The sequence below is a fragment of the Boleophthalmus pectinirostris genome, unplaced genomic scaffold (genome assembly GCF_026225935.1).
Source record: "Boleophthalmus pectinirostris isolate CB_2022bp ecotype Guang Dong unplaced genomic scaffold, ASM2622593v1 HiC_scaffold_21, whole genome shotgun sequence".
NCBI lineage: Eukaryota > Metazoa > Chordata > Actinopteri > Gobiiformes > Gobiidae > Boleophthalmus > Boleophthalmus pectinirostris.
In genome coordinates this window covers 18,918,938-18,988,575 of record NW_026571175.1, presented here as the reverse complement: position 1 = coordinate 18,988,575, position 69,638 = coordinate 18,918,938, and the positions used below count along the sequence as shown (strand labels likewise).

Below are 69,638 nucleotides of genomic sequence, written 5' to 3'. Positions count from 1 at the left end.
CATCTCAATGATTTGGAGAACACTCGGAGGGGTCTTTGTAGTCAAACATTAAAACGTTTGCTGGAGGAAATGTACAGTTCAGGAGTCATCTGTGGAGTTTTGGAGCCTGCTGTGTCCATGTGCTATCATTGGTTATTTTTGCTCTCATTTGTCATCTCTTTTTGCTTCTTATCAATTATTGACTTTTGCTAAGCATGAATACTCTGCAGTCTTTTATTGTTCCATCCATGTGGCAGATGCACATTTGGCTGTGTGAACCAGACTAGGGATGCGCCAATACGATACTGGCATCGGAGAGTGGCACCAACATTGAAATTTTTGATGAATCGGATATTGCTACCAAGATATCGATTCAGCTGATATCCCATTTTAGACCATTTTCGGCCAAAATATCTCATAATATTATTCTTGTATTTTTACAAAGCTGTTTTAGTTACAAAATGCATTGAATATTATTTTTTACCTCAGGCTGTTAGTGTTTAAATTATATTTTCAGTCTCTGCCCTAGTATCAGTTGATATCTGCTATTGGAATGGAAAAGCCTGTATAGGTGCATCCCTAAACATATTTCATGTGTGTTTGTTTCACGGGGCATTATGAGTTAAGAATGTTATAGAGAGCTCACCCTGTTCTATCACATGCTCGGTTACAGGTTAAGGTGGCTATTCTGAAGTACATAGAAACGCTGACATTACAGATGGAAGCTCCCGACTTTGTGAACTCCAGTGAGACGAGGCTGGCTGTGTCCAGGCTCATTACATGGACCACTGACCCCAAGAGCGCAGAAGTCCGAAAGGTAAGTCCAAACCGAGTAGATGTTCTCCTCTTTGATTGAGAACTGAACGCAAGTCTCTTGTGTTCTCAGGCCGCTCAGGCAGTGCTGATTGCCCTGTTCCAGCTCAATACCCCTGAGTTCACCAAGCTGCTGGCCGCTCTGCCCAAAACCTTCCAGGACGGAGCCACAAAACTGCTCCATAATCATTTAAAGAACACCGGCAACACAGCACAGGTAAAAACTATAACATCACACAAAGGCAGTGTATGTCATGCAGTAAAGAGACTCATCATAAATCATTATAAAGTAATGGACTCCAGCCATAGACTCCTAAATAAGGTATCACAATAATGCATTGGTTTAGTTATATATATTTTTTTAAATCTTATTTAATCCTTCAAAGTCATCAATCAACAAATACACAATCAAACAATTCTACTCCATGGTAAACTACACCTATTGTGTTTGTCTGAGAAGAACCATAACAAAGATATGATTCCACCACAGTCACAGAGACAAATGGAGCAGTTGGTAATATTTTGGATTTTCCTTCTAGGCACAAATTGGCAGTCCCCTGACTCGCCATACACCCAGATCTCCGGCCAGTTGGTCTAGCCCAGTCACGTCGCCCACAAACACCTCCCAAAACACCCCTTCACCAAGGTACTTTGTATTATATGTTTACTTAATGAACAGCATGAAAGAAATAACCAAGGATGTGCGCTTTTTTTGTGTTTAGTGCATTTGATTATGACACTGAAAATATGAACTCTGAGGACATCTACAGCTCACTTAGAGGGGTTACTGAAGCAATTCAGAACTTTAGTGTTCGCAGCCAAGAAGACATGAACGATCCAGTCCAACGGGATGAAGTAAGTTTAAAAAGAACATTATCTTGCATATTGTCAGAAAGTAATGTAAATATTTAATTTGCCTCACTAAAGAATTGATTTAGATTACAGATTATCCAATTAGTCAACAGACAATCAACATCTGAATGGTATCTGAAATATTATGTGGTTTACAACTAGTTCCACTCTTCTTTGCTTTAGAGGTCAACAGTCCAAATTTATGGTGTTGGGCCTCATGTCAGGTCCTATTGCAGTACCTCCCATCAGCCCGAGCCCCTTTTAAAGACATGGTGTTCTATAGTACAGAAGTGTAACCTTTTGACATTTTCCCCACGAGAAGCATTTGAAATCTAAGCCACCTACATGTCATCAGCCTGCCCATCGGAGTTCACCTGATGCAGCAAACTAGTACCTCAGTACTGGGTAGTCTCACTGTCGACAAATTAATAAGTTCAGAATTTCTCTACTAACTGTTAGAGACGGACATCAAAATGTATACACTACAAAATCAGGCACGTTGTTGAAACTTGTGGTCAAAAGTATGTTTAATGGAAATGGTGACAGTGCTGCTGCAGCGTTCATAATGTCTGAATACACCTCTATTGTAAACTGCACATGGGTGATTTTAGAGCGGTGGTGACTGCAGAGCATCTGATGCAGTGGAAGGTGGACGTATGGCTTTGGACAACAAAACATCTCTCCTCAACACCCCTCTGCTTTCATCGAGCCCAAGAGGAGGACGGGAGCACTTCTCTGACTCCCCAATCAAGCACAGCCGCAAGCATACCAGCCTGGATGACTCTGAACTTCTCACAGATGGTACACTCCCCGTGCTCCTCAAATACCTCACAGTTGTTTGCATCTTTAGGAAACTACTGATAAAATATATTATATCTAAACTATTATATTATTATTTTTACAGAGAGCAGTTTGGATCAATCTGAACTAGTCGCAGAACTGTTGAAAGAGCTTTCGAACCACAATGAGCGGATAGAGGAGAGGAAGGCGGCATTGTGTGAACTGCTGAAGCTCATTCGTGACAATACACTGCAGGTTTGGGACGAACATTTCAAAACCATTCTGCTGCTCCTGCTTGAGACTATGGGCGACAGAGAGGTAAACAAGCCCCTAACAATGTCTGGACTGTGATGCCATATGAAATTTTGCTATGAAGATTTGCTATTGACTTACCTTTCCGCTGCTTGTGTCCCCTTTCAGCACTTGATACGAACGCTAGCTCTACGAGTTCTGAGTGAGATTCTCAACAAGCAGCCCTGGAGGTTCAAAAACTATGCAGAGCTCACCATTATGAAGGCCCTGGAGGCGCACAAAGATCCACACAAGGAGGTAATGTTTTAAGATAAGGGAACCTTCATTTGTCTCACACTGGACACTGAGGGTTCAGTTGCAAATTAAAAATACAAATTTAAAAATAATCAAACCAGTCTAACTATATTAGAAATACTCTGAATAGAGATTGTAAAGATATTAAAATGCAATATAAGGTTACAAATATGTGCAATAAGCAGTGATGGGAAGCATAATGAATTAAAATGGATTCTGTAATGGAGTCTGATACAGTACTGTATTCTGAATACTTTCACAGAGGTTTGCTTTTAAATTATAGTGTGAAGATGCAACATAGGATTAAAAACACCTTTATATCTGTTTCATCATTTGTTCTGCATTTATTTATCACTGATCAGAGAAGGAAAAATCACACTTGCACACACCACCAGAGCAGCATTTTATATTTTTCTCAGTAGTTACATGCTGTTTGAAGCCTCATTTGATTTTAGGAAAGTAACTGTATTCAGAATACCACCAAATGAAAAAGTAACTATTGAAATACAGTTATTCAAAATTAGTATTCAGAATATTCTCTGTACATACTGTATATTCAGCACTAGCAATAAGTGGCTATTATTTTAATAAATGTTAAGTTGTTAAATGAAGTACTGCTTTATACTGATGTGTTGGAATATTGTTTCTCTGTAGGTGGTAAAGGCTGCGGAAGAGACTGCAGCGATGTTGGCTCAGTCCATTAGTCCAGACCAATGTATCAAGGTGCTGTGTCCCATAATTCAGTCTGCTGACTACCCCATCAATTTAGCTGCCATCAAGATGCAGACCAAGGTAGTCGAAAGGATTCCTCGAGAGGGCCTGATATCCATGCTGCCTGAGATAGTGCCAGGACTCATCCAGGTGATGATGTCTACCTCTTTGCAAATGTTACTGTCATATCGTATCTCTATAAAATAGTTATTTCTTTATTGTTTAACTGGTTACATCTGGTCAAATAGGGTTATGACAACTCTGAGAGCAGCGTGAGGAAAGCCTGTGTGTTCTGCTTGGTGGCAATTTATGCAGTGATCGGTGAGGACCTCAAACCTCACCTCAGTCAACTCTCCAGTAGCAAGGTACAGCCTATTCAACTGAAGTACTGAGATTGTTACAGTCACAAGCTATCTGACCAAGTATTCTGTGACTCTTCAATGATATTTCTGTTCACTGTTTTCAGCTGAAGTTGTTGAATCTCTACATCAAGCGCGCCCAATCTGGCTCCAGCGGCAGTGAACCCACGTCAGAAGGCCTATAGGTGACACAGCACCTCCGCAGGGCAATCACAGAACTGCATCTCTGCCCACCAAACGCGAACATTATTTCCTCTCACAGACTGAGCAAACTGCTTCATTTATCACGCTCTGTAGGTACATCCAGTCCAAACACATTTCCTATCACACTGAGTGGGAGCCGAGGATCTCTACTGATTTCAAAGACTGAAAGTTTTCAAGTAAAAGACGCCTTTGTCTTTCCTTTCCTTGAAGAAATGTATGTCGTCTTTGCCTTTCTTATTTTCAAGAGCATTTTCTTCAAACCGTTACAATGTCAACAGGAAGTGGTGCATGGTTATCTTTCATTTGAAGAATAGTGGGCTGAAGCAACTCGAACAGGGTTGTATTTGTTTCTTTGTTGAACAATGCGTACATGGGGCCAGGTAGACCAAAATGTAAATTTACATTGCGTCATAGTTGGATTATTTTAACACTGAGGTTGCACTGCAGCAGTTTTAGACTCTTGTGTCTTAGCACACACTCAAAACAGTTTTTTTTTTTTTTTTCAAAGGTGCTGAGTCTAAATGGTACGATCAGTTTTTCATAGCACTAACGCAGTGATATTGGTTCATGCCTGCTCATAGCATTTACAGTACATGGATGAATTCAGACATTATGTGCTTGGCTATGCATGAGACAAAATCTTTTTTTTTTTAAATTTGGATACTATTGAAAAATATGGCAGGCGTAAATTATTGTGAACAGTGTCTGCCCTTTTCAGAATAACATGTAGTCCCCCGTTACTCCCAGCTCATCAAGTCTGTCAAATTTTTTTGGCGGGATTTGAAAAAAATGGGTGCGTGCAGCTTATTACATGAAGTTCGTCTGGACATGGCTTATTATTACAAAACAGATATGTACCTATATATGATATCAAAAAGGAATATCAAATAACAGTGTCACTCATTTAGTCTCTTGGGGAGTGTATGCGCACCTATTCCCATTCTTGTTTTTATTTTTCATTCTGACGCGTGTGTTGTTGTCTCTCACGCTTTATTTGTAGAAATGTATCATTTACAGCTCTGAATCTCACTGTCATTGTCATCCTTTCTCTCCTTTCCTTGTAACATTCTAGTTTTTCCTGTTGTGTTTCTTCTGTGCATTTACAAAGCAATGCTTACAATAAACTAAGAACTTGTACAGACAACAAGGCATGTTGGATCATTTTTACAGTATTTTCATGACCATAGGTATCAAGGTATTTTGAAATTCATTCACCCTTATCCTCCAGAAGTCAGTTGGATCCCCAGGAGTCATGGGGGGGGGGCTTGCTTAATATAGCCTGACCTGCTCTATGGTACAGACTGCAGAGCGCTCTTACAAGTAAACCTACGAAATGGTGGGAGGACCTGTTGATAGAAAGGAGGGCAGTTGGATAAAAGATAACATTTTCACCTTATGCAACATAGTTATTTCAGATCCAGGTGCTAAATTTCATGTAAGCATTTGTTAACGGGGCTTTAAATTTAGCTGCAGCTGAAGAGAGCTTCAGATACACTTTGTACAAGAAACAGTCTGAAGAACTACTGCACTTAAGTTCCTCTCAGTATTTGTGTCCTAAAAAGTATCAAATATGCGACATTTGACGGCCAATGTTGGCTCAAATTTTAATAAAGACGACACCACTTATCTGTGCAATCATTTGCCTGTGTATGTATTGAAATGTCAAAAGGGGCATGCGGGGGTAATGAAGTCATGAGGCGGGTCTAGTGGGCCAAAATAGCGTCTGTGCGTAAAGAGCTTGGAAAACACGTAGAGAGAGGGAGCAGTTCAGGGTCCGAGAACTGCAGGATAATCATTGACCAGAGTGCAGCGAACACGACTTGCACAATATACTGCTGTTGTTGATGTCAAATGTCTATAATGGTGTTTTTAGTGGGTCTGGAGCTTCTTGGCACCGGTTTGGGTCGACTCCACTGGACTGCGGCGTGAGGCACAGCTGTTGTGGGACACAAAATGTTGTTCTGGCAACCTTACACGGAAAACTTCCGTCCTTCAGCAGAAAAATATGGAGACAGTAGCTACACAGGGTATGTATCCTTATCAGTAATGTAAAGTAAAGACTTTGCTTGGACTTGGATATTTCATAAAGGGTAATACATGTATTGGCGCATCAACTGCGTATATAATGTCTTATAACAGGGACCACCATCACTGCACTAGCTTAGGTGAACAGAATAGAATGCTTTTAATGTGGAAGTGCTTGTGTTAGGCACTGAGTTTGTTGATAAGATTGTGTGTGTTTTCTGGGAGGTAGACTGTTGAACACAATGACGGAAGCTCGGAGTCCATTGATTGGCTAAAATGTCAAGCTTGGCACAAGGGGCGTGCTGTGATTGGCCGGGCTCCTGGCATCCTTCCTGAGGCTGGTGCTGGTGGCAGCCGCAGGCTTCAGACCGTCCGTGTGAATTACAGGAGGCCATGTTGATGCTGGTTTTGTGCTCTTTGGGCGGATGAAGGATGTCGTCTTTGTAAGCTAAAGGCTTTATGGCGATCGTAGCGTCGCGATGAGAAGAGGAGTGCAGCTGGAGATGGTTCACGGAGCGACAGAAGGAAGCTGTTCCTAAGCGGACACACAGCGAGTCAAAGCAAGTGAAGTTGTGCTAGTTAGCCGCATAGCTACAGCTACAGCGATAGCAACAGCCTTGGACGCTGCGTGGATTCACTGTAGATGACAGCTACACATCTAACTGCATAATTTCTGTCTTTTGTGTTTTGTTGAGCTAATATCGCTCCTCACTGCGCAGTGAGAGAAATGCGGGCGGCTGTGTACTTGCCATAACCTGCATGTTGTCTTTGTATGCTAGCTAGCAGTTAGATAACATTAGCAACAGCTCATCTTCAGTCACGACTAGCAATTGTTGCTGAGTGAATTCTTACTTATGGTTATTTCCAGACTTTCTACCAGTTGGGGAACAGCGTCTTGAATGTCAGAAGTCCAAAAGTTCCCCTTATTGGAGATATGGCGTTAAGCAAAGTGCACAGTTTCCCCTGTCCAGCCTGTGCAGGAGCAGCTAACGGGTTAGCTGCGTAGCTTTCCTCCCACAGCGTCTCCCTGAAAGCTGCAGAGCCACTTCCTTCTTTGGCGACATCTCATACCTGAGGCAAGCTGGCGGCCCTACAAGTAGAAGCCGAGGACAAAGAGCTGGGGCCCATGACCTGGGTGCTGAAGATGGAGGACGCAACCATCGAGTCGGGGCTTGTGCACGACTTTGATGCCAGTCTGTCCGGGATCGGACAGGAGCTGGGAGCTGGAGCCTACAGCATGAGGTTAGAGATGGCCACCCCGACATCGGCCTCTTTTAGTTATCCAGAGAAAAGCACACACATGTCTGGCATTATTACTACAGCATCGTTTGTGTTTCTTCGTGGGGCAGCCCTTGTTTTGCTGTGTGTCCTGGGCAGGGACACAGGTCCTTGAAAAAACATTGATGAAAAATGTGGTTTGAGATGGTATCTCTCTCTAGTACAACATTCCCAGATAACACTGAAGAGTGAACAGAAAAGACCTTTGGGTCTGGTGTCAGAGAACAAAGACTGCATACGGTTCCATGGTTTTTCATTCAACACAATAATGTATGTTCCCGGTTAAATAAGAAACCAACAAGCTAACCCTGCAAGGATGCCTATGTAAACAACACAGAGAGCTTGTTTATCTAACCAGATTAAGTACATGAACAAAAGTGGCTGCCAATTCAATGCACAGTTATTCAGCCTATAAACCAAATGTATAGTCCTTCTGCTAATATGCCATTGATGTTTGTCTTATAAGCAAGAAATGTCCATGTCATTTTGTCAGCTCATACCCTGTTGTCTGCACAGCTAATGTTATACAATTATTTGTGAGTGAATACTATGGCAGTACTAATTAATCTTATAAATTAAACAAAATGATACTAGGAAACAGTGTATGGTTTGTGCTATATGATGTATGTAGATGTGTAACTCATCTTCCACTTGCCTTTAACAAATCTAAGTGTGTGTGATGTAGGACGTATGTAGTTTAATGTGGGTACGGTTTACTAATGCTGGAGTGATCGAGTGTGTGGCTTTAGGGTCACCAGTGTCAGTGCCACACTATCTGGGGCGGGTACATGGTTGGATTCAGCAGCTGGTAGGAACAGAATGTCTCAGTTTGTTTGCAACAGCCTTGTCAGGTTTCAGGAAGCAGATGATTTCTACGTTCAGATAGATGCAAGCACCATACCTAGGATGGCATGATGTGGGTACTCTTAACAGGAAGTCATCAAAAATGTAATTTAAGCATATGTACTATTCGTATGAGATTATGGTCTTGTAACTGTCATGGTGGTGCTAAAGTTTGCTTGTGGTTTGAGGACCTGGCAGAAAGTTTGTGATTAAAAAATTACTTTTAATTTAGATGCCACTTGGTGTAGATGTCATCCAGGCAGGATCACACCTAATGTGTACCCAGTGACACTCCTGCACTTGGCAGGGTGAGCTGAGGACGGCCGGTTTGTCTAGTGTGTCTGCCAAATGTGAGATAATATGTGATCCTGCACTGGTCTCGCACATGTATTATACAGCACCTCATTAGTCAATTGAGATATTCACTTGTACTAAAATAGATCCCCTTCAACAAGCTAATATTAAATATGGCTCACTCACGTTTAAGACATAAATAATTGGAACACGGCAACCTTTTGTTTACATTTTTTGTCAATCACTGCCAAAACCAGACTTTCCAGTCATGATGAAACAAATGCTGTTGTTTTTTAAGCAGTCGTTGCTCACATTTTCTTCCAATTGTTTCTCTCTTTCTCTTCTGTTTTGACTGCTCCTCAGTGATGTGCTGGCGCTGCCCATCTTTAAGCAGGAGGATTCCAGCCTTCCTTCTGAAAGTGAGACCAAAAATCCCCCATTCCAATATGTGCTGTGCGCTGCCACCTCTCCAGCTGTCAAGCTGCATGACGAGACACTCACATACTTGAATCAAGGTGAGTGCTTCTGCAATAGATCTATGCAAAACTGACAGTAAAATACACCTTTGCAAATAAAAGGTGCACTTATTACATAATTATATTTAAAGAAGGACTGTTTGATTTTTGAAAAATAAAACTGATCAGACACTTCTCACAGGTCAGTCTTATGAGGTGCGTATGTTGGACAACAGAAACCCTGGGGAGTTACCTGAGCTGAACAACAAACTCGTGAAGGTGAGTGTGTGTGGTGGTGTTGGCTCCAGATGAGGTGATGGTGTACTAAAGGCTTTTTTTTTTTTTTGTAGAGCACTGTACGAGTGGTGTTTCATGACCGGCGGCTGCAGTACACAGAGCACCAGCAGCTCGAGGGCTGGAAGTGGAATCGTCCTGGCGACCGTCTTCTTGACATCGGTAAGGGTTCCCATTGAAAGATGTTCGCTCAAACTTAATTGATCAAAACATGACATTTGTGTTTTTGTGTGGTGCAGATATCCCCATGTCAGTGGGCATCGTGGAGCCAAAGACTCACCCCTCTCAGCTCAATGCGGCCGAGTTCCTCTGGGACTTGAACAAAAGGACCTCTGTTTTTGTGCAGGTAGGGTCTCATTTTATCTACAGCTTTTGATTGTCAGTCTTAAATTACTGGCTCATGCTGTAACTGTGCACTTTTGACTGTTGCAGGTACACTGTATCAGCACTGAGTTCACTCCCAGGAAACATGGCGGCGAGAAGGGCGTCCCCTTTCGGATCCAGATCGACACGTTCACACAAGGAGACAGTGGGGAGTACACAGAGCACCTCCACTCCGCCTCCTGCCAAATCAAAGTCTTTAAGGTTCACTTTTGAATTGCTAATAGTACTCATATATGTATTTTTTAACCCATTCTTCATGAACTGATATATACATGTTTTCATTGGTTTAGCCAAAGGGTGCAGACCGTAAACAAAAGACTGATAGGGAAAAAATGGAGAAACGAACTGCACAAGAGAAGGAAAAGTACCAGCCTTCTTATGATACCACTATCCTTTCAGAGGTAAGTTTACAGTGCTTATGTGTTTAAAACTAATAACACATGTACCCAGAGATTGTGTTTTGCCCATGCATGTAATTTATTTGCCATCTTCATTTAGTGTTGCTAAGATGTTGCCAGAAAATTGTCTGGACTCAGTGTATTAGTGCTTATGATTTTTTTCTGTGCAGACAAGGCTTGAGCCCATTATAGAGGATGCAGGTGACCATGAGCTGAAAAAGTCCAGTAAACGGACACTTCCTGCTGACTGTGGTGACTCCCTGGCCAAGAGAGGCAGTGTAAGTTCTTCCTCCTTTTTCCTACAGCGATTTAACTCTAAAATGTGTCTTTATATTACCTGGTTTTATCTGAGTACTTCAGGGCCTGTTCACACGAGAGCGCTTGTGGGTAAAAACAACAAAATATTTTACCAGAAGTGCCTTTTGTTCAGATGGTGACGGTGTTTTGGGGGCTTAAAAACGCAAAAATCTGAAACCACCCTCCAGAGTGGAAAAGTTGAATACACTCCTCTGTAGCGTTTCAGTCTACACTGCCCAAGACGCAAAACTGGTCAGATCTTCTCACGTCACGTACGCCTTTACGTCACATACATACAGTACAGAAACAAACGTGTCGGATAATTTCCATGCGTCGAACCTTCAAGCTGCAACTCTAATTGTACAGAATATGCATATATATACGAATAGTGAACAGAGAAGGATCTGCAATTATCTCTGTCAAATTCTGGATGCACCAGTTCATCACAGGCAACCCAGGCGGCTATGGACGAGACCAAAAATCAAAATGAGACATAAACAAGCTCAGTTTTAAAATGAATATTGTAAAGTTAATTTTCATAGGTCATCGATATTTTTCATTAAATCAAACTGCTTCTTTTCAGTGTTCCCCATGGCCGGACAATGCTTATGTCAGCACCAATCAGGCAGCTACTCCCTCCTTTGCCTCCACACCTCTGTCCACTTACACAACATCCTCCGTACCTGACAGGTAGTTTGTTTGTATTCACTGTTTCTGCAATATTATTTAATATTATTTTATATTCTATATTTAATATAATTTGACTTTTTCCCCATTAGTGAGTCGTCCTCCCCTAATCACCAGGCAGACCCAGGCAGCTATGGCAATTCAGAGGTTTGTGTTAAAATGTCCAATGGTTTTCTGTATTTTGTAACATCAGTAAATAAGTGTCCATTATTTTACATGTGTCACAAGTTTTTTTTTTGTTTTTTTTTTCCTGGGTCACTGACAGTGTGCTTTCCTGCAGCAGTTAAGCCCCACTGCCTCAATACAGGATGCCCAGAAATGGCTGTTGAAGAACCGTTTCAATTCTTATACCAGACTCTTTTCACACTTCTCAGGTACAATTTATTACACCTTTTGATATTTTTTTAACCAATAAACTATATTAACAGCTTTACTGCATGTTTGTTTTTGTAGGTTCTGATTTGTTAAAACTAACTCGTGACGACTTAGTCCAGATTTGTGGTCCAGCAGATGGTATCAGACTCTTTAATGCACTCAAATCAAGGTGTGTCTGTGTACAACATTTAGTTTGTGTGTTAAAAAGGCCCACTATTCCCTAAACACATGTCTTTTTGCAGGTCTGTGCGACCTAGGCTGACAGTGTATGTCTGTCAGGAGTCTCCTCGGGAGAGCCCCCTGCTGGAAAGACATAGTAGTAATGAAAATGGAGAACACAGTGTCCCCTCTAGTTTACACGGTAATAATTAATGAGGCTCTATGTACATTGGCCTAAAAGGTCACAGACATTTTATTTTATCATATTCTGTCTCTGATCTTTGCAGTGTATCATGCTTTGTACCTAGAGGAGCTGACAGCAGCCGAACTTATCCGCAAGATGGCAGCCGTGTGCAGCCTTCCACTGGAAAGAATTCACCATGTGTACCGACAGGGTCCCACGGGCATACACATCCTGCTCAGTGACCAGGTAACAGCCACTCCCATTAAATCCTGTGAGAGACTGTAGTCTCTATAGTAGTTTGGAAATTTTTCATTTTTATTAAGACAATTTTGCTTATCATTACTTAATTATTCATCTTCATCCTTGTCCATTTTAGATGGTTTACAACTTGACAGATGAGAGCTGTTTTTTGATCAGCACTGTCAAAGGTAAGTTTTAATTATATAATGTGATTTGTGATTAGTGTTTAGTAATACACTTGCTTGCTGTCCATTTCAGATGAAACTGGTGAAGGACTCCATCTCATCCTGAAGTAGTGCTTGGGACAAACTGCATCACTAATACTCCATCCTTTGTCTTGGAGGAGCAGAACCTCTTTGTCTCCTTCTGTGCGCCTCTACTCTCCCTTCACACCCCTCCCTCCTCCCTTTTTAACTGGGTGCTTGACTGAAAGCAGGGACTGACCTAAAGCCATGTAAAATGTTAGAATCTGACATGGGAGTGTCCATTGTTTCATATTGAAAACACTATTAACAGAAGGATTTAGTTAAAGAGGAGAGGTTGAGGGTGTAGGGGGAAAGATACTGCTTGATGTATTTTATTTTATGTTTTGACTTTTTTTATATTGTCTTGTGTGAAAAAAGGGAGATGAGAGGCTCCAGGAGAGGGAGGAGAGGGTTGTTAAATATAGAAAGAAAGCAGAGTTTCCTTGTTGCTCGTTGCCCTTCCTGCACAACGCACACAACCAGCACTAGGCCAGTATTTGATATTTGTACAGCAAAACAGCATGCAAACAGAGCATACTAACTTGCTTTTCTGAGTTATAGTACATCTTAACTCTGCTTGCTAAACATTCTTGAGGGGTTGTCTTAAAAAAACAAACTCGTACAGATTGAAATGTTTGTTACCCCTGACAAATTGGCCCTTCACCAGATTTGTTGAAGTTGTGTCATTTACGTGTTATATCCTCAACATTTATTTTTCAAACGAACTAATTTCATGTAGATTTCACATAGCAAAAGATTATGTGAATTTTAGTACCCCAGCCTTACCCCACGTGCTACTTTAACAACTTTATTTCTTATAATGGTATGTGTTTTCAGCTTAAACTTTTACTATTTTAGTTGAGTATTTATGTGTACGTAGCTGTCACTTTCATTTCATTGTTTCTGGTGCCATACTGGCTTTTCATTCATGTCAGCATTATTTAGTTTATTTAATTCGCACAATCAAACCCCCTCATACATACGGCTGGTACAGGACTCCTATACCACCTTTACTCACTACCTTCAGAAATGTACAAAAACAATTAATACTTATAGAACAATCTAGCCTTATGTGGACCAAATACATTTTCGATTTAATTGGTAGTTGTTCAAGAACAGCAGTGGCCCATCCTAATGTCTTGCATAACTAGTGCATTGCAGGACAACCCTGATCATTGGGAGAATACGTTTAAATAAACTGCTGGAACTATATTGAAAAAGACATGAATTACTGTTGTCTGATTTATTCATCTAGTCGCTCTACTCCTGTTTTATACATTAACAGACGTTCATATGTTTTTATTGTTATTACATTCATAATTTGACCTGAGATGGGTCATGGAAGTCTCCCGTTTTATTTAGCCAACCCCCTTTTTCCTTTTTTGGTACAGCGTCTGACAAAGTTGAGTTGCACATGGTGTGTTTGTGCGTGAACTGCACGTCTCTTAAGTGTCCGAATGTTTGCTTGCATGTGTATCATTATTTTATTTTGTTGTTTTTTTTTGTTTTTTTGCAAAGAAGGCTTGTCTGTAGTTGTCATATTTCCTGGTGTATGATAACGTGTTAGCTTGTTTAGAAAAGAGCATGTGGAATATGTTAAAAGAGAGGAAGGGGGACAATTGTTTCTGGGGTCAATTGTGAACCCTCTGTATGTTCCAAATATTAAGAGACCAAGTCTGCACTGAAAACACAGAACTAGCTCGGTGTGTAGTCTGTAGTTTTTACCACCACGCACCTTTGTACCTGCCTCTGGCTCCAAAAACTAAACGAATGTGGCGTTTTGGTCTCATTTCACACGAGCCAGCATTGTAGCTTTGTGGTGTTTACAAAGACAATGTTCACAAAGTCAGTAGACTGTAAATCCAGATAATAAGATCTATGAAAAACCTCTTGAGCAGCAGCTGTAGTCCCTGACGGCCTGATCATAGTCCGTGTCTGTGTGAGAGTGAGCAGGAGAGTTGACCACTGTTCATGTACAGCCTAATGTCAAAGCTTCTCATGTGCACAGTATCGTATGCTGGACATGTATACAACCACATGTGCTGGGAATAAATGACTACATAACTTTCCTCTGCTTCTCATGTCTTTCTATATAATTTATATATATATAAATTATATTATATTATTATATATATATTGTTAAAAAAAAATAATACGTTGTCAGTAGTAGGGTATATTTGTAAAATCTGTGCTTGTAATTTTATATAGGGCTTTTCAGGACCCTCAAAGACACTTTACAGTACACTTATTAATACAGTCAATGGAGCAATAAAATAATACAGTAGAGATAAAAACAGTGACTCATGTAGAGAAAAGTCATACATTAATAGCTATTCTGAATAGATGGGTCTATTCAGTTGTGCTTTTAATATTTCCTTCACGTATATCTATTGCGAATAAACTATGAATTAAGCAGAATGTAGCCTTGATTAAACATAGATCTTAAAATGAAAATGTGCATTTAGTTTAAACGTAGAGGATATCCATTCCTCTGGTCATATTAAAAATGTAATATATATAATAATAATAATAATTCTGTCATCCTTGGTGATCATATGATTCCCGGCACATCCAGATCATAGACCGGTCTGCGATCTATTCTCGACCACAGACAGTATCTGGACCAGACGCCACCCCGTTCCCATGACGCCATATGACGGCTCCGGACTCAAACCAGGAAGTGGACGCGCTGTTGTTTGTATTCTGTGGTCTCTAATCGACACGATTTTTTCTGTTTTGAGCTGTCGTTTCTACGGGCCGAAATGGCAACGTTTATTTCTGTCCCGTTGAAAAAATCATCCGAGGTGGATCTAGTGAAACCGCTGTCGAAATTTGTCACAACTACATATCAAGGATCCGAGGAGCAGGCGGAGTATCTGCGCGCAGTGGAAGAGCTCAACAAGCTACGCAAAAGCGCTGTGGGAAGGCCGCTCGACAAACACGACAGCTCACTTGAGATTTTACTTAGGTGATTGAAATGTATTTGTTGTCTTGTTAGTCTTTGATTGCCAGTAAAAAGTCTGGTCAACACCTTGTTACCTGTCGCGCTCACTTTTCTCTCTGCCGCACCCAGATGAGTTAGCTTGCTTGCTAATGGCTAACAGTGGCTAAATGCTACCGTGAGATTTTTACTGACTCATGTGTTATTCGTCCTCGGGTGTCCGGTGATGACAACTTAACTTTGTGTCTTGTGGATGTAGCGAAAACATTTTGTGTTATTTCATTTCAGTTCAATTAATTAATTACTATTGGTTTACGTTCAGTCACAAACACAAATTAATTAGTAAATGGCAGAATTGACAGAAAACGTCAGATGCCATTTTCTTATTTTTGTAGTAAACCCGGTGCCTCACTTTTATGAACGACAAAATGACAATAACCTCCTTATAATTGTACCTCTCAGGATCATACATTATGTAATGGGAATTTTACACAGGCGTTGTACATCGCATAATATTATGACTTTATTCCGTGTAACCTTTTAGATTGTTATCTTTGAGTTTTGTGTTGTAGTTTTTTAACTAATGCTTGTTTAATTTGGTATTTGACCCACCCCTTTACACAGTCATTCAGACTTTGCTCTATGTGATATGGTTGCTTTTGTTCTCAGTGACTCATTGCTTATTTTTTGCACTGGGTATGCCCAGGTCACCTGTATAGCCAAGAATGCCGTCACTCAGAGTGTGAGGCCCCAGCCCCACCTTTTATTTTAGTGAAAATGGCATCTAGGCCTTTACATTGTTGGCAGGTCCACAGTAGGATTTCAGAGGATTTCCAGAGCTCCCAGTGCATTTGAATAATTGATTAACATTTGTGTTACTTTAAAAATCAAAGTTTTTATGTTATGTTTCATCTTCCTGTTTTTGGAACATGTTATTTCCAGTATCAGCTGGATTGTGAACTTAGAAATGTAATTCAGTCAGATTTAAGATTTTGACATTTCTGGACATTTCTTGTTAGACTAGTATTCTTTGAAAACTACAATTATTGTTACTGCTCAGCTTTTTACCACTTGTCTGTTGACCATGTGCCAGATAGCCCTAGCGACCAGCTTTTCTCCCCCAATCAGATTCATTGCCCCAGTGTTGCCATGGCAGTCTTTCTTTTGTTCTGTACCACACGGTACATGCATCTCGGCTTTCACTGATGCGTGTTAAGTAGAAAGCTTGGGTATCAGTATTATACAATGGTGTAAGTGCCAAAAGACAACTTTATTTACAAAACTATATGTGACTCAAATGGGTAAATGGGATTCCCAACCAGACCAGATGTCTGTTATTGCTAATTATAGACACTTGTCACACCAGTGACCTCATGTTAAACTGTACAAAGGTACCTCTGCAATGCAGTCAGCTCTTTTGGCCTTATTTTTCCCTGAGTCATAGTCACATGTCTATTATTCAGCACTGATACCGAACGTCACAAATTTAAAATATAGTTTCTGTCCTTGCATTTATGTTTTAACACATTTTATGCAAAATGCAAACATATTTGTTAAAATAACCAGTTCTCTTTCTTTATAGATATTATGACCAACTATGTTCTGTTGAGCCAAAGTTCCCTTTCTCTGAAAACCAGGTAATTGCATTATCACTCGGCAGCACGCATGACTGTAGATTTGAACAGAACACACCAATACAAAGCCCTTCTCTGTCTCCACAGCTTTGCCTAACCTTCACATGGAAGGATGCCTTTGATAAAGGATCTCTATTTGGTGGCTCAGTCAAGCTTGGTAAGTACAGCACTCACAACCATTTCTTAAAGATATGGTAGGTAGAATATTTATTTAAAATTTAATAAACTTGGCCTATCCTGTTAAAAAAAAAAAAAAAAAAAAAATTGAATCAAGTTAAACACAAGATCTGGGCATGATAGAGTATTATCCGCTGTTCCCAAGCACACCAGAGACTCACGATCTTAAAAAATCACTGAACCAATTTCTTCCAAACCACATTTTAATCCCTGTCCTTTAATAATCTGTTTGTATAATTATGTAAAGCATCTTTTGGTTGTCTTGAAAATCACTGTTCATGTTTACTTTGAGGCTTGCTGACTTCTTGGCCTCCATGGAATAAAATGGGGAAATATGAACTAATCTAACGGTGGAAAGAATTTAGGTCTCTTCTAGTCTTGTTTTCAGTTTGTAACATTACTTCTTCTATGGTTATTGTTTTAGCTCTGGCCAGTTTGGGCTATGAAAAAACCTGTGTGCTGTTCAACTCTGCTGCTCTGGCCAGTCAGATCGCTGCAGAGCAAAACCTGGACAGTGATGAGGGGTTGAAGGCTGCAGCAAAATACTACCAGGTGAGAATCATTAAGAGTTGAGACTAGGGCTTTATTTGCATCTATTTGCCTGCCACTACCAGCACAATGTAGCCTCTTTGTGCACGTCAAGTGTATTCAATAGTGGACGTAGAAAACAGGAACCTTTAAGCACTGGTCAGACTGGTTATAGCACAATAAAAATGTCTGGTTAATTATTGTTTTGCATGGTCATATGTCTCTTGTAGCTGGCCAGTGGCGCATTTGGCCACATTAAGGACACGGTGTTGTCTGCTCTGAACCGGGAGCCCACTATGGACATTTCTCCTGAGACTGTTGGTACCCTGAGTCTTATTATGTTGGCCCAGGCACAAGAGGTCTTCTTTCTCAAAGCTACTTCAGGTACTCAAGTGTACACCACTCATCTAGGACTTAAAAGTTAACAACTAAAAACTTGCCATAAATTAGCCTGCCCACATATAAGCAGGGTAAAATATTTTCACATCTTTAATTGGACACCCATGACTCTAGTTGCCTCAAGAGTAATTAGTAATGACAAAACCAGGGTTGATGTATGTTCTCTACACACGGTGTCCTAAATATGTCTCTGAAAGTGCTTACTGGTAGCACAAAAGTTTTGAAGGTTACCTGTTAAGGGATATACCATTTTAGAATTAGACTTTAATTCTCTGCTGCACATGGCCTTAATTTGCAAATCTGACATTTTACACTGTTGTAAAATGGATTAATAGTTCCAAAACATTAGCTAATGTATTGTATTGCCTTATTGGAGTGTGCTTCTTTAGTAACTAACTTTTATGTCGAATATGTAGATAAAATGAGAGATGGTGTCATTGCAAAACTGGCCAACCAGGCAGCAGACTTCTATGGAGATGCTTTCAAGCAGTGCCAGTACAAAGACAACCTCCCTAAGGTATGTAAAAGAAACACGCTGCACTTGAACTCACAAACTTACAAAGTAACTCATAACATTTTGACATCAGATTGTTGTGTGTTGTTGTACATCATTATGTATGTGTGTGGAGAACTTACCTGGATACTGGGCTTCAGCCTGTGGGACTGTAACATCTCTCTGTGCTCACTGGGTCACTTCCATCTTATTCTCATTGATTACTCAAGCACTAAATGGTTTGGGATATCGGCTCCTTTGACTGCTTCTTTGACAAATCCTTCAGCAAGAGGCACACCAAACATACTCTAATAAGGCATAGCACTGAGACCTAATATTAGTAGAAATGTGACAGGCAGCTCACCACAGTTAATGTGCTAAGATAGATAGAAAAAAATATTTGGGTATAAGCAAATTCATGACTTTGTTAGAAAATTTTCAAACACTGCAATACTTGGGAAAAAGACAAAGACCATTATTTATATGGAGCTGTATTGGTATCATAAGGTCATAGTTGGAACTTGGGGTGGGCAATTAATCAAACTGATTTTATTTATTTCTTGTATTTAATAGTCAAGGTTTTGAAAAATTGCTAAATTGAGAAATCTGGGATTATTTTGAAACAAAGTACTCTTACTTTCTTACTTGCAAAACAGGATTATGGTGCAATTGAACAACTGTAAAAAAAAACAAACAAAAAAAACACTTTCTAATTTAAACTATTAAAATTACATTACATATTTATGCAAATGAAGTTGAAGGCAGTTAACTTTTTTTTTAATATGATAAGTATGAAAATGTAAAGAGATTCACCTGCTCACCTTCACTTGTTTGAAACACTGACTTTGATTAAAGCCGATTAAAATCCTAATTGTCCAGTCTGTGCAAAAAAATCTATATTTTTATTTTTGGCCATATCACCCAGCCTTACCTGGAATATGCACCAAAAACAGAGCCAAGAAACTATATTGTTATACTCATATTGTGAAGAATTGCTCTTCAAGTACCTTACATACATACAAATAAATGTCACCAGTGACATAACAGTCCAGTGGTCTCAACTTATAATTAATGCTTCATACTGCCGCTCTCATGTAAATTGCACATTAGTTTAGGCCAATGTTGAATTCGCTATAAGCATAAAACTCATGGCCTGTTCTGTTTTCTCTCTTGTCTTCCTTTCCTTCGGCATCCCCCTGTGCTGGTGGTCCTGGTTGTGTGCTTGTTTTGTTTGCCCACCTCTGCTCATGTTTGGCTTTTGTTTTGTTCTTCATGATGAACTTGGCTGGTGTGTGTCTGCCATTTTGTGGTTTGCCCTGCCGTTGTCCGTGTGCTTGGATTTATTTGTTTGCATGTCTGTGTGTTGCTTTGTGGTTGCCTCTCCCTGGTCAGTATTTTTATTTTCAGGAAGTGCTCCCGGTGCTGGCAGCCAAGCATTGTATCATGCAGGCCAATGCTGAGCTCCACCAGAGCATGGTGGCCAAGCAGAAGAAACACTTTGGGGAGGAGATCGCTCGTCTGCAGGTAAAAATGCTCATCGATATTTAGACTCTTCTATATTGAAATTGTTGCTAACTGACTGATTTGATTGTTTTTTTTTCCCTTTCAGCATGCAGCAGAACTTGTAAAAACAGTAGCATCTCGTTATGATGAATATGTGAGCGTCAAAGACTTGAGTGAAAAAATCAACCGAGCCCTCACGGCAGCGAAAAAAGACAATGACTTCATCTACAATGAGCGGGTTCCTGAAGTCAAAGATCTAGAGCACATCGGCAAGGCTGCATTGGCCAAACCCACAGCCATCACTCCTCCAATTAGTCAGAAGTTTTCAGGTAACACATTATTTAAGAAAATATTCTCTCTTTCTGCCCCAAATGGCACCCATTACCAGCTTCATTTCCTTTTTCCAGTAATGATTTAAGTCAAGTTTTTTGGATTGTATGGCTCAGTTAGTGGAACATGCATATGCATATTCAGTGTGTTTATATTATACAATATTACAGTTGCTTATGCAAATCTTATGCTACAATTGGGTATGGTGCATGTATACAATGTTTTTTTGTTTTGTTTGTTTTTTTGTTTTTTTGATAGACCAGAGGAGGAGTTTCTGTACTTTTCAGCCTCTTGTGTTTAACTAGTTTATATTTTCCTTCTGCAGATTTGTTTGAGAAGATGGTTCCCATGGCAGTGCAGCAGTCCATGAGCATTTACAACCAGAGGAAGGCTGAGACTGTGAACAGACTGGTGGGAACAATGAGGGAGGCGACCAACCTCTGCAATGGGTACATGTTTACAGCTGCTTCAGATAAAGGGCAGATGAAGGGTGCCTCCTATTTGTCTTAATGCGCAGATGTGCATTACATATTCAACACAGGAGATGGTGCTACACATTAAAATGTCAATAAATGTACATTGAGTTTTGTTTTAAAGCCAATGTAATGGATCTACTCTCAATTTTAACATTTGTATATGAAATTATTTGACCATGCAACCCCAGTGCAAACCACTGCAATAGCTACTTAGCTAGTGTTTCCTAAAATGGTATAGAATCCATTACATTTCAGAATCCAAACTATGTTCCAGATCCAAACATAAAATATTGGGTGAGCTAATTGAACATTTGGTTTATTAAAAGATTTTTTGTGAATGTTTTTTTTTTTATCTACAGTGTGTTGGCATCCCTAAACCTACCTGCTGCCCTGGAGGATCTGTCGGGAGACTCAATCCCACAGTCAATTGTTGAGAAGTCTCATGGCATCATACAACAAGGAGGACTTAACAGCATCGAACAGCTCATCAAGGACCTGCCTGAGCTGCTCACTCGTAACAGGGAAATACTGGATGAGGTTAGTGTGTACTTTAAATCACCAAGGACTGTGCTAAGGGTTTGTGAACAGCTTGCTTGTATTTTGGTTTGCTTTCTTGATGAGGCATATGAAGGACTTGGATATTGGTTCTTTCTATCATTTGAAAACCACACAGATAACAAAAACTCATAATCGTACCCACTGGCAGAGATCCCAGATTAGGATCATTATTGATATCTAATCCACTGATCTCTGGTCCAAGGACTCTCTGTCGCCATCTTGTGCCAATGCTTCTTTAGCCATGACAAACAGACGGGTCTCAAAACATAAAACAGCTCAAGCTCCAAGTTTGTTGGCAGTGTTGAAGAGTCCAACACAGATTGTCCCAATTATCTCCAAAAATTAAGTCAGCCTTCTGAAGTGCTATGATTTAAATGTGATTTTTAACTTAACTGCAAAAGCAACCTAAAGTGTATTCTTTGGTATTGTGATGTGTGAACTTGTTTGTGCTTTGTCATTTAGTCTCTGAAGATGTTGGATGATGAAGAGGCAACAGACAACGATCTGCGAAGCAAATTTAACCAGCGCTGGAACAGGACCCCATCTGGCGACCTCTACAAACCCCTCCGCGCGGGTATACTCACAAACACCCTATCTGTTAAAATACATCTAATTGTGCAGCAGTTGACCATTCTCTCTGTTTTAATCCTTTTCTCCCCAGAGGGTGCTAACTTCCGCAACGTTTTGGACAAAGCAGTGCAGGCAGACCAGGTGGTGCGAGACCGCTACAATACCCACTGTGAGATGATTGCTCTGCTGTGTAAACCAGAAAATGAGTTGAATGCTGCCATCCCCTCTGCAAACCCCACCAAGACCCTGCAAGGAAGTGAGGTCTGTCTCTCTCAGTTTTTGTGAAAACTCATTGTAAGTGTTTCGTAAACCTATAAACAGTGCTACCTGCTGTACTCAAATGCCTGGTGGACACAGTGTGCTTTATGGCCCTATCGCCACTTCTCACCCCAGCTCCATTTTTCATTTTCTTTGCTGAATGTGCAGTGTATTTCACTGGGGAACTTAAATAACTATGCAAGCAGAAAGAGTTCTGGCTCAATTGAAACACAAAAAGAGGTTGTATTGTCTATTCTTGCCATACAATATAAGAAGGATGCTGGATTAAAGGACAATTATTAACTAAAAGTGCTGGAAAAGGTCAAAGTGTGTGTGTGTACATCCATCTCCAAAACAAGCCTTTATTGCTCTGCGCTGGCTTCATCCATCTTGTGTTTCTTGCAGGTAGTGAATGTGCTGCAGTCCCTGCTGGCACAACTTGATGAGGTGAAAAGGGAGAGGGAGACCCTAGAGGGAGAGATCAAGGCCGTCACCTTCGACATGTCTGTCACCTTCCTGACAGCGCTAGCTCAAGATGGCGCCATCAACGAGGAGCAGCTCTCATTGGCTCAGCTCGACCAGCTGTACGGCTCTTACAACCAGAGAGTACAGGCCAGCCTCCGCAAACAGGAGGAGCTGCTGGGACAAGTGCAGGTACAAGGAACACTGCAGCCTCACGACACATGCTCTTCTGTAAGCCCTTTCTCATTTAACCATTGTACCCAGTCATATACGCAATGACAGAATAACATGCACCATTAGTGGAATTAGCAGAGTGGAATTATTCACTCTACTATTCCCAAGGCTGGGCCAGGTTTGTACTTGGAGGTTACCACAGTGGCGCCTAGCAGCAAAACTGTCATTGTGTCCTTAACCCACATTCCCTAATATGAATGTGGTGTATGCGCGAGTGACTGGTGATTATCGGAGGGGCCAGTGGTGCCGATTGGCAGTCTCACTTCTGTCTATGCCAGGGCAGCTGTGGCTACAGTGGTAACTTTCCACCACTGGTGTGGAGTGAATTAATTATGCACAAAATTGTAAAGTAACTTTGAGCATTTATATGACTGACTTTAAGTCTCTTTAAGAAAAACGTAAGTTACTGTTGGAGGTGAGAGGCCATTTCTTAGTAACTTAATACATTTTATTTTTTATGTGAATAAAAATGTATGTGTAAGTTACAAAGTGTCCATAGCTTGCTGTTGGTAAATTAGGTGCAACACTAATGAGTTTGCCCTCTTAAGAATACGATGGGAATATGGCTCCAAATTCTCTAATTTAGAAAGGAAGTTATGAAACATTCATGTCTTTTCATAAACATGTAACTTTGTCTCATTGTGATAATTTTTTGAGTTCTCCCTGACTCCTGAATTATTATGAGGACATTACAGTGTTTCTCCAAGTTTTTCATTTTGAAACCTTGTGCTCTTCATGCAGACATCACACCAGGAGTTCAGTAACCTGAAGCAGTCAAACTCGGAGGCCAACCAGAGAGAGGAAATCCTAAAGAAGCTGGCCTCAGCTTACGACAGCTACATCGAAATCAGCAGTAACCTGCGCGAAGGCACCAAGGTACTAAGTCAGCCCAGGCCCTGCACACTGCCATATGAACTGTACACACCACACCAGCTTCAGCCTGTCACAAACTTTCTTCTAAAAGTTGTTACTGCACTGTGTCAAGCCCAGCGGTTTATTTTGGTCCCATGTTTCTCCTCCACAGTTTTACAACGACTTGACAGAAATTCTACTGAAGTTCCAGAACAAGTGCAGTGACATTGTTTTCGCTCGTAAAACGGAGCGTGATGAACTACTTAAGTATGTCCTTTTGTTTACTGTTCCCTTATAAGGTTGGACATATTTGATCCATTGATGATTCAGAACTAGACCACAGAGTATTTTATACTTTGTAATGTATACCTAAAGGCCTTTGTCTTTTTCTCCAGAGAATTACAGCAAAGCATTGCACGTGAGCCTAGTGCTCCATCCTTTAATGTACCTGCTTATCAGAGCACTCCCGCTGCCCCCGCTGCTGCCCCCGCCGCTGGACCCACACCTGCTCCTAGGACTGTGTTTGTAAGCAGAAATCTGTGCACAGCAATGACGCACATTCACAGCTGTACGTTTAACTCGTTTATGTCCTCTTTTAGCCTCAACAGCCACAGCAACCTCCAGCAAAGGCCGCTCCCCCAGCCAGACCCCCTCCACCCACCATCACTCCCCAGGCAGCCACAGGACCTCCCGCCAATCCGCCGCCCGTTGTCCCACCCACCAACAACCCCCCACCTGTGGCTCCTCCCACCCAGGCCCAGGGTCCCCCATACCCCACCTACCAGGGTTATCCAGGGTGAGTTTTTCAGTTTAATTTTATTCTCTCCAAATCATCAAGAATTAGGTTTAAGTGTTGTTGAATTTCTGATCTTGCTCTGTGTTGGAACGAAAAACTGATTATTTGTTTCTTTGTAAAGGGTATACTAAAAAACATAAGTCTGAGTTTACCACTTAATTTAATGTGGCATTTATCAAAGAACTACTCTTTCAGCTGTTGCTAATAAGAGCAATGCTGTCTGCTGCTGCTAAAATGAAGCTCTGATCTTTTGCTGTTAAGATTCTCTAAAAAAGGCAGTCTGTTTTTACAAATTGAAACTAATTCCAGCATAGCCGTATTTAATGTTTTCTCTTAGTTGTAGTCAGAAACTTATTACATATTGAATTTGACCTTTTTGCTTATTTCCATTTTGTTTATGCAGATACTACCAAATGCCGATGGGTTACCCCTATGCTGCCTATGGACAGTACTACATGCCATACCAAGCCAATCCAGGACAAGGATACCCAGGAGCGCCCCCCCACTGGGCAACCATATCCCGGTTACCCCCAACAGCCCCCTCAGCAGCAGCCCTACTATCCCCAGCAATAACTTTATGTCCTTTGTTTGTTCCTCTGCTCATATGTTAACACCAAATAACCCTCCAGCAATAACAGCTTTTCTCTGCTGGCTTCCTCCTCCTCGTCCCACTCACCCGATTATTTTTTCCTCCCACTAATAGCACCCATTGGAAACCCAAATGACGGCCGACCTCCGTGCTGCTTTGCTCTTCTCCCAAAACCCCTTCATTACTTTGCCACTATGGTTGCATCTCATCCTCCTCAAATCTAATGCTCCTGTTTTGATTTGACAGCACTTCTCTGTAATCTAACCTTCTTCTATTGTTTATATGGGTATTTGTACTGCTACTTTTCTAACAGTTTTTATTTGTTTATTCTTTGGGCTGGACTGCTGTACCACATTTTTAGAGGCGCTCAAACAAGAGCACACTTTTCCTGCAATGGAGATGTGTTGAAAGGGTGGACTTATCATGCCACATCCCCTGCCCCCCACATAGGAATATTGTTGGTGAAGGAGCACTATTTTTATAATGAACCCTGATGCCTCGCTGATGTATAAACCTATAAAAAGGAATGGCCTGTAGGTTTTGTAATGTAGACTGTTGAAAGTTTGGCTCTTCTGTTTCTCACCCAGGGAATGTTGGTATATTTCTGTCTTACAATCAGAAGCTGTACAACTGGGGAAATTACTCTATATAAATATATGTATAAAAAGACTGTGGTTAACCAGGACACTTTGTGATGCACTCATGCTCTGTTTGTGTTATTTTTATTCCTCAGCTCTAATGTGATTAAAAAGAATGACAGTAATCGCCATTTGTTTGTCTTCAGTGTTTAGGTTTTAATTGTGAATATTTGGGAAGTGTCCAGAAGAGGGCAGTCCTGCAGCTCACTCTAGGACCACCACTCAACCTGCCACTATCACTTGTCTTTGTAGCCAATTGGATGAGAAGTGAGTCGTCCTACTCGACTAATCGGACCCCTCTTGACCTCTCGTGCATCCGGGCCAGATCTCATTTAGATGACATGCAAATTGCGTTTCATTGAGGTCGTGATCTCATCCAATCGTATTTCCCCGCAGGTGATTTTCCCCGCAGACAAGATTTCATCCCCAGATATTTATTCAGTGCTGGGAGATGCTAATGATTCACGTATCTCCTCCTTTTTGCTTTGTGCGTGCGTGTGTGTGTGTGTGTGTGTGTACGTGTGTGTGTGTGTACGTGTGTGTACGTGTGTGTGTACGTGTGTGTGTGTGTGTGTGTACGTGTGTGTGTGTGTACGTGTGTACGTACGTGGCAGAGGCTGAAGCAGATGGTAGCGCAGTGTGATGTCTGGAAGGATGCATGGAGATGTTGGCAGAACGCTGCTGGTCCCCTGCCTGCATCCATCACTCTCCACCTCTCTGCGTTTTTCCCCGCTTCTTATCATCCGAATTCTTAAAAAAAAAAAAACACCAGCATATTTATCACATTCTCCCTTAGCGCTTTGTTTTCTTTTCCATCAACACCCTTCATCGTATTTTGCTTTTTTTTTTTATGCCACCTGTCTCAATTTCTCGCCTGCTCTTTCCACTTGACTATTTCCCCACTACAAATCATTTATGTCTGCACTGGTCACTATCTTCCTAAATATCTCAAATCATTACCTTTATAGTATAGTCCCTACATGTCTTCAATATCAGGGTGCATTGTCTGGGTGTTAATTATACAGACCAAACCCCCCCCAAACGGAGTACACACTTTTAATCACTTACAACAACACAATATACTGGAAGTGACAACATGCACACTCCACCGGTAAAATTCACCCCTTGTCTTATCTCTATCGCTGCCAAAGCCAATTGTTGCTATGGGTGTGTTTATCAAAGGTGTCTTCGTGTCTTGGGTACTTAATTTTAACAAGACATTCTGTACCAGGAGGAGTGTCATATTTTAATTGGTCTGAAACCGAATAAAGGCACAAAACAGAGCACCGCAGTGACAGGTATTAATTACCTTCTGCCTAATGCGCGCTCCTCCAAACTCAGCACTCAGCCATATTGGTGGTGCCTACACTATTTCTACTCCCACTCTCGGCTATCTTCAACCAGCTTTCCTTGGCTTATTTTTATTTTTCTATTTTTTTCTTTTAGTCAACCTTGGATGAATACTGATATTTATTTATTCTTGGGTTGTCTCGACATAATTTAAAAGCACAGTGGTGAAAAGTTGAAGTAACGTGACGTGCATGTGATGTGCGTTGGTTGATAATATTGCCACAAAATTCCTTGGCCCTGGTGCGTGTGTTCTGTTGTAATTTCTCTCCATATAAAGCAAGATTCCTGAAATAACTTTGATTGACAGGTTTAGACGCAGTTACTATAACAACTACCTCCTGGTACTCACGAGCACTCCCTCACCCCCTTCACCTCTCCTCTTTTCATTTTCTTTTACCCCATCCCGCGCTCTCCCCCGACTACGCGCGCGTGTGGGCGTGGAGAGGAAGAGATTATGAAAAACTCCACTGCAATATTCCTTCTCATCACAGCCATGTTTGTGTTGCTAAGATAGAGGCCTGGCATCATAACCTGTGTGGGTGAGGGTATAGGCGAGAGTGGGAAGATGAAACGCACTTATACAACGCAGGCAAATAAGCGTTTTTATTTTTCGTGTTTCCCTTTTTAGTTAGCCTACTTGTTCCCTCTGTCAGGCTCCGCTTGTATAATCTTGTCCATCCACTGATTTGTGCGTGAGAGAGGCGCGTGGGTGTCTTCTTCGCGTGTGTTTGTGCGTACAGCGTGCCGACACTGTGGCCACCCGATATGATGAGTGCATTTCAACGATAGTATCTAGTGGGAATGACAGAGGAGAATGTGAGCGCGAGAGGGGGGGGGGCAATTTGTTTGTGCGGGCGCGCGCTCACACTCTGCTGGGAAGGAGACGGACGTCATTGCTGCCACCTGCTTCACAAGGACAAAGGCCAGGCGCGCACACAGGCATGCATATGCAGACAGTCAGAGTAGAGGTCAAAGCAATCTCTTTACATAGCATTAATGATATGATTTACTTAACCTTCTTGAGCTTAAACCATCCATGGTCTACTGTCCCCTCCTGTCAGTGGACGCCCCTCTGCTGCCCCCGTGCCCATGGCTCTCCTTTCATCTTCCCGTCTCTGAGTCATCACACGCGGGTGAGAGGTCTGAGGAAAACAAGCTGCCAGAGTTGGACATGCCATAACAATGCAGCACCTGTCAACGTGTGTATATTTGTGTGTACACCTATGCGAGTACATGCACACGCAGCTGTCTGGGCGCGTCTGTCATTGAGAGAAAGTAAGGAATATTTTCAAGTCTTACTGTAAATACAAAGGCACTAGGGCTGTGTGGCTTTTCTCTGAAGTTGCTCGGTCGCGTTATTGAGCGCCTGTCTCGCTCTGTGGCAGGAAATGAGATGTTGGGTCTCTGCACCTGCGTGACCCCAACTCTGAGATCTCCTCTAATGATCCAAGCTGCGGTGCCCCGGTGTATACCCCTGCGCTTCAACCCTCTCCTCACTTTTCCCAACCTGATCAATAACGCACCCATCACCAGCCTGCGCCGAGAGTAAAACAGATGCTTCCAGTGCGCGTTTTAGATCAAGTAATGAGCGCACCTGTAGAGGTCTCTGCTCCCTTCTTCTTGGCAGTTTAGAGTAGTGAGTTGTGCATCAGGTTGCACGCCTAAGTGCTTTGCTATTGATCTTCTTGATGCTGCAAATTGACCGCTAGACCTGGGATGTGTTTTTCATGTAAACCTGCGCTGATGTTGTCAGCTCAGTGGGAATTTGAGGGCATTTGCGCACCGTTCACCCTACGATAATTCAGAATTAATTAGGCTGCGATACACAAGGGGGGAAGACGGAACCCATAATAAGACATTTAAAGCAGAATGGGATCTGGTATCCAAGTGCAGGGTATCCATAGAGACCGTTGCTATGGCGTAGAGAAATCTCACCTCATTAGGAACAAATATAAATAGCCCTGCGACTCCGCTTATGGCAGCGGTGCCCACGACCGAGCGAAGGGGCTCCGCTGCTTCCAGGTCATTGATACCCGGGTGGGAGTCGGGAAGCGCACGAAGAGGGCGTGATGAATGGTGGGAATGATTAAGAGAATTAGAAGAGAGAGGCTTGCAGGAGTGATTGAGTTCTTGGTGATGTTGGAGGAGGATATGGAGATAGAGAGGCAATACTCATGCAGATTGGGAGAGCAATGAAGAACTTTTATCTGTTTGTAATTGTAAGGGGCTGGACGGTACTAAAAGTTTATAGGCCTTATGTTTGATAGTTTAAAGAAAATGTATTTAATTGCTGCATTGGGAGAAAAGGACTAAAACGAGGTAATGAGCCATTCCGTATGACTCTGGAAATATGTGTCCCTATCTACAAAAAAATTCTTTCCACTGTGTTGAACATAATGAGGGTGAAGCAGAGAGGACAGGAGAGATGGCAGGATGGTTTTGTGGGAGGAAAGCTCCAAGTGGGGGACTATGAGAGCGGTTGACAAGCAAGTGCAGAGAAGACAGATGGGAGCAAAGAGAAAACTCCACACAGCCTCCACTGATTGCATCAACAGGTCTCAACCCTCCAGGTATGCTGCAGTGCACCACCACAAGTGTTGAGTCTGACCATACAAGTGTTGAGTCTGACCATACAAGTGTTGAGTCTGACCATACAAGTGTCCTTTATCTGGGCTTACGGATTCGGTTCAAGACAGTCACACATTCTATTAGATTTCATTAAAGGCAGGGGCCACTCTTTTTGGCGATCCACTGTTTTTTGAAATATCCAAAATAGAAATATGTTGAACCAATTATTATGTGTTTGAGACTGGCTTCAAGTGGCTTAAAATCCTTTCAACTATCACCAGTCTTACCTTCACTCCTTGAAATGATTATAATTTTCCCCATTATAATTCATGTTAACAGAGGGGGAAAAAAAGGCCAATTCTGCCATTTCACTGAAAGCACAAACCATAACTGAAAGAACAAAAGATAACCTATGTGTATGCATATGTGTGTGTGTGTGTGTGTGTATATATATATATGTGTGTGTGTATATGTGTATGTGTATATGTATATATATATATATATATATATATATATATATTTATTTATTTATTTTTTGTTCTTGTTTCACTGAATTGGTTATGGAAATTAGTTTTCATCACTCAATTGCACTTGTACATTTTACAAAGTGATGTGTAAGGTTATGCTTCCTTGTGATATCATTTTCAAGATGGCATTCCTCCAGTAAGAGTCTAAATATTTTGAACATACATCAGAAGAGCCTTTCATTCTCAACACTGGTTAAGTCATTTTTGCACAGTTTAATTCCAACAGCACTTCTATCATTTTCTTTCTTATTGAAAATTCCGTGTTGAGTTTCAAAACAATCCAGTTAGCCTGTTAATCTATTTGTTTGATTGAATGACCTTGTATGAGTGGCTGACATGTAGTCTTTAAATTTTTCAGACAAAATGATGGCTCAATTTATGGACAAAAGCAATGACTTCCTCCTCTAGATGCAAATAAACCTTAAAAGCTTGTCGCGGCGTTCAGTTCTTCAAAGCTAAATGTTTTTTTGGGGGTCTTTTGTTGTTAGCAGTGTGTTTTCAACTCACGAACAAAGGTGTCTGTGACTGAGGAGATGAAAACGCACGACAGCTGATGAACATGGTATAGGGTTCAGACATGTGCTAGTGTGGGCTGTTTAATTGACGAGATTGTTTGATTTCTCTCCCTCTGCAAATCTCTCTCTGAAGACCTGTCAAACTTGCAATAACAGGAAAAAAAAACATGCGTAGAAAAACATAAGGAGGACTGAGAGCTGGGGGAGAATGGAGATGGCAATGGAAAAGACAGCGTTTAGTAGGAAAAAGGAGTAGTATATTAAACACCCACAGCCTATAGAGACATATGCAGAGACAAGCAGAGGAGGGAGAGTCTATGAAACATCCGGTATAGACCACAAACCCACACAGACATCACTGCATCTTTTCACTTAACTGTTGCACCTTCTCACCTTCTTCATGCATTTTTTTATATTTCTGATTCTCTATTTGTGTAGGAAGGCAGATCATTTTCACACTCTTTCCACAGGGTCTGGACCTTAGCTGGATCTCTGAATGTGTGCGTGTATATTCACAGATGATCCATAGTGACTCATTGCCATTGATCTGAAAATAAACCTGGTAGCGGTCAGGTAGATCAATCATACAAATGCATTCTTCTTCCACAGTTTTTAAGTTATAGCCCACTCCACATGTTAAAGGTCCTACAATACACAAAATGAATTCTTGTGAGCTTTAAGTCATAATGCAATTACCTCCTCTAAAAGTTGTTGTTTTTTTCATTCACACATGTTTGAGTAACCCTTCATTATCAGTCTGTCTACATCTCCAAACATCAAAATGCTCTGTTACGCCTTGTGATGTAATGGTAGTAGTTTTAGTATTTTTCCAGTTAACAGCCACCTTCTACCTTTTGTTTAGTAGAGATTGGCAATTTCAGCGCTGAAATCCAAATGAGTTTATTGAAGATGTATGGACTTTAAAAACACAGTGGAGCACTTCCTGCAATACCATATGGCATCATAAAGTGGAGCGGAGTGTTTACCATTTGAGAGAAAAATGCAGCCTAAACATGCAGCAGGGTTTGTGTGTTAAATATGTGTAACTGAAACAAAACACAACTCCAGTTCTATTTTTGATAAGGAAACAACATTATAACACAGATCAGAAAATAGCGTAATACAGGCCTTTTAACCATTCTATTGTTTCTCTCTGCGCTCATACTTTGGTAATTCTGACTTGCTGACACATCGTATCTAAATTCATCAGCATCTCTCCCCAGGGGGTTGCACCACAGTTTTGTACACTTTCAGGTGCCCCTCCAGACAACAGCACCTAGAGCTAGCAAGAGGATATGGATAATAGACTCCAGCACATAGGAAATCAATCACTCCCTGACAGTTCTAATTAGGATGGTCATTTTGTGTGAAATCCTTTATAGTGTCCCAAATCCTCTTTCAGTTCAAGTCACTATACAGATTCTGCAAATTCTCAAACTGCAGCAACTTGCCTGAATCCAGCCAATAAGAATTGCCGGATATGATTCTAATGTAAACCCTGTTGTGATGCAGACTTGACTGTGCTCTATTTTGGGGATATCTTACACAATGACCACATAAAACCAGTGTGGAAGATACAACGAGCCATTCCTAGTGTTACAAGACATTGGTATGGGTTTGCATGGTCATAATGATACAGTATCAAGTGCTGCTGTGCTCTTAATTAGAATTTATGTGCCCTAAAAGCAAAGGACTGCACTGCTGTATGGCTTTGCTAAGAAGCAAATGAGGAAGTCTATTTGTCTGTTTCTTGTCTGTAGCTGTCTAGTCACCAGGCCACATGCTCGATCATAGTTTAAATATGCATAGCCCCACTGAATATGCATGAGGGAGCATTAATATGTATAAGGCTCACTTGTTGGAGGTGTCACTGGATCTCGTGTACACACTTGCACAGGCTGACGTTGGCGCTCACTGATCAAAGCAGATAGCTATGTCCACATGACTAATAAGTGGATTTGGAAGGGTGATGTAATGGTAAACAAAACCAGATAGTCCCACGTTGTTTATCAAATAAAAGCAATTAAAACCCTGCAATGTTATGCACTGGAGAGCTGTAGATGCACATCAGCACCAGAGATATTGTTTCAACTTATTGCAGGTAGTATCATTTTGGTTTATGTGATTTGCCAAAGCATTTATTTCACTGGTCCATCTTTTTTTTTCTTTTTTTTTTTTTTTTTCTATTTTTTTTCTATTTCCTATATGTTATGTTTTTTGTTGTTGTTGTTGTTTGTTTGTTTTAAACGGTCCACCAGTAACATACAACCATGATATGGGTCTTGGTCAATTTGAATTTGATTTTTTTACAATACTGTGAACCTGCCATCTTTATCACATAACATTATATATACTGTTCATTTTGCTCTTAATTATTTCATTGTATTCAAACAGCAGCATTTCCTTCTTACCTTACTAATGCCAGTATTATAATCTCAGTTCCAGTAAGGCCCTTTAAACTGACACCAGTCCAGCACGACGAGGAACTGATGTAACAGTATGACACACAAACAGTCAGCTGTGCACTTTCTAATGAGCAGTGTTCATGTAACAAGCCATCTACACACACGCGCGCGCGCCTCTGTGTCTCTGTCCGCTCTGCCTCACATGCCAACCATACTGCCAACACGCAGCAGGTGTGCTTGTGGCTACGCGCTCCAGAGATTTTTCTCTGCAGTTTATGCTAATATTTCTACTTTCACTATAGGTAATGGTGTCATTAAAACACCAGTATCACGTGAATGACCTGCGTAGTGCACTGTGAGAAAGAAAGCAGACACATGCAGACCAATGCTTGGAGACTTTGAGTGATGCACATCCTGCCCTCACTCATCTCTTTACTTGGTGGTTTCGGTCTGCCAACAATTTGCTCGTAGTTTGACATTTACAAGTTTCATTTGGTAAATAGTAATATGCTTCATTGATATTGCTTTGTTTTTAAAAAAAATATAAAATCTGTCTATAATCTTTTTCGCATTAGTGTGATATACAGGATGGCCAAAGCAGGTTGGAAACAAAAAGAGGAAGAGTAGAATAGGGCTTTTGTCTACTCTTTACAGACTGCATTTATCATCGAGGGATTTTTTTTTTAAATCTTGTGTAATTCTCTCTTTGAATAATGGAGTTTCTGAATTAATTTGAACTCAAAATATGTTTCAGATTAATGAAAATCTGCTCATTGCTTTACTATAATCTCCTCTAATATCTTCATTTATTGGCTCACCATGTTGGTTGTTACTAAAGCAGGTTTAAGAAATAGGAAGTCAAAATATCATTACTTCAAAATGAAACAGAAAGTGCTGCCAAATTTTCTCACCACTTCAAATGGCGGCACTCTGAACACAGATTGCAATGTTCCTGCAAAGAAAAAGAAAAAAAGTAACTTAATAATGAGTTGTAAGACAGACCTTGCTTTAAGCCATTGTTCTTTTCATTAGAGCTCAGAAGTTAAGCTGTGACTTTTGTATCAAACACATGGACCAATGTGCTATAGCCTCATTCCAGTTGTTGTGAAGTTACTTATGACTTTGTTTCTGAATTATTTCATAGCTGTATATTTGGCTGTTTAATTTTAGCCATGAACTTGTATGGCAATGAATGGAGTGTGTAACTATGTATTCCTTTGACAAATTTGTGTATAGGACCATAGCTTGCCTCTTCCATGACCGCCATGTCAAGTGGGTTCTTCTGGGTTTTTCGCTCCTTGAAAATACAATAAAGATGTGGCAGCCATTTTTGCTTATGGCCACTGGACCCAACTAATTAGTCAAACATTTATGCTGAGTGAGAGTCTTCCTTTCCCAGTAACACAAATGTAAAGGGGCAATGTTGTAGAAGTAATCCACCCATCTTTTTGGTTAAGTTGAAATAGACCCAATAACTATTCTAGACTTCCAATGTTGTTTTGAATATGTTCACCATACTACATACCATACTACAAAATGGGTACTGCACACTCAATGTATATTCCATGCATTATTCATTACTCATAAATTAATCCTACAGCTGCCACAACTGCCCTGTGTTCACAACAAGCACTGGTCAGAGCTGAAACTAACACTGTGTAACACTCTGTTACACCCTTAGAGGGTGTAGGCCTAATGGGCTCAGACTACTTTTGACATAGTGTTAAAAGAGTTGGGCTTTGCCAACATAAAATTATATCCATTGGTTATATGTGGGACTGTTTCCATAGCAATAAACAAATCAAAACAAGTGCTCAAAATTCCCTAAGTAAAATAGGCTACTGTAGACTACTAGCCTATGCACCTTATCTTATTGCATTTCTTCTGTCCTGGATCTGAAAGCATGGCAGCTACAGTAAAACTAGTTAATTATTGTCAGTAAAGTAAGAACAAAATCCTCAGTGGCACTGATTGTAGTGGAAGGGTACTCCAGTAGACAGGGGCTGGGGCGGCACAGAGCAGTGGGCTGGACGTGGGCCGGGTTTGGTGTCGGCGCGTGGCTCGGGGTTCAGAGCTCCTCCTGCTCCGGCGGAGACGGGCAAAAGGCGGAGGAGGAGCATCGGGGCGCACAGTCAACACCGAGCAGCACAGAGCGGCACCGCCGATCACCGGACACCTCACCGCCGATCACCGGACACCGACAGCAGCCCGCGGCGGAGGGACACGCTGCACGGTAAGTCTCGGGACAGTGGAAGGTACCTTCCCGTGGATTGTGTGATTAGCGCTGCACTGAGAGACTTCAACTCTTTGTCCAGATGATGTCGCTTGTTATAAAGTTCTAATAACACTTAACTGACTTACTGTTAATCTGCCATATTTAGATTTTGTTGGTTAACGTTAAATATCGCCTCCTCGTCGGGCTGAGGAGATAGCGGCAGCACCAGTCACTTCAGCTGACTGAGGAACATTAAAAAACTTAGACTGATGTACAATTTTGTGTCATTAAATTGAATTAAATGACAGACATGAATACATTTGTAGACAAGATGGCTAATTTAAGCGATTAGTTTAGTTCTGACGAGCAGTGATGCGCTTGTGTTGAGCAATACTAGACAGTGAAGGTGAGTTTGATGGCAAATCTGAAAAGAAATGATCATTGCACATGAGTGTGTCTGTGACAGCTTAACACAGGTTTCAGGCCAACTATAGACATTTAGGAGGTATTAGATGAGTTGTCTCAGTGGTACTACTCGAAAAGGCTATTGTGCTTAATGTTTCGTGGAAATGAAAGTCTTGTATATTGCTGCTGCTTCACGCTTTATTGCCGTGGATGCCCGAGAGTGTTTTTCACCACTTTAATTGGCTTTTAGTTGTCTCTCCCTCTGTGTTTTTGTCAGTTTGAGCACATTTTGCTGCGGTTGCCTGGTTTTCCCCTCTCCCCCGCTCTTGTACACAAGCAGCTGACAGCGCAGTGAAGTGCCGGAGCAGAAGGTGCATCTGCCCCATGTAAAAATAGCCGGTGTGTTTCAGCTAAGCCCGGGTCAAAGTAATGCGACACACGCGACTCCCACCAGCAGAGGGACTGCAACTACCAGACAGCCTCCCGCACCGGGCCCGTCCCGTTATCTTTCCCGTTATGTGGGGCAATGTTGGTGATGGCACCTGTGAGGACCGCAGCTCCGTTGTATCTGCTTGTTTGTGGTTTTGGCAGCGTTATGTGTGTGGTTTGTCCCCGTTTGGGTTCATCTGCAGACTTCAGAGCATCCCACCCACAAGTCACTTTGGTAAAGTGGCTGCACCCCCTTCTCAGGTGCCGATGACTCAAAGGACAATGTAACCTAAATGAGCAGCCTACTTTTGCTTTACTGCTCATCTTTAAAAGAATAATGTAGTGTGACCCCATATTTAAAGTATCCTGGAAAAGGAAGCAGGCCAGATGTAGTTTGTCTTGAAAGAGAAGAATGCTTGCACAGGTGGAGTACATTTATGAAGAAAAACCTGTTAAGAAGAAATACCCCTATAGAAAGATAGAAAAGCAGCCCATTACAGACTTAGGGGCACAGCGTGTGTAGATTATGGATAAACAAAGCGCAGCAGCTCTGCTGTGTCTGCCTCAAGACTCAATAATCATTTTACACCAAAGAGATCTGCTCTCCAGGTTTAAATCTCACTGAATCATTTCCTAATGAGCTCCAAGCTGAGGGAGGAATAGTGAAATCTTCTCTTTATATCAGATGCAGCTTCACAATTGCACTCAAAGTGCCTATGAGCAGTCACATTTTTGTGCTCTGAACATTTAGAAGAATTTTTTTTTGTCTTCTATACAAGAGGACCTGAAATAAAGCATTTTCACAGGGTGATAGTGCTCAGGCCTGTCCTAATTGATATGTTTTACTTTAAGTCATGGATTGAACCAGACTTAAGACCTAATCTGACTTGGTTTAACGACAATGGTCAATCATCTAAGTAGTGTTTGGACATTGTCCCAGTGGCCTGGCTGGTCAGTGTGGATGAGCCAGGCAGCTTTGGCTGAAGAAGAAAGGCATCCTGGTGAGCGAGTGTCTCCGAGGCTGGGGCTTAGAGGAGAGCAGCAGATGGATGATGATGTAGCGGGTACTGGCGCTCCCTGCCTCCCGCCACCATCCGTCACGCGCTAATGATCGTGTCACACCTTCTCCCCGGGCGGCCTGCCGCTTCTGCAGCACTCAGCTCAAAAACTGGTAGCTTTACTCAAATCCCCTCTTCACGGCCGTCGGCTGAAAAGCCCAGAGAACTGCAATCCACTCTATCACTAATTCTTCCACTCTTGCATCGTCTTCCTCCACCTCTGCTCACCTTTAAGTCCCCACAGATTCTCTCTCCTCCAGCTCTGCCTGAACCTCCATTCATCTTGTTTCCTCTGTAGTGCGCCTCTTCGCTCTCATTCTCTCACCTCTCAGTCTTATTGTGTCATTTTCTCACTGTTATTGCAGAGCAGTCACAGAAGATGATCCACTACAAAAACATGACACTTCCTCTTATTTTCTGCTTGGTGATGGTTTACCCGAAAGCAGACAAGCTGAAGGGGTCAGCCCCAGCTGTAGCTGTGGTGGAGCGGGGTAAAGTACACCACAGCAGAGATGGAAATGCCAGCAATGCATGTGGGGAAGTCCTGTGTTATTATGTCCTGTAGAGTGTGTGTGCAGTCCTGGGGCTGCAGCAGACCACCACTCTACGACACAAGCACAGACCCCCTGCTGTTTGTGCCGAACAGTGAATGTCAGCTCTGAGGCAGAGCCACAGAGCTATTTTTACTGTGCATTAAGAGGGCACAGTCTTTGTTTGGAGATTTTACCAGTGCATATAGCACATTTCCATGTAAGGTGAGATGTTATGACCAACATTAAAAATTCAAATTTATTCTGCTATCTACTCCAGGCTGCATAAGGACGACCTAATTACAGAAATATGATAAAGTAAAATTGAGTATTAATGATCATAATTAATTTTAAGTAAATTTTGATGGCCATTGAAAAGATATGACTCTTACTTTATCTTCATCAGACAGAGGCATGTCATTGTCTAACTGTGGAAAGCTATGGACCTTCCTGTAATTAACTGAAGGAATTGTCACTATATGATTAATCTGCTGCAAAGATTCAAACCAGCACCATGTATTTGCTGCATAATGGACACAGTGATACAACACCCCTGTGGCCTTTACACAGCCACATATTACTCTGTAAACAGCAATTAAAGGGCTTAAATACTGTGCTGTTTTCTTTGATAGCCAGATTGTTCCTCTGCCATGCTGAGATGATTCTTGAAATTGCATCTGTTGTGTTTTGTCTTGAAGAAGTCCCTGCGATGCCAGGGCAGACGGGGATGTGTTATTTTTGTAAAAGTGCTGTTATCTCCAGTCAGGTGTTAAATAACCATGTTACCGAGCATCCTCTGAGCTTGTTATCAGTCTCAGATGTTGCAGGAGTAAGTGTCCCCAGAGCTTGGTGCTATACAGCGCCCTGTGTCCCTGCTGAGCGCAGTTGGCCCTTTGGACGCGACGCAGGAATGCCACTTCCTCTCATGTGTGCGCGTCTTTGGTCTCCGCAATACTCTTACCGCACAGATCAGAGCCTCAGCTCGGCATTCTGGGAATATCTTTGCCGGTGGATCGGATGATACTCCCCACAGCTGCTGTTTCTAAGAAAAGCTCTTTGACATGCTCAAACACATACACACAGTGCACATGTGTCGCATTCATGTAAATAGACAAGTACTGCCAATAAGCAGAGGCCCCCCACCCGAAATGCCCAGCCAGCAGTACATGCAGCAATACACGCTGAGCACCAATTAACTGTAAAGCCAGGAAGCATTTGGGAGGCCTAGACAGACTTGAACACACAAGCACACAAATTAGCCTCTTTATGTCATTTTAAGCGACTGCAGCAGCTGGCTCACATGTTTGTCTTGTGTGCTTTACATTGACCACTAAAGTCTCTATTTCTTTGCCTTTTCCCAATCACCAGTAAAGAGTCAACAGAGAAAGGGACGGCGGAGGCAAGTGGAGAGGATAATTGCATTTCTGGCTGCCCTGTGGGATCATGGGATATATGACCTCATCATTCACCTTTGAGGCTTGCTAACAAACAGCACCAGATAGGTATGGACCACAATCAGGAAACGGATATCAGGAGAATGTATACTAAAATATTAAAGGTTCTTCAATATTAAATGATTATGAATTTCACTGAAAATAGCAACTCTAACAGTTGCCACAAAATTAATAATTAGTTGCATGTTAATTGTTAATGTTTTTATTTGAAGAATGACAGAAATTCTGGACAATTCAGATGTCGCTGACATGACGCCATGTGGTGTCACTGAGCTGTCCTCCCCGTCGCCAATACTCACTAAACAGGACGAGGGGGAGTGTCCATATGAATGTAAGAAGTTCAACTCCAATGTAAGCCAAATTAATAAATCTAACTGCACAACCAAATTATGCAACCTTTTCTCCACACCTTCTGTTAACTTTATAACAAATGATATCCTCCGCCACAGAAACACTGTAACCAGGTGCAACCAAAGAAAAAAGTCAAGGTAAGCTAAAGTAATTCTGCATCGCATTATTCATTCTCACTGAGTATCGATTGCACATGTTTATGAATTCATAATACTGCTTACTTCTGTGCAAATTTCAGGCCAAAGGGAAGTTGATGCGGAGTGCAGCTGTTTGTGAGGAGTCACCCCCAGTTGAAGAGGTACCGACACAATAGAAGTGACTGCATTTTCTCCACTCATAATTGTTATTACAAAACTTAGATTACTCTTCTTTTTCCAGAGAATTTCAGAGGACAATATCTCTTGCAGCACTGACAATGACAAAAGTTTGTGCAAATCGGATGACCAAGATCCAAAGAAATGCTCACTGTCCAAAGGTATGTGTGCAATTGATATCTCAGAAAGAACAGGCAAGGAGACAAATAAAATGTAATAAACTTGAACAGCAATGCCATCTTCTAGATTAAGGTCTCCAGGGATGTTTAATATTGTAGTGTTATCTTTATTACCTTTTAAGCATTTTTGTGTTTCTTCTCAGAAGAAACGGGTGCAGAGTACACAGACTCCACGGGTATAGACCTACACCAGTTCATTGTTGATACACTAAACAGCAATCCCAGGGAGCGCATGATGCTGCTTAAACTGGAGCAGGATATGATCAACTTCATCACCAGCAATAGGTCTGTATAAGTGCATGCGACCCATTGATTTTATGCTAATTTAAATAGGTTTTTCACCTCATACATCACAGTTCTGCCCATACAGCTTATTTAGCGTTGTACTCAACATATCTGATCAGTCATGCAAGTCTACCTATTAGTTGGATCTGAACCAAGGCACAAAGCTCTGTAGTCTATAAATTTTTTCACTGGTTTGATCATTGTAACGACTGACTTTACTGTAGAAAAGTGAAGACTGATAAGTATTATTAGTTTTCAGAGAAAGGATAAAATCTCTCTGTAGTAATAGTCTTTGACACCAATGTCAAGTGTTTGCATAACTTACTACCAAATTTTCTCCCTGATGGTTAGAACCTATAATAAGGTACAGAGAAATTAAATCTATTTTTCCTGTTTATTTAATTGCAACCCTGAATATTCCCAGCTGTTATTTACTAGAATATAATCTAATTTGGTTTAATGAGTAAATTAAATGGTAGACAACAAACTTCAGTACAAGTAAGTATCACCCGCTATTATTTTCTTATTTTTCTTTGATTTTCCCATTAGCCCCTTTAAGAGGTTTCCCCCCATGTCGTCTTACCACCGCATGCTGGTTCATCGGGTGGCAGCCTACTTTGGCATGGAGCACAATGTCGACCAGACTGGCAAATGTATCATAATTAACAAGACCAGCAGCACACGCATGTATGGATCTTTATAATATCTTAGCTTAGTTGTAGTTATAAACTATATATATATATATATATATATATATATATATATATATATATATATATATATATATATATATATATATATACAAATTGGGCATCATTACTGTATTACAGACCAGAACACCGCTTTTTGGATGAAGTACAAGAAGACAAGCGGGACGAAATGCACAGATGGAAGGTTATTTTGAAGCGAGACAGCAGCTTAGATGACCAGGTCAGCCTGCCCTTTTCTTTCTCAAGCCCTCAGTCTCTGTGGACTTTCCACAATAATTAACATTGATTGAGCCCTATCAGCATGTTGACCTGTTGGTGCTTCACAGACACAGCCTCGGTTTCACCCGTTACGAGAAAGGCAAAGTAAGTCAATGGAGGAGCGAGAAGAGGAGTACCAAAGAGTTCGAGACAGAATTTTCAACCAATTTCCAAATGTCAACCCAGAGGTAAGTCCTATAGGAAGCAAATATATATGTGGTAAAGCCAGGAGAGGTTCTAATATGTTGACTGCACTTTTCTAGCCACAGAGCACCCAGGAGACCGCCCATACAGAAACCAGGTAACCTTGCCTGCAGAGTGTGCTCGTCAGGCACTTTTTCAGCTTATTATATTTAGATGAGAGCATTAATATGTGTCTGTGCGCCTGTGCAGGGCTGTGGAGGAGTACAATCCATATGCAGAGACCCAGAGGAGAAGGCAGCTCTTCAGGTAAACTAGTCTGCACCTATGCACAGTCATTTATCATCTTAATCCGGTCAGACTGTAACAGACTCAGAGCAGCTGAATACAGAAAGAACCTAGTTTTGTGCATGTGTGTATATTTATTTTCACTGTATTTCACTGTCAACTGCCATGGTGCTAAACCTACATTTCTATAATAGTCTTGTGAAATATTCTGTGCCATGTTTATTGTTGCATAGATGTCGGCTGAATAAAAATAATTATGGTAATTTTCCATGTACTCCACAGAGGAAGCCGTGACAATTCGGGCTCCAGCTGGACTGGCAGCAGCAGACAAAGCAGCTTTGACACCGACTGTCGCTATAGCAGCGACCCTCGACCTTGGAGCAGCACCGACTCTGATTCCTCCTACCAGTGGTCAAGCTCCACCACCAAACCTCGGCAAACGGCCAACAGCAGCTGGGACACACATGGTGCGTTTTCATAAGATTAGATCAGAATATAACTGATAGACTCCTTAACACTCCGCTATTTCACCTTTAAGGTGCAAATGTAGTCACTGTTCACAAGACTCTTCACTCATTTACGTACCTGCGTGAGAGCGATCTTATTTTTACACCCCACTTGGGATTATCGCTGTGTATAAATCATGTCTGCTCCTGATTCAGTAACGTCTAATTAGTGAAAAGCAGTGGAAGTCTTCTGGTGTGAAAATTTTACTCGATTCATGAATTTTCACACCATAGCTGTAAATTTTCACACAACACCTCGAGGCCTCATCACATGAGAGAGACAGATATGTTATAGCAAAGACAGAAGAGGAATTCTGTATGATAACATAATGATGTTTTCAATTTCCTGTGCAGCGTTAATAAAGATGGCTTCTTTCCGTTTTCAATTGAACATTTGTGCCATTTCCTCATCTCTATCCTGTTCTTCCAGGCTCCATCACTCTTGTCAGACTTCCTCCCAGTGGTCAACACCCCTCTCCCCCTCCCTTCATGGAGGAACAAGCTCCAAACACAACCTTTGTTATGGAGAACGGAATACCTCCAGGAAGCATCTTGGTCAACCCTCACACTGGTAATCCATCTATACTTCCATTTTAGTAATTATTTAATGTTAGAACAAATCAAAGTGAATATTTGTTCTCATGTTTGTGAGCTTGGTCCCACTTGTTAAATGCCATTTATAGATTATACATGACTCTTATTTTTATACACCAATATTTGATAGAGCATCACACTTTTTGTTATTCTCTTTTTTAGTTGTTCATCTAGACATTTCTAACAATAGTTTAGTTAATAGTATTGTCACAGCTTGTAGGTTTTACATTTTTGCAGTGTACAGTGACCCCCTGTTTCAAAAAGAGTGCCTAACCTGTGTTTTTTCCTCAGGACAACCTTTTCTCAACCCAGATGGGACCCCCGCAGTCTACAACCCTCCTGACAGCCAGCAGCCAATCAGGAGCCAGGCACAGCTCCAGGGCTCAGCTCCCCAACAGCAGGTACCACAACAGAGAGTCATGTTGGATACAAAATGCTGCCAGTGTTGCATATTGCTGTGAGGTCTTATCTCTATCTCCATGCCTTGTCCAGATGCTGCAGTACTCGTCTGTCTCATACACAACTCCACAGATGTTACCTGTCACACCGTCACAGCCCTACTCCTCCACCGTATGTGTTAAGCTGTATTAATTTAAACTGCGTGTCCATGTTGTGCTCACGTGTCTTCTTATTGGCTTCCTATTGCGTGCTGACCTGCTTTATCTTTACACAGATTGAAGACCTCTCCTCTCAGTTTGCTCATGCGTCTGTGAACTGTCAGTCAAACACTGAAGCCCCATCGATGTACCCTCCCAGTCAGGGATATGTCTATGCAGCACCGCCTCCTCCACTGCTCCCTACCCCACCCAACTACTGCCAGCCTTCACCTCAGGTACACACTTACCCACTTTTTAAATACAGATAGTACAAAGCCTGCCTCTTGACTATCTGAAAAAGGTCATAGTCACTTTGAAAGCTAAAAGCCTCCACTGTTTTGTATGTGGGTTACAGAATTATAGATGTGTGGCATGATTTGTCAAGGATTATAAAAGGTCATTTTCTACATAAAAAATTAGTCCACCCCAAACTAAGGTCAATAAACACTTGAATGCCCTCACTTATTTAATTCTCTGAATACGCTTGTAAATTAGAACATATCAATTTTTTTAAGTCTTTTCAACTGTTTCAACCAATACCTCCAACTGGAACATGAGAAAATGCTTTTTAAATTCACTTTCAATACTTTGCGAATTTAGTCAAATTAAAGGCGCTGTTAGTCACATGTAATAGTCATAATGCATATTATAATGACCTATAATATTTAGATGTTCTAATGCTTCTCTTCTAGGTGCCTGTTTATTATTATGGCCAGTACCCTACCTCATCCCAGCACAGTTGCCGCCCTGGCTCTCCTGGCCCCCACATTGTAGGCCAAACTGCACATCCAACAGGTATATTTAGTGCCTCTCTGTGTAACATTACATCACCCGCCTCAGAGCCCAGCAGTAGAGGAGGGGGCCGTTACACTGTCAGAGATGTGGTCTCAAGGTCTCACAGTGAACCGGTCTCTTTTCCTGCTGCTTCTACTCATCTCAATTAAATAAACTCCCCTGATTAACACACAACTTTATACAACATTGTTAAAAGAGACCAATCTTCTATTCCAAACTATATGAAGGGTGTATAGCTCACTTTATAGATTACACAGCACATAAGCAGTTCAGAGCAACTACAAATGGTCTCTTGTGGGTTTGAGTATTGAATCTATTGACTTTCCACATGTCTTATTTCATTACTCTGTTGTTCTCAAGTAAAGCCCAAATTAATGAAACAAATCAATAACTATATCATATTTGCTCCCCAATGTTATATCTTGATGACCCCCGAAACCATTCTGTATAATTTAATCTAGAGCTATTCAAATTCATACAGCTATTCATGTATAAATGACCTATTTTTATTTGCAGCTGGCTATGCCCCCACAGTGGGGGTGCAGCAGACTGCCCCGGCCCAGACAGTGATGGGGAGCTACACCTCAATGGCCTCTCGTCACTGTGCGCTGATTCAGGTAAAGGTGTTATTCCCTTGTTCTGGTCTGAGCTCTGTGTAAAAACTATTGTGAAAGAGCTTGTTAGAGCCAGTGTACTGACGTCTCACATGCTCCGTCTCTCTGCAGGGAGGCGTGCCAGTGTCATATCCCCAAAGTAAAGTAATGGGTACAGAGGGAGGGTACTGCTGTGTGCCTCCACCACCCCACCATGGAACCTGCCACCCCTCTTCCTGCACCAACCTGACCGCCTCAACCTGGAGCGCGCAGTACTGATGAATAAACTATACACACGAAGGCACCTTTTTTATTGTTTCCTCTTCTTCTTGAGGTTGCTTACAGGGTTTACCGCTAACACATCAAGCTTGTACCAGAGAAAGATAGACCCACGCACACACTGTACCAAAGCTTAGAGTATATTTAAGAGCTGCTGTATTGGATGCATTATTTATAATCACAAATGGAGTTTTATATTGATATTAAATTATATATTGTGTTTTAAGGAAATGCACTGTGTGAATAGAATAAAGTGCTGTGGCTGAACTGACAACCACATTTATATATCATCATGTCTCCTGGTCTTTATCATTTAATCTACTTTTATTTCTATTAGCTAATTTCTATAAATGTTTTAAAATACACTCGTACAACAAATCACTTATAGCAGTACAAATGTAAAATTTACATTACAGTCACGTGGTTTATTTTTAAAAGTACACAATTAAAGTGGACCAGGTTTAAGCTTTATGAAACCTCAATTACTTTATGTGGATGTGCCTAAAGCGCCGCCTAGTGCTCAAAAGTAGGAAATGCAGATATCTCCTCAAGTCAAATAATACAATGTAAATCTTTTGATTGTCCACGTTTAGATTCACCTGTATTTTGATTGGACAAATGATCTGTTGATAAGATTTATTGTTTGGATTGTACTAGATATAACTGAGATGTAAATAGTCCCAGCTTGGACTAATGAATGTTGTTTTTGTGTCCCTGGGGAAGACATTTCAACAACTTCGCCTATGCATGTATGTAGTGTGTGAGTGACGGTGGTTGGATGGGTTGGTGGTGTAGATAGTGACAGTCTTGCTTTCCTGCAGTACCCTACCCTGAGGATCAGGAGTGAATACATAATGACAATACTGTACTGTATTAAGAAGCTTGTCAATTGGCCTGTTATTATTATGATTATGATGATTTCATACAGACATGAGTGCTGCAGGTTCCATGATCTTTAATAAAAGGCACATGTACAGCCATAGTGAGATGAGTGAGTCCACTGGCATAGAGACAAAGCATTAAAACACAGAAGTAAAAGAAGAGGTCAGGAGGAGAGAGATCAGTCTGCATTACAGTATCATCTATTTAAGTAACAACTTCTTTTTCTTGTTCAAGTAAATCTAACACTATAATCTTTACCCACCATATCTGCCATACACACAGACATGCACACCAGATCTTCTACAAAAAAATGCTTTTGAGTCCAGAGGGCCACTGTGCTGGCCAGTGGATACCATGGTCACAGTTTTTATGTTGTTAGCTCCCTAAACTGAGGGATTGTACTGTTCCAAATGAAAATCTCACAGTAAAGATCTTTTTTTTTTTTCTCACACAAACAGTCTGCAAGCCACACGTTAAAAACCAAACTAAAAGGAAACAATCTTCACAGGTACTTAAATACAAAGGGTTTAGTGAAATAAAACAGCATTAGTGTAGAGGTTAAATAAAACCATAGCTAAAAAGAAATAAAAAAATTAAATATGGAAGCATCCAGGCTATCTCTCCTCTCGAAAATGAAGTCGAGGGTGAGTTGAGACAGGGCAAGATCTGTTTTGACAAAGTCTGATTTGGGACGCTTTGGCAACAACAGAGTAAGAGGTGGTTTTAAAAACAGGGAAGTGATTTGAGTGAAAAAGCAAAAGGACACAGACACACAGTACATTCACATGTCCAAAACACAGCTTGATCACTCCAGTTTTTCACCATCGTCTTTGGGACATCTGAACATAAGCAGAGTTTTTTGTTTCAGTGTCACATATGAGAGGCATGTGCACAAGGCAAAAATCCTGCTTTGGTCGGCGAGTGCTACCTTTGGCTGTGGTTTCAAACAGGTGCACACCAACCATCAACAACCCCAGGAAAAAAACATCATTCTCTTGCCCCAAAGAGCCCCTCACCTGAGCCTTATATTGTTATATTTTGACCCACATCACTCATATCAATGCCCAGTCATCTCTGTAGCATATCATCACAGCTCCCCCAAAAGCATGGGGTCTCACTACCAAAGAGGTAAGTGTAAATTAGTGGTGTGCATTTGTAGATATGAAAGCGTGTGTACAATGCGTGTATTTATGTAGGTGTTAAGAGGTATTAAGTGGTTCAGTGGCATCTTTCTATCCTTTTCAACACTTTCCTTGTTGCCTTAAACAAATCTTCCTCCTCCTACTTCTTTTCTTCAATCACACATTTATTTTTGGACTTGGAAGATGAAGAGGCGCAAGTTTATGTTTTTGGCTGCCAGCAGTTTGTTGCACTCCACTGAGTCGGAGATGGGCAGGAGGACGTATTCTGTCTCATTGGCGTCATTGCTGAAACAGTGGTGGTGAATGACAGGTTTGATCCGCACATCATCATAAGGACCCTTCAGCAACAAGAAGGAGCACTCCAGGGCAGAGTTCACCTACAAAACAACAGTCTTTGTCAATTCAATGCCAACAGAAAGAAACTGAACATATGGGTTTGTTTGTGAATATCTTTAATTAGATTTACATAAAGCCAATTTGTAATTAAACAATTTTGCCAGAAAGTTCCTCAGTTTTGTCAGATGAGCAAACAATGATTTATACCTCAAACTTTTGTATAGGAGCACAATCTCTCCTTCCAAAATTAGATAAAACAGAGGAGTGAGTGTGTTTTTCAGCGTACCTTGCTTTTGAGGATAAGCTGGAAAGAGAGCGTGCGCTTGCAGGACAGGTTGGGGTTACGCTCAGAGTCATTGACGCGGGCCTTCAGTACCCAGGTCTGGTTGAGGACAGTGAAGCGTGGCGTTTCATAATATAGGCGAGTGATGAAGTCATCTGTGCGGTACGGCCTGAATTGTACCTCTGGGAAGATATGTAACAAAGTAATTTAAGCACAAGGTGGAGAAAACTCATCTTTTAAACAAGCACTGTGTCTCTACCTGTAAACCCAATTTTCTCATAGCACAGCAGGCTGAAGATGCTGTTGTATAGCTGCATGTCTCTGCGGTGGTTCTGGTCCATTTCTCCCAGGATTCCCATGAGCTCTGTTCCAGTCTTAGTGGGATGGGAGCACTCACTCTCGTGTGCTGGCAACTCATGAAAAGGACCTTGCCAAGGGCAGCCAATCCTCTTGTACTTGCACTGTGTCACCCTGACAACATAATGGTAAGTTTGCGTCAAAGACAGCCCACAGGAAGGAGAAAACATAGCCTCATCTCAATTAGATCCTTCGCAGAACTGTGTTGTAATGAATGCATGATACGTACTTGTAATAAGTACAAGTTTCTAAAAATATCAAAGGTGCTAATTAGTCCAGGTTGTGAAGCAGGGCTAATTAAGACTGTGTGAATAAAAAGAGTGCAAAGAACGAATCCCAAAGAACAAAAGAAGTAAGTCCTAACATTTAAAACTAATGTTTCATAATCAATACTATTTTACATTAGTAAATGGGCATATTTGCATATTTCTTTGGTCATACCTGGATAACAGATATCATACCAGAACACTTTATAAGCTGGGGTTTGAGGCCAAAACAGTACTATGCACCTGTCATCATGACCGTTCTCATGGCAACAGTGCAGGATCACCTGTCACTATAGTAACCAACCTACAGCCTCCACTTGAACAAATATTTTTGCTCAGTGACCATAATAATGTGCACTCAGTTTTTGTGAACTGCTTTCTTCACCCTCCCACCATCTCATTGTGATCCTGTATCCTAGTCACACTTTATGTGTAAACAAAGTGTATATTGCTTAACAAACTTGCTCCACTTTCAGAAGTTGGAATAATAGTTGTTCTTATGTGTTTATGTGGCGTTGGTGGCACATACCTGTCTTGACACTCCTCCTTCTGGTGCCTTTCTAAACTGGAGCGGGGGAATTGTTTGAGGCAGAAGGTGCATTCTGTCGGCAGCTCACTGACAGCTTTCTCCACAGCCAAGTTCCTGCAGCACAGGTTCTTGCTGATCTCACACCTACACCACACAAACAAAGCCCTTACCTCATGGCTTTGACATGGACAGAATCTGTGGCAATCACTTTTCAATCAGCTTTAAGACAAAAGGTAACTTTATGCTTTTGTCAACAAATGGAAAACATGACTCAAATAACCATGTATAATATAATGTTAATCCATGATGTAAAATACTGTAAACTTATATCACTAATTAAACAATAAGGCACATTTTCACTAGTTGATCTATGAGTATCCGTACCGGCAGTTGGGACAGGTGGCCTGTTCTTCCTTTAGACGAGAATCTGCCAAAAGGTGAATGAAACAGCCTGCACACATCAGGTGCCCATTTGTGCACTGTGATGGCAAAAAACGAGAATTAGAAAATGCAAAATATTAGATAAGGACAGATTTATTATGACTGTGTAATTAACTAACAATACGAATGTATAGCCATCAAAACTGTGTTTATGGGCTTTAGTGGCATTTTATCTCTTTGGAGAAAGAAGTTGTGTAATTTGACAACTTAATCAAAATATAACATTCACCACCCACAGTGTGTGAGGGAATTGCTGTATGCATTACTGTGAGTTCTCATGTATATTGTGATTTTGTCGATTGAGGGACTTTGTTAACATTCTCTGATTATGTTAATTACTGTTTTACATGTTATGGGATCAGGGTGGGAGGAGGACAGCATATTACTGAAGTCACAATATGGTCATGTGATGTAACAGTTGTATGTAAAAAGTTAATGACTTGAAAGAAACTACTGGGTGGGCTTCTCAATTTTTTGTTACCTAAATATTTTTGTAATAAAAACTAAAAACAGCAGGAAGTTTGCCTTTGCTTGGGTTATTTGGGGATAATTCACAGTATCATGTAATTAGCTGAGCCAGCACAGGCACAGCCGGCCATTTGGCTTGGGTGTGTCAGGTGTCACCAGTGCCTCTGTCTCAGTTTGTGGTGAACACTTGGCGCTGTGTAGGACGGTCAAAACTAAAAATAACAAACACTGGCCGCTTCATGCAACAGGTTGTCTTTGTGGAAGGAGGGGTTGGGCCACATGGGGGACTCAAATATGATGTCAAATGAGTTTTCTTCTGCATGTTCAGGGACTGTGTTAAAAATTGTGATTGACACATTTACCTGGTAAACAGAGGCCTTGGGCAAATCTAGGCACACGGTGCAGCATAGCACTGAGTACAGTCTCTCCTCCAGCTTCCCTGCCTCTCCTTCGGGCGCTTTGGCCTTCTTCTTGGGCGGCTCGTCAGGGTCAGGCTCGGGCCCCTCTCTCCTAGATCCGATCTCTTCCTGCATGGCTGCCACCCCGGCTACGGCCTCCACCGCTGCCCCCACGACCCCCAGTCCGGCTGAGGAGGAGCTAGGGGCGGCCACAACACCCACATCTCTCTCCTCCAGCGACGACATGGCGAATACTGTCTAAAAGTCTGTGACGGACCTGTCGCAACTGGTCCCATAAAACATAAATTAGCAAGTTAGCTCACCAGTAGCCTAGAGTCAGCTGACAGCTAACTGTTAGCACGCTATGCTAACGCTGTCACAGAGGAATGTAGTTTACTTATTATTAATGCTGACCCCCGCCTACAACACTCAGCCCAACAAGCCAATTATTGAACAACACTGACACCAAGTGCAAACGTGATAGCAACGATCCTGCGTAATTAAACAATTATAACTAGTTTTGATGACTTACAGTGCGGCTAGCAGACTATGTGGCTAGCTGCGTTGACAAACAGAGCAGTCCTCCCCTTTGCAGAACAAAAACAACTCGGCTTGATGTGCCTCGACGCCGTTATTCGCAATGACAGCAGATTACAAAGACGTGCATCCACGGCCCAGCTCCGCTGCTCACCTACGCCCCTGCTCCGGTCCTGGCTGCCTGGGTCTCCGGGACCAACAACCTTTGGCTGTCGGTGATTAAACGGAGACACTTGTGTTGGGACCCGTCTCTTTGGCTACACAGCCATCTTTGTTTTTTTCCTATCTGTCTCCCCGACTTCACCCTACACTGCCTTTAGTCCGGGTCAGTGCGTTACTCAGGCAGGTTCTTGATCGAATTGAAGTTTCGTGTTTAAATGTAAATATTTCGTCCCTGTCTGAAGACCCTCGTGTAATTACTACAACAGCCTGTCCGCGGATTGGCAGTCAGCTGAATGTTTTGTTGTGGCAGATGACTTGGGGTATTTAAAGAGCCTTAAAATGCGCATGCGCAACAGCCAACTTTGGTCAGCATATGTCTGGACATGAAAGGGACCAAACCTGATCTGCAACAAACGGGGGCCCGTTCAAAGCGTATTCTTTAACATGTCTTTGTCAGTGTGATACCCTCAAACTTGATACTGTCAGATGCTGTTATGATGATGCTTGTGATAGTTCCCTTCCCTTGCATCGCTTGAACCCCCCCGTGCTTAAGTTAGTTAATGACACGTTTATGCCCAAGGAACAAGGAACAAGAAACAGGCAAATCAATGAGGGCCACGACTTCTCTTGCCTCTGGAACCAAATCGTTTTTTGTTATTTTTTTAAACACGTGGCTCAGGGAGGACAGGGTGGGGTGCATTCAGATTTACAGCGTGGGGGGTTATGTGTGTTTGGGTAGGTGGGGCAGGATGTCAGAGTGTCAGCTGTCTGCAATCAGAGGGGACACGGCTAAACCACTCCCACAGGACAGATAGGCCTTATTTGGTATGAGGGGAATGCTATGCAGAATATACTGCTGAGAGAGCCACCATAACTTTCTTAAATTATCCATAGTTTGCAGGTGCAGATATTCATGGTATAGTAAAGAAGAACAACGTGTGAAAGCAAAAACATGGCATGAAATATTATACTTGAGCTAAAATTATGTGGTAGCCTATAGATTTGCTTTATGAATATGTAACAAGATAGTAACAGTGACTGGTTGTAACTGACAAAAAAAATATTCTATAAGTCTATAAAACGCATTTAAATAACACTGAATACTCTTAATTTCAATATTTACTAATTTTGATAATAAAACTATGGATAGCGTGGTAATTACACAGTTCTTGATTAGCTCATGAATATAGTATGAATGTGGTAAATAAGCAGTGATTCATGGAGCCTCATCATCAGACATTATTCACACTCTGGGCGAATATCTCATCATGTGCACACGATTTACAAATGAGAAATCAGGGCCATTGTGAAGGATGGGGTGGTGGTGCAGGGCAGGTGCTTGGTTTAGGTCCCAGTTTTGGTCTGGTTTCATGGTCTGGGTGAGTGTTGTAGTGGTAGGCTTATCATGTAAGAGGGAGGATGGGTGAAACTGCCTGGAGTCAATTGTGTTTTGACTGATGTAGTCTTAAAAATGCTGGTTGGTTTTGGTATTGTGGTTGAAAAGTTTCTCAGATGCACCATGGATACTTTTGTTATTGTCATTTTTGCATGGATTCACCTGTGCGTTTGAGCTGTTCTTGTTGTATTTTTGCTGGTGATGGTGTCTTTATGCTCTGTCTCCTGTTTGCATCCATTTTAGACTGTCTTTCAATGCTCAGCTCTGCATTGTAAATGGGCACACCCTCAATGCTGATAAGTTTATTGTCTGACAGGGTGGCTGCAGCAGGTTTAGGGAGTCTCTCTGATTGTTCCTCTGCCTTTGGAGCTCTGTGTTTCTCCTCTGTTAGCACCCCCTGTTGGCAAATGGAAGTCATAGCTTTCACCCATGGATGCATCAGGGTTTGTTCAGCAGTCAGCCTCAGTAAGGGATCAGGCTGAAGAAGCATTCGAACAAGATGCTTGGCCTCTGTACATGTACACAATAGAAACAGCAAATGTATAAATATGGACAAGTTTAAGATGTAACCACTTCAAATAAAAATGTAAGTCTCACCTTCTGAAATGGGGTCCCAGTATGGTGATAGAAAGTGCAAATGTGCCTGTTTTATTAGCTGGAAAAGCTCTTCCTGGTCTCTTTCATGACTGCGAAATGGTGGGAAACCACACAAAAGAATGTAGAGAAGAACCCCAAGCGCCCAGATATCAACAGGGACCCCATAACCTGCCAGTTTATAGAACATACAGATGCACATAAAAAAGACTACACAATGCACAGATCAATAGATAATCATTTCAGTTTTGTGCTTGCCTGTCTCGAGCAGAATCTCTGGAGCCACATATGTGGGTGTGCCACAAATAGTGAAGACTGGTTCGGTTACAACCATGGCAAGACCAAAGTCCCCCAATTTCAGTCTGTAGATGCAGTCACTCTGGCGCTCAATCTAAATACATATATATATATGTAAATACTTTGTTTTGTTAAAAAAACAAAACACTGAAGCAACAGTGAAGATACAAGAGTAAGATAAGTCATACACACGCACGCGCACACGCACGCACGCACACACATATATATATAACTAAATATTATGAAAGCATATGAGATTAGTTATTATAATGTGCACACTCTACATGTTCAGGGCTCAGTTTATACTCACCAGCAGGTTTTCCGGTTTGAGGTCTCGGTGGACGATGCTCTTACAGTGAATATAACTCAGAGCTTGGCTTATGTCTGACACCATCATTCCTGCCTCCACCTCAGAAAACTTGCCTTTCTCGCTGATGGCCTCAAACAGGTCTCCTCCACACACAAACTCCATCACCAGGTATGAATGTGTGTCCGTGTGGTGGTGTGCAAAAAGACGCACTATTCGTGGGTGACGTAGGCTTCCCAACAGACTCAGCTCATTCTGCATCATGTGTTCTCGACCAATCAGCTTTGAGCGGTCTATGATCTTCAGAGCAAGAGTTTGTCCACTGTCACGATGGCGACACTCTCGTACCACAGCAAAGTTCCCATCACCAACCACTCGCCCGATTTCATAACACTGCTCAATATCTGACAGAGTGACATTACTCTCCCTTAGAGGAGATGCAAAGCTCTCCATTGGTCTGTGTGGCTCTATTATTGCTGGACTCATGATATGATGATGTGATTGGACAAATACCTCATCATCATTTAAACTCGCGGAAAGAGCTGCAGGCTGAGCATCAAACTTTGTCCTTTCTTCAGGTGAAGGGACCCTCCCTGTTGGTTTCTTCATGACGGGAGGAAGTGGGGCCTTCCCAGAGAGAACATTACTTTGTTCCTGAGGTTGGCATCTGGCTTGTCTTGCCAAGCAGTTACCGCACAATGTTGGTGAGGGCACATCTAAGTCCCTTATAAGATCTTGGTGTTTAAAAGGCCCGATAACAGAGGAAGGCCTTTGCATCTGACCAATTTTTACTCTAAGTTTCTGAAGATTATTGGGAACAGGTAGTTTTCTGGTATTTTTTGAATTTTTTTGTTGTCTGCTGATATTTTTGGGATTTTTAATCTGAGTATTTGTGTGCTTTTGTTCCTCTTGATTTGTTTGTGTCCCGCTGCTGTCTGTGCCCTCACTGTATCCACTGTCAGCCTTGGCTGCTTTGTCGGGTGATGGACGCAGCCTCTTCTCCCATGATGTCAATGCACCTGCTTGATAATGAGTGTTATCTGGGAAAAGCTCCTCCAGCGCCTCCTGTACACTGCTCAGGTCTGGACGGGCCTTCCCCAGTGCAAGAAATGCCACTTCTCCACAGAAAAAGTCACACACACCTTTCACCTATAACAAAGAAAAAACTTTCAAAATTGGATGCAATGGATAAAAAGGGATTGGGCTAAAGCAACTTGCTTATGTAAGCCCATGCTGAACATCACATGTTTTTTTGGGTTTTTTTTGTTGGAGGAACCACAAGATGCATTTCTCCATGGAGATGTTATTGCTTTGCCTGGAACATTCCACAGTATGGCATTAAATATATATCTCATACCTACATGCATGGAGACACCATTGGACCAAGTTAAAGGTCAGATCTGTGGCTTCACTCTCAGTAAGTTTTTTTCAAAAAAAGAAGAACTCCTGAAATGAAATACTTACAAGATACATAAGTTTAATGCCATACTGTGGAACATTCCAGGAAAAGCAATAACGACATCTTCATGGAGACAAGGCAGATCTCCCATAAAAGTTGCACAGCACATGAAGAGTATATGGCTTTGTTATGGACCACAATGTGTACAACCCTTCACCTCACGAGCGTGGACAGTATAAAGTCGTGTGACTCTGTTTCGGTGCCATCGAGGAAACCCCAAAGCCTCAGAGAGATCCAGTAGCAGCTGCTCAAAAGACACTACACCTCTGCGGTTTAGGAGCACGGTCACCTAAAACAGCAACATTATCAATATAGACTTGTCATACAAGAAATGCAGCACATTCAGGGCATTAATTTAGACTTAGACTTAGACAAACTTTATTGAGCCACAAGAAAAATATTTGGACACAGTAGCTCACTCATCACAATTATAATATAATGTAATGACAAAGAGTAAAAAATATAAATAGTTATAATAAATTATAAGTAAGTAGCAAAAAAGGTAGCAGGAGACAGGTGTCAAATAAGACATAATTATATAAAACGTATATGTACAAGTCAACACTACAACACTAATAAGCAAGGCCAAAGGTCATAATTTATTTAATTAATTTTATTGTTTAAAAAATAAGATTGTCTGTTGTTGTTCTTGTCCTTTTCTGGCAGCTGCCAAAATAACCTATTTTAACTGTACTTATCTACCTCCTAGCACGCTGTGATTAGCATACAGAATTGGCAAGATGTTTTATGCCTTGCTTATATCAAACTAAAGCACCTTTCTCATTGTACTTTGATCCCCAGGCCGAATGATGGTCACTAGATGAGGACGCTCTGCGCTCTCCTCTGCATGGCGTGTGTGGAAAAGAGGGAGTTGAGGAGGTAGGTGGTGGGCTTTCTGTGGATGTAAAGGCCAAGGCTGGGGCATTCCTACTGGATGCTTCAAAGAGGGGTCAGGAGGCACTAAAACAGCAGAGGGACAAGGGGGAGTGGCGAATACAAAAGGAAGATGTCATGAACTGTAGCTACATAAAGAAAAGTTATGAGTAACACAACACCAGTTCTTTATGCTAGCAGTGTGTGTGTGTGTAAACAAATCCATCTGATCAGATTTGAGTATTTCCATCACACAGAGTGCAGGGGCCATTTGAGATTCTTTTGAGCACCTTGCACCATCAGCTGAATAATTTAGGCTTCCTTAAGTCACAAGAAGCTACACACACACAAGCATGAGCAGCTACACAAAAGGCACTTTGACCTGGATAGAGCTTAGCTGAATCTGCATGATTAATGAGACTTTAAAGACACACACACTGTGCCTTGACGTTTCACTTTCTGGCACAGAGAAGGAGAGAGATGCTATCTGTGGTAGTCCAGTCTGCAGGGGTTTATGTTGTGGTTTGTTTGGCTTGGAACATAAGACCATACCTCTACAAGACCAACCAAGGCCCCCTTTTTAACCGGACACCAGTGACCCCATGAGAGGCAAAATTAGTATAATTGTCCATCTTGGCCTCTACAACAGTACACACAAACACACACACACATACATTGACAGAGGTGGCAAAATTATCAGATGGCTGTCAAACATCTCTGACAAAGTAGGCCTGTCAGAAAGTCATCTTTCACACAAATCACGCAATTAAACACAATACATAACGTCAAAACTTACCAAAATCTTGACTTTTTCTGAAGAAATCAAATACAGAAACCGATATCCTAAAAGAAATACTCCACAAGCTTCTGAGGCTTTTATAAATAGGCTATAGCCTTACACTCCATAACCTACAATCTTTCAGACTCACCTGTTGCTTTCCATTTACGAGCTGCTTCATACCCAAAGCGGGCTTTATGAGAGGTCGTCATCTTTGACCTCTGAGAAAAACACGAGATAGCTACTTCTAATATCCTGTTTAGTTTCTTCCCTAAGTCACCGCCATCGCCTGCCCCAGGGATTCCCGTTCAGGGAAAGATAACGGGATACACAGTAAGAGACCCGGACTTGGTGTACCGCCGTTACCAAGGAGACACGTCAAGTGAACGTATTTACGTGAGATAGAAACTGTCAAAATAAATTACTATTTATGCAAAGATGTAAGAGCACACCTTTGTAAATTAACATCAAATGTTAAGTTATTAAATATTTCACATCAAATTGCTTACATATAATATTTAAGAAAAATTGAAAATCTGCTATTTTAGCATGCATTTTAATTGATTTCGTTAGCTTTATTTTGAAATTAAACGGAAATGATTTTCACCACCTGTGAGAACTGCACGTATTTGGCACATGTTTTAGCACGTTTGGTAAGTATATAAATAAAGGAAGCGTAATTAGAGCGCCAAATCGGCAAATTGCTTTTTAAAAAAATCTTGGCTATACACTCGGTGTAACGTTACTCGAGTTTGGTAAGTATATAAATAAAGAAGGCTTAATTAGAGCGCCTAATCGACAAGTTGCTTTTTTTTGTTTTTAATCTTGGCTATATACTCGGTGTAACGTTACTCTAAATGCTGTATTTACCTAGTGTTTAAACGGGTTGTTGTGTACTACGGCCTTTATACATCTCCAGTTACCAATAAGGTCGGTAGGTCCCTGAAATAAACTTTTAAGAGTTTAATTAAATGTTCGCCTCTTTGCTGCTTCGGTAAGTTTATACGGTTAAACAAACAAACAAACAAACAGAAACCTCACCATCATCATCATCCACTTCACACAGTGAGTGTCATTATAATTAACATTAAATTATAAGATATTTCGCCTAATTTCTCCCTTCAACCTCTTAATATTTTGAATGATTAGCGTCAAAGGAAGGGGATTGCGGGGATATAGTAATGCCCATCCCAACTCGTCTCCATAGTGTCACTGATGGCATGCAATGCACAACAGCACAAACACACAGCCCTCTGTGTTTGCACCATCTTTTAATAAATTGCTCCCATGGGCCAGTTTCCATGGATACTGTTAATATTGGCTGAGTTAGTAAAGATCCTGCCCAACTCCTTGTGTTGGATTCACTATTGAGAGGCAACCAACTGTGTGTCAGCTTCAAACAAGAATAAAAGTACTTGAAACTGCTATGGGATCCTTTGTATTCACAGTCGATCAAAAGAGCACAACAATTTTTCAGCTTAGCTTATAATTGAAATTGATTTACATACAAAATATAACCTAATACTCTTTGAATAATTTCATGCTCTGTTAAATGGTTTGACTTCTAGGTTGCATGGTTTACAAATGAAATTTTCTTAATAACTGACCAATTTTTGCCATATTTCTATTGCAGTACCGAAAGCAGTCAGCAGAGGGAGGAAGTGCACGTGCTAGCAGGTCACCAGAGGCAAGTATTAACCAATGCATAATTCACACTCCCAATTTGGAATCAGGACTAAACGTGTTGACAGAATGACCCATCTTTTTGGCTGCATTTCCTTTGAGGAAAAAATCCAACTTTTTGCCTCCCACTAATTAAGATATGATAATCCTTTATTGTCTCCCAGCAAAAAGCAACGCATTACAGTAATTCATTACTTTTATAACGCGTTACTCCCAGCACTGACAAGATATTAACTATAACCACTATGGAGCCACGCGCGTGGAGCAGCACGTCCTGTGCGTGTAGATTTCAGAAAATAGGATCCATCCTATTTTTTGACGCTCTACGCGAGCATAGGCGCGTATCCCCGTCAAAATACACAGAGAGCATGTATCTATTGTTGTATTTGTGCATTTACCATCAACACATTGTGCTCCCTGGGCAGCTGCCGGTGGAGTCGCTATTGCGTTGACGCGCGGCTGTGGTTTCGCGAGGTTAAGTGCGAGCAGATCGTCACTCGTCAGGTGAAAACAAATCCCGACGTTTAATTGAACCCCAACAGTGACGTACGTCGTTCATCTCACATAATTTGAACAAATTCACGTTCAAGTTCTTGATTTACAAAAGTGTTGCGTTCAGTTCAAAGTTCACTGAAAAATGAACGTGTTCAATGAACGCGTTCTTGCACAACACTGATTATAGCAACATAAGCCCATGCAAACAACATCCACCACTGAACATAAATAAATTAGAGATGTATAACCACGAGTAATACACCGTCAGGGGACCTTTAAGTCACATACAGTCAAGCACTTCACAGTTTATTTGTGTATTTCCCTCTCTTTGTAAATAATGATGTGACTGATGTGAAATTCCATCCATCCATCCATCCATTTTCGTCCGCTTATCTGGGGCTGGGTCGCGGGGGCAGCAGCCTAAGCAGGGACTCCCAGACTTCCCTCACCCCAGACACGTCCTCCAGCTCCTCCGGGGAAATCCCGAGGCGTTCCCAGGCCAGCCGAGAGACATAGTCCCTCCAGCGTGTCCTGGGTCTTCCCCGGGGCCTCCTCCCGGTGGGACATGCCCAGAACACCTCCCGAGGGAGGCGCCCAGGAGGCATCCGAAAACAGATGCCCGAGCCACCTCAACTGACTCCTCTCGACGTGGAGGAGCAGCGGCTCTACTCCGAGCTCCTCCCGTGTGACTGAGCTCCTCACCCTATCTCTAAGGGAGCGCCCAGCCACCCTGCGGAGGAAACTAATTTCGAGCGCTTGTATCCGCGATCTCGTCCTTTCGGTCACTACCCAGAGCTCATGACCATAGGTGAGAGTAGGAACGAAGACTGACCGGTAAATCGAGAGCTTCGCCTTTCGGCTCAGCTCCCGCTTCACCACAACGGTCCGATACAGCGACCGCATCACTGCCGAAGCTGCACCAATCCGCCTGTCAATCTCACGTTCCGTCCTCCCCTCACTCGTGAACAAGACCCCGAGATACTTGAACTCCTCCACTTGAGGCAGGGACTCTCCACCCACCCGGAGAGGGCAAGCCACCTTTTTCCGGTCGAGAACCATGGCCTCGGACTTGGAAGAGCTGATCTTCATCCCAGCCGCTTCACACTCGGCTGCAAACCGCCCCAGTACACATTGCAGGTCCTGGTTCGATGAAGCTAACAGGACAACATCGTCCGCAAACAGCAGAGATGAAATCCTGTGGTCCCCAAACCGGACCCACTCTGGCCCCTGACTGCGCCTAGAAATTCTGTCCATAAATACAATGAACAGAACCGGTGACAAAGGGCAGCCCTGGCGGAGTCCAACATGCACCGGGAACAGGTCTAACTTACTGCCGGCAATGCGAGCACAGCTCCTGCTCCAGTCATACAGGGACCAGACAGACAGCCCTTCTTGATACAGAGGGACAACCCCATGAACCACACCCGGTTTGCCAGTCCAGAGGTACTGTCCCCGACCGCCACCGCGATGTTGAAGAGGCGTGTCAGCCAAGACAGCCCCACAACATCCAGAGACTTAAGGTACTCAGGACGGATCTCATCCACCCCCGGAGCCTTGCCACCAAGGAGCTTGCCAACCACCTCAGTGACTTCAGCCAGGGTGATGGATGAGTCCGTCTCCAAGTCCCCAGCCTCGGCTTCCTCCTCGGAAGACGTGACGGTGGGATTGAGGAGATCCTCAATGTATTCCTTCCACCGCCGGACAACGTCCCCAGTCAAGGTCAACAGCTCTCCCCCCGCACTGTAAACAGTGTTGGTGAAGAACTGCTTCCCCCTCCTGAGGCGCCGGACGGTTTGCCAGAATCTCTTCGAGGCCGTCCGATAGTCCTCATCCATGGCCTCCCCGAACTCCTCCCAGCTCTGAGTTTTTGCCTCTGCAACCGCACGGGCTGCAGCACGCTTGGCGTCCCCCGAGCCAGCAAGGCCCGATAGGACTCCTTCTTCGGCTTGACGGCATCCCTTACTTCCGGTGTCCACCACCGGGTTCGGGGATTGCCGCCGCGACAGGCACCACAAACCTTACGCCCACAGCTCCGAGCAGCCGCATCAACAATAGAGGCCGAGAATGAAGCCCACTCGGACTCCATATCCCCAGCCTCCCCCGGAATCCGGGAGAAGTCCTCCCGGAGGTGCGAGTTGAAAGTCCCTCTGACAGAGGGCTCCGCCAGATGTTCCCAGCAAACCCTCACTACATGCCTGAGCCTGAACCTTCCTCCTCCACCAGCGAACCCAACTCACAACCAGGTGGTGATCAGTTGACAGCTCAGCCTCTCTCTTCACCCGAGTGTCCAAGACACACGGCCGGAGGTCAGATGACACAACTACAAAGTCGATCATCGACCTCCGGCCTAGGGTGTCCTGGTGCCACGTGCACTTATGGACACCATTGTGCTCGAACATGGTGTTCGTTATGGACAAACTGTGACTAGCACAGAAGTCCAATAACAAAACACCACTCGGGTTCAGATCGGGGAGGCCGTTCCTCCCAATCACCCCTCTCCAAATGTCACTGTCGTTGCCCACGTGGGCGTTGAAGTCCCCCAGGAGAACAACGGAGTCCCCGGTCGGTGCACTGTCTAGTACCCCTCCCAAAGACTCCAAGAAGGCCGGGTACTCAGCACTGCTGTTCAGCCCATAGGCCGACACCACAGTGAGAGACCTGTCCCCTACCCGAAGGCGCAGGGACGCGACCCTCTCGTTCACCGGGGTGAACTCCAACACACAGCGGCTCAGCTGTGGGGCAATGAGCAGGCCCACACCAGCCCGCCGCCGCTCCCCGTGGCCAACGCCAGAGAAATGGAGAGTCCAGCCCCTCTCAAGGAGTTGGGTTCCAGAGCCCAAACTGTGCGTGGAGGTGAGGCCGACTATATCTAGTCGGTAACGCTCAACCTCCCGCACAAGCTCAGGCTCCTTCCTCCCCAGCGAGCTGACATTCCATGTCCCCAGAGCTAGTCTCCATGTCCGGAGATCCGGTCGCTGAGGGCCCCACCGTCGACTGCTGCCCAGATCTCTCTGCACCAGCCCCATATGGATCCTCCCGCGGGTGGTGGGCCCACATGAGGACGGCCGGGCCCCATGAGGGAAGGCCCATCCACCAGGCACTCGCTGGCGAGCACCCACCCAAGGCCTGGCTCCAGGGTGGGGCCCCGGTGACGCCAATCCAGGCGACGTAACTGGCCTCGTTGGTACACTTGTCATACAGGGCTTCTGAACCGTTCTTCGTCTGACCCGTCCCCCCGGACCTGTTTGCCTTGGGTGACCTTACCAGGGGCATGAAGCCCCCGACAACATAGCTCCCGGGATCATTCGGGCACTCAAACCCCTCCACCACGATAAGGTGACGGTTCAAGGAGGGGTGATGTGAAATTACTCTGTACATTATAACCATGCCTTTGAAAGTGTAAAATAATAAAAGAAAGTCCAAAATAATGTACACAAAGCAATATAGGCATTATTGCACCAGAGCTACTATAAATACTTAACATGCCAATTTACCGAATATTATATTTTTAGTTGATTCAAGGAACCGTATGTAGCCTATGCTCTTACAGTTTTAAGAAAGGCACAACAATCACAATTTTTAGGTTTTAAACAACTGTATTTCCACGTTGAAGCTCATTCTGCTTTCTGATAACTGAATAATCAATTTGAAAACCAAAACACCAAACTATAACATAAACAACTTGATTACCGTGTCCAATGTAATATCTATAATGTGTGCAGTGCATGCAATATTTGAACATGTCTCATATCCAGTAGTGGAACATAACACAATTAGTCAGGTACTACAAATTTTAGGTATCTGTACTTAAGTAAATTTTAAAGTGGATAATTTAACTTTTACGACATTTGAGAACAGCTATCTGTACTCTCTACATTTTTTAACTGGACTGAAAAGTAAAAGTATTTTTATTATTGATTGAGATCTGCTGAAAAGGGTGAGGGTTTATTTTCTGCATGTTTGTAGTTTGAGCAAACAAAAATATACAAATAAAAGCAGAAAAAAAATATACTGATTCAGTTGTTTCTGTTGAACAAAATTCAGCACAAATCTTTTTAAAAATGACCACATTTGAAGCCTCATAAAACCTCAAAACATATGTAAAATCCTTTTTTTTTTTTGCTCCGGTATATTGTACTTTTACTTAAGTAACAAAATCTTCTACCACTGCTCATATCTGGGGGCACAGTTAGTCAAGTCATATTTATGGAATTTGAAATAAAATTCTTCATATAGTTCCTTTAATGTCAGTTGTAAAATGTGAGCAAATATTACCTGTGATGATTGTGTTTGTTTTACATGTAGTGTAACAAAGGGCTAGCCAGATAAATATTCTAGACACACTGGATTACATGGGCCATAAACGTTCCTTTTGGGGCTATGCTGAAGGTTTTGTACTGTGTGCTTCCAGAATCCAAATGAATTAAAATTTATCATTATAAAGTTTGATAAGTTGTTACAGTCATCATCAGTGTAGTAGTCACAAAACAATACAATACACCAGCAGCATGAACAGAACAGGATAAATTTACAATTTTAACCACTTTAATGATTTCTTTGTAAAAATAAGTCCTGAACTGTCAGAAAAAAATTACAGAAACAAGCTCCAGAATACAAGACGAAACATTTATCGAAAGATATCCGAACACAATTTTTCTTTTTCCTGCAACCAAACTTGAAATTATACTCATTGTAGATGAATTTAAAAATAAATTGTCAACTGATTTTTAATATTGATATGACTATAGTTAAAAATATAATTAACTGCATCATTAAACCCTTGGCATATATTTTAAATCCATCATTTCTAAAGGGATCATTCCCAGATAAGATGAAAATTGCCAAAGTAATTTCACTCTACAAAAATGGAGATGGACATGTGCACACTAAACATAGACCAGTGTCTTTACTCTCTCAAGTTGCAGAAATTCTTGAAAAATTTTACAATAATAGATTGGAATCATTTTTAGATAAACTTGAAATAATGAATGAGAGTCAGTATGGGTTCAGATGCAAAAGTTCAACAACAATGGCACTTATGTATGCTGTGGAAGCGATAACTAATGCACTAGATAATAAAAAGTATGTTGTGGGGGTTTTCATTGATCAAAAGAAAGCTTTTAACACTCTTAACCACTTAATACTACTCAACAAACTTAAACTGTATGGCATAAGGGGCAGTACACTAAACTGGATTGAAAGATATCTGACCAGAAGATACCAGTTTGTGAAAATGAATGGATACACTTCCAGATTTTGGAGTACTGCTTGTGGAGTGACATAAATTATTTAATTTGTACAAAAATTGCATATTTAAAACCTCTGATATATTAAAAAATAATTTAGTTTGCAGATGACACCAGTATATTTTATTCCAATGATAAATATAAACAACTTAATACAGAGTTAAGTAAAATCAATTTGGATGGATTCTAATAAGTTATACCTAATAAACAAGCTAAAGCTATATCTTTTGGTAATTATAAAATAAATTCAGAATTTTCTATCCATGTTGATGGTGTTAAAATCGAGTGGGTTTCTGATAATAAATTTTTAAATATAATGATAGATGAAAAACTGGAAAACACACATCAGATACATGCAATCTAAGGTCTCAAAAAGTACTGTGGTAATCAACAAAGTGAAATAAATTTTTAATCAAAAGGCTCTTTACATATTGTATTTGTGATAGAAATTTAGATTGTGGAAAGATTTCTTTCAATCTGTCTATGTGTAAATGAATGTGATTTATACCTGAAACCCAGACCAGTCATTAACATGTGTAAAGGTTCATTAGACACAACTGTCTCCTCCTCAGGAAGCCCTTTGTTATCTTACCTGTCCTCAGCTGTATGTTAATTTAGCACCAGCCTCTGAAACCAAAGTCACTCTGCTTTGATATGAATGTAAGTTGTATTTCTGTATAAATACTCAGATACTGGGGAGATACTTTGAAGATGGGGCAGGATGGGGTAGGGACATACTGCTGCTGGAGAGAGGCTGTTGGGCTCTGGCCAGCGCAGGCCAAGGCCCCGTCCATATCTGCTGTAACAAGAATAAACCTTGGTCTATATTCCAAAAACTCATTGGGCTTTGCAAATGGATTCATTATTTATCTTCAAGAGATATATCATTTTTTTTCCACAACAGTATTGTTCACTCATACTTCCATACTTGACATATTGTGTTGAAATTTGGGGCAAAGGTTACCAAACTTTACTTCTTCCCCTTTTCAAATCGTTTTTCAAATCAAACTTATTACATTTTTTGATTTAGTGATTTAGCAATTGCTTTGCTTTTGTATAAAGCAAAGAAAAATATACTGCCATTAAATATCCAAAAAGTGTTTAGTACACAAGAAGTACACTATGAATTTAGGAGAACTGGTAAATTTAAAAGCACAGTGAGAACCACAGATGTACTTGGTAATTGTTGGTATCACTGAATTAACTTGAAACTAAGAAAAGCAATAATAAATACAAATTTACTGAAAATTGTCCAACAGAAATCAACCATTGCTTTTCACCTGTGGTTCAACAGAATTATTAGAAAAAACTAAATAATGAAACTGACCTGAACAAAAATGATGGTACCCTTAACGTAATATTTTGTTTCACAACCTTTTGAGGCCTGAGACCCATTTCTCGTGAGCAAAATGCTCTAGTTGTCTCAGGTTTGAAGGGTTCCTTCTCCAGACAGCATGTTTCAGCTCAGTTCACAGATGTTCAAGAGAATTGAGATCTGGGCTCACAGAAGACCACTCCAGAACAGTCCAATGTTTTGTTCTTAGACATGTTTTTTGGGTCATTGTCCTGTTGGAAGTCCCATGACCTATGACTGAGACCAAGCTTTCTGACACTAGGCAACACATTTCATTCCAAAATACCTTGATAGTTTTGAGATTCCATTGTATTTTACACAGATTCAAGACACCCTGTGCCAGATGCAGCAAAACAACCCCAGAACATAACCAAGCTCTTCCAGGCTTCACAGTAGGGACAGTGCTCTTTTCGTGGTCTGCTTCATTTTTGCATCTGTGAACATAGAGCTGATGTGTCTTGCCAAAGAGCTCCAGTTTTGTCTCATCTGTCCAAAAGACATTCACCCAGAGGCTTTGTGGCTTGTCAATATGCACTGTGCCAAATTCAAGTCTGACTTTTTTATGATTTGCTCTCAGCAGTGGTGTCCTCAAAAGTTGACAGATGGTGTGATCTGACACTGATGTACCTCGCCCTTCAAGTTCATATTTTGTTTGGAGGTTGTTCTGGGCTCTTTGGTTCCATTCGTATCATCCATCTCTTCAATTTATCATCAATTTTCCTCTTGCGGCCGCGTCCAAGGAGGTTGGCTACAGTCCTGTGGACCTTAAACTTCTGAAGAACATACACATGTATGTTCCTGTAATCACAGGAACATCAAACTGCTTGGAGATGGTCTTATTGTCTTTATCTTTATCCTGCTTGTCTATCATTTTCTTTCTAGTCTCCTGACGCAGTTCTCTTCTTCTCTTTCTCTGATCCATGTTCAGTGTTGTCTCCATCATGTCTCCAAACAGCACAATGACACTTGTCCCCCTTTAAACAGGCAGACTGACTGAGGACAAGTTTGAAGACACCTGTGATGCCAATTAGAGGACACACCAAAGTTTAACATGCCTCTATTGTTCAAGTATTTACAATCTTTTCTAGGGGTGCCATCATTTTTGTCCAGGCCAGTTTCATTAGTTTGTTGTTTTTTAATTATTCTGTTGAACAACAATTCAAAAACAGTGTCTGATTTTTATTGGTTATTTTTCAGGAATTTTTTTATTTATTATTGCTTTTTTTAGTTTCAAGTTATATGTAAATATTTGGAAAGTTCCGTTATCAATGTTCATAAGCAACCACATAATTTTTGAAACTATGTAATGAACAGGGGTGGTTTAATATAAGTTTTACTTCTTCCCACTCCTTTTCGAGAAATGTGCTTTTCTGTTGTTTACAATGTATATGTAGTATACATGATTATTGCTTCTCTCTTGGCACAAACTTGAAATAAAAACAAATCAAATCAAAATATATTAATAAATGAATACAATTTATAATATTGCAATTTTGGAGACATGCAAACATATAGTACTGAGTAGTATCTATAAAAGTTAGTTTTTTAAAAGGCTGCAGAAGAGCAAATTAAACCAAAAATATGTAAAATAAACTTTCAGTGTAATTTTTCAAAGGAGGGTACTACCTGTAATGGTTTTGTAAATTTTCCAGTACATTCATTTTTTTGTGTAATACTTATTCTTAATATTTACTGGCAGTAGTAATTGATAGGTAATTATGCTCATCTGTTCCTGTTATGAGAAGCAGAGGTCCGATTCACAGCACTGGCTCAGGCCATACACATGACTGCGGTCAATAACCCAACAACTGTCTAGCCTGAATGTTTGATTTTTCTCTGAGCAAACAGTTGAGTAATATCAAGACAGATCAGTACATACATGCATACATACACTTTTATTGTTAAATATGATATCTTTCTTTCTGAAGCCTCGAGTACAGTATAAGGTTACTAATTAATTCAATTAATTATATCTTATTTTTATATAGATTTAAAGGGTTTTAATTTTTTTAAAGGTTCAATAAGTTTGATGTTTGTGTTTATCTGGACATGTTTTGGCCAGCTGTTGCCATCCTCCTATGACTTCTGTGGCATGTCAGTTTTATCAGCTGATTTCTACAGATTCAGCCTCAGTCAGCAGGTAGTTTAGTATATAACTTGGCAATTTGTTATAAATGTATGTTGTTTAAAAGTATCATGATAGGGCATCTTGTATACTCATATTGCCAAGAAATTCATCACGATATGTTGGTGTATCGATATTCGACTTTTTGAGTTCAGTCCAGCAGACTGGACAGGTGCTTCAGACTGGCCACATCCGGGGAGATGAGCTGATAAAAGTGACATGTCATAGCATTGAGGAAGGAAACAGCTGTTTGCCAAATCATGTCCAGATAAACATAAACATCACACTTATTTAATCTTTAAAAAAAAAAACTACAAGGTTACTCAAACATGATGAGGAAACAGTGTGTAACATAGTTCAAAGCTCAGAGAAGTCTGTATTATGTAATATGTCTCCTTTAAACTAATAGCTTCATGCATTTTTGGCGCAAGTCACTAGGAGGGTGTGTGTGGGAAAGTCCAAAGCATGTAAATTAGAATCTCTCTCCATTATATCATGGCATTTTGTCTCCTCTTAAAGAACATTTGTGCACCATTTGACAAGTGGAGAACATGTCCCTGACCAAACTGAATTACCCCGAACTTTCACCCCCTCTCTCTCCTCACGGGTTTTCCATGCGTCTCTCGCTCATGCTCTATCTGACACCTGTTTGAGTTGGATGCCAGAACCACGCACACATGCTGTAGATTTGTTCCAACACATAGCCCAAACATGTGGCAGTTTGACTCGGGCTTTAAGGGGAATAAAGTAGGACAAGCTGTGCAGCTCTCTCGCCACATAGTGTACTTCAATGACATGCTTTTAATCAACAAACAAACTTTGAATCATTAATTTCAGGTGGTGTAACTTTATGTGCAACATACCTCTATTTCTCTTTTGAAACTCATATCATAATTAACCTGGCAGTATCTATGTAATTAGATCATGCATGAAACTTCCATTCATGCATGCATTAAATAAAATACTTTTTATTACTTTTTATACTTTTTAAGATTCAGTCATTTCAAATCTATGATCGTCTTGGGTCTTTATTTAACAGAGAGGTCCACATCTTATCCTCTGTCAGTAAAAACATGTGATGTAGAGCAGAGTGAATTTGTATTTTTTTATTAGTTGAAAAAAAATGTGATTAATCTTTTTGTCATACAGCTCAGCCCTCGTTTGATGAGATGCTCTATACCTGGTAGTGTTTCATAGATATTTATGCAACATTAAATACGCAAACATACTATGCACTACATACATACATAACATACTATGCACTGTAACATTCCCAGTGTCCTTATTGTAACACTTGCGCGCACCCAAATAGATAGATAGATAGATAGATGGATAGATAGATAGATAGATAGATAAACAGACAGGCAGACATTATTGATTCTTAAGGAAATTCAAAGATGCACTATATATATAATGTCTTTACTGGCTTGTATGCATTCACATTTGATTCACATTTGTCATTTATCTCTACCAGGCGCATCAACATAAAAGATTTTGGATCAAGACTAGAAAAGCAGTGAATTGCAGTACACATTAAATTTTCAACCCCACCCTGAAAATTCTGTTCCTTCCCCCACTCTTTCTATTCTCTGTCTCAGCTGGAGCATCTTCCACTTTTCTCCTGCCCCCTCTTTGCATTTGTTCTCCATTCAGTGTGACTTCTTTTACAGCCTGTTGATCTTTCTAAAGTTTACATTCATGTTGTAAAGTGCCTTAACATATCACAAAGGACTGGCCTTTACAAAGTGTAGTGATGTAGAGCAAAAAACATTTGCTACAAACTACTGAAAACCAAAAAAGATAATGAGTACTTTAAGTAACTTCATACAACTAAGCAAAACAAGGGTAGGATTCAAAATGTGCATGTAAAGCCATAAATATAATAGACAGATTAATTACAGTGTGTCAAAACAGTGTACCAAAGGCATATGGCATAACATAAAATGGACTAATGAAAGATACAAAGACTATAATAAAGGCCATATCATGTGCTTATTTAACTATAATGTCTGCATAATCCAAAATGTTTTGGATGCATGAAATAT

General features: G+C 41.5%; 6 protein-coding genes across 16 annotated transcripts in view; 4 read left to right on the top strand and 2 right to left on the bottom strand.

The window, feature by feature from the left end:
* Window positions 1-5,391, top strand: part of clasp2 (cytoplasmic linker associated protein 2) — a 28,812-nt gene extending 23,421 nt beyond the window's left edge. For all 6 annotated transcript variants that reach the window (XM_055156964.1, XM_055156967.1, XM_055156966.1 and 3 more), the window contains 10 exons: window positions 653-796; window positions 866-1,009; window positions 1,332-1,438; window positions 1,515-1,647; window positions 2,256-2,445; window positions 2,549-2,742; window positions 2,845-2,973; window positions 3,625-3,831; window positions 3,930-4,046; window positions 4,148-5,391. In XM_055156964.1, the coding sequence (XP_055012939.1) occupies window positions 653-796; window positions 866-1,009; window positions 1,332-1,438; window positions 1,515-1,647; window positions 2,256-2,445; window positions 2,549-2,742; window positions 2,845-2,973; window positions 3,625-3,831; window positions 3,930-4,046; window positions 4,148-4,225 (1,443 nt within the window). In that variant the 3' untranslated portion in view covers window positions 4,226-5,391. The remainder of the gene's footprint in view (window positions 1-652; window positions 797-865; window positions 1,010-1,331; window positions 1,439-1,514; window positions 1,648-2,255; window positions 2,446-2,548; window positions 2,743-2,844; window positions 2,974-3,624; window positions 3,832-3,929; window positions 4,047-4,147) is intronic.
* Window positions 5,392-6,011: 620 nt separating this feature from the next.
* ubp1 (upstream binding protein 1) lies at window positions 6,012-14,471 on the top strand. 5 transcript variants are annotated; one of them, XM_055156978.1, is made up of 16 exons: window positions 6,012-6,271; window positions 9,048-9,199; window positions 9,342-9,418; window positions 9,490-9,595; window positions 9,673-9,779; window positions 9,866-10,018; window positions 10,108-10,218; window positions 10,386-10,493; window positions 11,096-11,202; window positions 11,292-11,346; window positions 11,465-11,573; window positions 11,653-11,743; window positions 11,817-11,935; window positions 12,021-12,163; window positions 12,294-12,345; window positions 12,416-14,471. In XM_055156978.1, the coding sequence occupies exons 1-16, from the start codon at window positions 6,198-6,200 to the stop codon at window positions 12,451-12,453; spliced, it is 1,602 nt and encodes a 533-aa protein (XP_055012953.1). In that variant the 5' UTR covers window positions 6,012-6,197; the 3' UTR covers window positions 12,454-14,471. The 5 variants fall into 5 exon arrangements, with proteins under 5 accessions (XP_055012953.1, XP_055012951.1, XP_055012950.1 ...); XM_055156976.1 differs by lacking the exon at window positions 6,012-6,271 and adding an exon at window positions 6,840-7,511 and having other exon boundaries at window positions 11,483-11,573; XM_055156975.1 differs by lacking the exon at window positions 6,012-6,271 and adding an exon at window positions 6,840-7,511 and having other exon boundaries at window positions 11,480-11,573.
* Window positions 14,472-15,033: 562 nt separating this feature from the next.
* pdcd6ip (programmed cell death 6 interacting protein) lies at window positions 15,034-25,965 on the top strand. Its single transcript, XM_055157306.1, is given in 19 exon segments — window positions 15,034-15,370; window positions 16,926-16,980; window positions 17,065-17,134; window positions 17,579-17,706; window positions 17,913-18,066; window positions 18,498-18,598; window positions 19,982-20,098; window positions 20,184-20,406; window positions 20,733-20,856; window positions 21,243-21,420; window positions 21,904-22,015; window positions 22,103-22,272; window positions 22,675-22,923; window positions 23,707-23,841; window positions 23,990-24,084; window positions 24,213-24,342; window positions 24,417-24,613; window positions 25,017-25,110; window positions 25,112-25,965. Coding segments are annotated over 19 exon segments (2,613 nt in total). The 5' UTR covers window positions 15,034-15,164; the 3' UTR covers window positions 25,187-25,965.
* A 9,318-nt stretch (window positions 25,966-35,283) lies between these two features.
* arpp21 (cAMP-regulated phosphoprotein, 21) lies at window positions 35,284-45,475 on the top strand. Of its 2 annotated transcripts, none has more exons than XM_020932765.2 (20): window positions 35,284-35,438; window positions 39,211-39,344; window positions 39,509-39,647; window positions 39,746-39,784; window positions 39,886-39,945; window positions 40,026-40,122; window positions 40,287-40,425; window positions 40,975-41,112; window positions 41,256-41,355; window positions 41,462-41,581; window positions 41,657-41,694; window positions 41,787-41,843; window positions 42,105-42,289; window positions 42,759-42,899; window positions 43,214-43,323; window positions 43,415-43,492; window positions 43,596-43,754; window positions 44,211-44,313; window positions 44,830-44,930; window positions 45,039-45,475. In XM_020932765.2, the coding sequence occupies exons 3-20, from the start codon at window positions 39,510-39,512 to the stop codon at window positions 45,183-45,185; spliced, it is 1,950 nt and encodes a 649-aa protein (XP_020788424.1). In that variant the 5' UTR covers window positions 35,284-35,438; window positions 39,211-39,344; window position 39,509; the 3' UTR covers window positions 45,186-45,475. The 2 variants fall into 2 exon arrangements, with proteins under 2 accessions (XP_020788424.1, XP_020788423.1); XM_020932764.2 differs by having other exon boundaries at window positions 40,284-40,425.
* A 648-nt stretch (window positions 45,476-46,123) lies between these two features.
* Window positions 46,124-51,301, bottom strand: zftraf1 (zinc finger TRAF-type containing 1). The gene is made up of 7 exons (XM_020932561.2): window positions 50,820-51,301; window positions 50,252-50,573; window positions 49,365-49,459; window positions 48,981-49,124; window positions 48,088-48,299; window positions 47,832-48,010; window positions 46,124-47,586 (listed from the first exon to the last, which is right to left on the bottom strand). The coding sequence occupies exons 2-7, from the start codon at window positions 50,531-50,533 to the stop codon at window positions 47,374-47,376; spliced, it is 1,125 nt and encodes a 374-aa protein (XP_020788220.1). The 5' UTR covers window positions 50,534-50,573; window positions 50,820-51,301; the 3' UTR covers window positions 46,124-47,373.
* Window positions 51,302-52,524: 1,223 nt separating this feature from the next.
* Window positions 52,525-65,568, bottom strand: dclk3 (doublecortin-like kinase 3). The gene is made up of 7 exons (XM_055157619.1): window positions 65,442-65,568; window positions 55,815-55,999; window positions 55,197-55,328; window positions 53,584-54,729; window positions 53,235-53,367; window positions 52,980-53,147; window positions 52,525-52,892 (listed from the first exon to the last, which is right to left on the bottom strand). The coding sequence occupies exons 2-7, from the start codon at window positions 55,962-55,964 to the stop codon at window positions 52,525-52,527; spliced, it is 2,097 nt and encodes a 698-aa protein (XP_055013594.1). The 5' UTR covers window positions 55,965-55,999; window positions 65,442-65,568.
* Between the last annotated feature and the right edge of the window lie 4,070 nt (window positions 65,569-69,638).

Excerpts from the sequence above, each read along its gene's own strand:
- ubp1 (XM_055156974.1), top strand. The coding sequence starts at position 7,396 with ATGACCTGGGTGCTGAAGATGGAGGACGCAACCATCGAGTCGGGGCTT. Across the intron at positions 9,200-9,341 it reads ACTCACATACTTGAATCAAG|GTCAGTCTTATGAGGTGCGT; the intron begins GTGAGTGCTTCT and ends CACTTCTCACAG. Across the intron at positions 10,494-11,095 it reads CCCTGGCCAAGAGAGGCAGT|TGTTCCCCATGGCCGGACAA; the intron begins GTAAGTTCTTCC and ends GCTTCTTTTCAG.
- arpp21 (XM_020932764.2), top strand. The coding sequence starts at position 39,510 with ATGACAGAAATTCTGGACAATTCAGATGTCGCTGACATGACGCCATGT. Across the intron at positions 39,648-39,745 it reads GTAAGAAGTTCAACTCCAAT|AAACACTGTAACCAGGTGCA; the intron begins GTAAGCCAAATT and ends CCTCCGCCACAG. Across the intron at positions 42,900-43,213 it reads CTTGGTCAACCCTCACACTG|GACAACCTTTTCTCAACCCA; the intron begins GTAATCCATCTA and ends TTTTTTCCTCAG.
- zftraf1 (XM_020932561.2), bottom strand. The coding sequence starts at position 50,533 with ATGTCGTCGCTGGAGGAGAGAGATGTGGGTGTTGTGGCCGCCCCTAGC. Across the intron at positions 49,460-50,251 it reads CCAAGGCCTCTGTTTACCAG|TGCACAAATGGGCACCTGAT; the intron begins GTAAATGTGTCA and ends TTGCCATCACAG. Across the intron at positions 48,300-48,980 it reads AAGGAGGAGTGTCAAGACAG|GGTGACACAGTGCAAGTACA; the intron begins GTATGTGCCACC and ends TTATGTTGTCAG.
- dclk3 (XM_055157619.1), bottom strand. The coding sequence starts at position 55,964 with ATGCCCCAGCCTTGGCCTTTACATCCACAGAAAGCCCACCACCTACCT. Across the intron at positions 55,329-55,814 it reads ATCAAAGTACAATGAGAAAG|GTGACCGTGCTCCTAAACCG; the intron begins GTGCTTTAGTTT and ends TTGCTGTTTTAG. Across the intron at positions 52,893-52,979 it reads CTGGGACCCCATTTCAGAAG|AGGCCAAGCATCTTGTTCGA; the intron begins GTGAGACTTACA and ends GTACATGTACAG.